Source organism: Propithecus coquereli, unplaced genomic scaffold (genome assembly GCF_000956105.1).
Source record: "Propithecus coquereli isolate 6110/MARCELLA unplaced genomic scaffold, Pcoq_1.0 Scaffold907, whole genome shotgun sequence".
Classification (NCBI taxonomy): domain Eukaryota; kingdom Metazoa; phylum Chordata; class Mammalia; order Primates; family Indriidae; genus Propithecus; species Propithecus coquereli.
The window spans coordinates 1,528-69,218 of NW_012155363.1; the positions used below are offsets into that span (position 1 = coordinate 1,528).

At 62.3% G+C, this 67,691-nt stretch overlaps 2 protein-coding genes across 4 annotated transcripts in view; both read left to right on the forward strand.

Annotated features, from left to right (window-relative positions):
• The first annotated feature begins 2,068 nt into the window (after positions 1–2,068).
• On the forward strand, positions 2,069–46,217 carry LOC105826682 (guanine nucleotide exchange factor VAV2). The gene is made up of 24 exons (XM_012664690.1): positions 2,069–2,112; positions 4,528–4,630; positions 7,391–7,489; positions 9,106–9,174; positions 10,137–10,237; positions 16,515–16,614; positions 17,586–17,681; positions 18,372–18,440; positions 21,092–21,178; positions 23,157–23,242; positions 24,082–24,214; positions 26,325–26,434; positions 27,762–27,863; positions 28,198–28,286; positions 29,039–29,055; positions 29,763–29,784; positions 30,745–30,872; positions 31,935–32,009; positions 33,133–33,185; positions 34,450–34,566; positions 37,897–37,984; positions 39,115–39,238; positions 40,802–40,956; positions 44,743–46,217. Exons 1-24 carry the CDS (start codon positions 2,069–2,071, stop codon positions 44,788–44,790), a joined length of 2,115 nt encoding a protein of 704 aa, XP_012520144.1. The 3' UTR covers positions 44,791–46,217.
• Positions 46,218–51,696: 5,479 nt separating this feature from the next.
• SARDH (sarcosine dehydrogenase) overlaps positions 51,697–67,691 on the forward strand; it is a 55,499-nt gene continuing 39,504 nt past the window's right edge. For 2 of the 3 annotated variants that reach the window (XM_012664705.1, XM_012664707.1), the window contains exons 1-9: positions 51,697–51,771; positions 52,443–52,496; positions 54,387–54,747; positions 55,843–56,021; positions 56,648–56,827; positions 57,616–57,739; positions 57,933–58,033; positions 65,932–66,036; positions 67,106–67,235. In XM_012664705.1, coding sequence (XP_012520159.1) covers positions 54,417–54,747; positions 55,843–56,021; positions 56,648–56,827; positions 57,616–57,739; positions 57,933–58,033; positions 65,932–66,036; positions 67,106–67,235 — 1,150 coding nt within the window. In that variant the 5' untranslated portion in view covers positions 51,697–51,771; positions 52,443–52,496; positions 54,387–54,416. Of the gene's footprint in view, positions 51,772–51,961; positions 52,004–52,442; positions 52,497–54,386; positions 54,748–55,842; positions 56,022–56,647; positions 56,828–57,615; positions 57,740–57,932; positions 58,034–65,931; positions 66,037–67,105; positions 67,236–67,691 lie in introns of those variants that run through there. The other variant, XM_012664706.1, reaches the window with a different exon arrangement.

Here is a 67,691-nt window from a genome sequence, read left to right on the forward strand (position 1 = left end):
CTCAGAGGTGCCGGCGGCGGCCGCGTTCATCAGCGCCGTGCAGAGAAACAACCCACAGGACCCGTGGAGGTAGATGAGAGGGCGTTTACCACGGGCGTTGGCTCGTGCCATTCTGGAGGCCAGAGAGTCCCAGCGGGGGTGGCTGACTGCAGGCCAGAGACCAGGGCAGCTGCTGCTGTGGTCCATCAGGGGCCAGCGACGTGTCCATCCCGGGGCCCAGGCCTGAGGACTGAGGGGGTGGGGGCAGTTGTGTAGTCGCCGGCTGCAGGGACATCAGGCTGCCCACACTACTCTACCACGACTGAAAGTCAGACCTCCTCAGATATGTCACTTGTAACCTTTAAAACAACTCCATTTGCATGGGTGTAAGCTGAGGCTCAGAGCGGGAAAATAGCGCACGCGTGCACAGCCGGACCCTCCCTCCCGCGAGCGGGAGTCCCGGCGTCGGAGGGCAGGAGAAGCGCGTCTGCCCCTCCTCTACCTCCCTCTTCTACCCAGGCTCCCCGTGGGATGACGCCGCCCTCGGTGGCGAGGGTCGAGCTTGTTTGCCTGGTCTCCGATTCAAATGCCAACCTGTCCGGAAACACCCTCACAGACACACACAGAAATACCGTTTTCCCAACTGTCTGGGCAGCCTCGGCTCAGTCAAATTCACCACCAGGCAGCTTTTATAAATACGGTTGAGGACTCAGAGGACGGCGTGTGACGCATGGACGCACAGCTGGGAGCCTCGGCAGAGAGACACCGTTCAGACGGGGCAGGTGGAAATTGTAAAACTGAAAAGCAGAATTTCCAGAATGAGCTGTCACTGGAGTCGCTCGATGAAAGCTTGCGGACAGCAGAGGGAAGAGGCGTTGGACTGGAAGACAGTCCGCTGGAAGTCGCGCGCCTGAGCGGAAAGGAGATGGGGGAGGGGCGGCGTCCGGCAGGGCCGACAGGAGCGGTTTGGGTCCCAAACCCCCAGAGTCGAGAGGAGTGAAGAAGGCAGGAAAAGCGCTGGGGAAAGCCCTGCACTTCCTGAACCCCAAACCTCTGTGATGATACGACAGCACTTTGCCGAGAGACGTTAGTGAACACTTAAATAACCGAACGCGTAGGCTGTGCTTAGGGATGGGAAGATGATACGAAGATGTCAGTTCTCCCACATTAAACCCTGGATTCCAGCAGTTTCTGATCCCAGCAGACTTTTTTTTTTTTTTTTGAGAAACTGACAAGATGATTCTAAAGTTTGTATGAAAATGCAAACGATCTCAGAGTAGCCAAAAGTCGTGTAAAAGAGCGAAGCCGGCGGATTTGCGCTACCTGATTGCAGGGCTTTCTGTAAAACCAGTGAAGACGCAGGGGCGTCGGCACACGGAGGGACGGCCGGTCGGCGGGCCGGAACGACGTTCCACGGCAGACGCACACCGCGGGTAGGTTAGAGTCCATGGAGTTAAAAACGAGGCCTGTCAAGGAACCGCTAAGAAAACGAGTTGCCGACCAGACGGGGCAGAAATCGTAAAGCACATCCGACTCGGATCCAGATGACGTAAGAGCTCCTGGATCGAAGAGGACAGAAGACAGTGCGTGTTCAGAGACGGACGGCAGCCTTGAGCGGTGAGTACGCGGAAGACTCCTCGGTGGCGTCAGTCATGAGGGAAGTGCAGAGTGAGACCACGGCGCTGTCTCGCCGCATGCCACTCAGCGTCTGAGACCGCAGAGACGGCGGCCGCGGAGCAGCTGCAGCTTGCGCTCGCTGCCGGGGAGGGGTGCTCCGCCGCTTCGGAGGACGTTCGGCAGTTGCTCGGGAAGTTGAACATATGGCTGCCCTTTGACCCGGCAACTCCCGTCCTGGTGGAATCTCATTCCCAAAAGCAATGAAAGTGTGTGTCCCCCCGACACACACACAAGACTTCAGTACTCACGTGGCAGATTTTATTCGCAATGACCCGAACTCGGAAGCAGCCCAGACGTCCGTCAGACAGCAGAATGGATGACACATTGTTACTGTGCCGCGGATTAGTACTCAGCAGTAAGCGCGACCACCGGGCGGTGCGGCGGAAAAGGAGCCGGACACAAAGGCGGCGCGATGCACGGCGCGTCGACGCTCCCCGTAGACAGGACTGACCTCTGGTGGGGAGACGTCGGGTGGCGACTGCGGAAGGGGGGAGCTTTTAGGGGAGATGAGGCGAGATTGTCTCGCGTGTGGCGTAGGGTGTGATCTACACAGGCGTGTCCATTTGTCCACGCCTTGCAGCTGCGGGCGCATTTTGGCCGTTGGAAACCTCGGCAGAGCTGTGGTGGAGAACCCGCACATGGCCCGTCTCCCGTTGACACACAGCGGGTGTTCTGTACGTGCAGGGCCGCACCTGGACCCGCAGAGCCAGTCTGACTTACACACGGGGCTGAGGAAGGGGCGTGGGGGAGGAACCGTGCCCCCCCAGCACCCTGTCTAGGTCCACACGGCTTCGAAGCCTCCTTCAAGCCTCATCTGTCCGGGAAGCTCCTGACCGCTTGGGCCGTCACTGCCCTCCCCTCAAACACCACCGTGCTCCTGTGGCCTCCTGGTGGGGCTGGAGCCCCCCAGACCGACGGATCCATCCTGGTTCACCCATCCCCCCAGGCCTGCCGTCAGAGCTGCGCCCACCGTGAGCGTGTAGCCGGTGAGCACATGACCAGGCACAGGAGGGAGGCTGGGAGCGAGGGGGCGTCCCTGTCGGCTGCCCCGCCGTCCAGCAATGAGCCTGGGGGCGCTTGGCCATCTCGGGCACCAGCTGTGGGTGATTCGTGGCGGAGGCTGCACAGAGATCTTTGTTGAAAGGACTCCCAGCGGGACTGGGGGGACGGTCCCGGACCCAGGGTGTCCCCACAATGACTGTCTGCCATCCCACACTGGGCGACCTCAGGATCCCCTATCCTGGCCCAACTTGTAGCCATTTTTATCCATTTCACTGGCTTTTAGAATATTTAACAGCCAACTCTCCACCCCTGCCCCTGCCCTGCTTCCGTGCACCTGCACTGCACGAAGCCGCTGTCTGTCCCCAGAGCGTGGAGGCCTCGCCCTACCTCTCAGTTGTCCGGCTCAGCAGCCCGGAAGCTCCCGATCTCGCCTCCGTTCCGCAGTGTCAGAGTTCCCGACAGGCTTTGCCGCCAGCCTCGCTCTGCTGCGCAACAGAAGTCCGGGGGGCTGCGCCTGCTGAAAGAGCCCCCACAGCTGCTCGCCTAGAACCTGCTAACTTCGGGCAGAGCGGGGGGCAGTCCTCGGGGACAGCATGTGGGGAGGCTGAGGGTCCCACAGGGAAGGTGTTAGGGCTTTGTGGAGACCCCTCTGGCTGCGTGCACCGTCCTTGAACACAGACACACCGGCCCCCTCTGATCCCCCAGCCTGAGAAAGCGGGAGGGGGTGGTCAAGAGCGGGTGCCGGTCTCACCCTGCCCTGGCCTCCCTCCCTCCGTGCCCCTGGGGGGTGGCGGTGGGGCTCCATAGCCTTTACGTGCCTTCTGGAAGTGAGATTTGCCGGGCCCGCCTTGAGCCCAGGCTGTGAGGTGCGTCCCCGCACAGAGCTGAGGGCCCGCAGGGCCGGCTTCTGGGCACAGCCTCCCCTGGACACGCCGGACGGCAGAGCTGAAGACCTCGGCCGGCCTGGGCCTGGGGTGCTCCTGTCCCTGAGACCCCAGGTGCAGTGACCCCCCCAAGCGGGGCCTGTGGGAGTGGGTGGGTGAATGGATTGGCTCGTTTGCCGACTCCGTGGAAACTTCTCCGAGCGCCTACCCGTGTCAGGGGTGGAGGTTCAGAAGGGACGAAGTTGATTTCATCCAGGGGAGAGGTAGGTCAACAGCCACTTTCAGAATCACTGGGATCGCAGCCGATGACCCGCACGGCAGCGAGCCAGGAGGCCTGGAGCACAGATGAGGTGGGACGTCCTGGAGACCTCCTGGACAAGGTGTCCCCTGAACTAAGTCCTGCAGGCAAAGGGCAGCTCGTTGGAGTAGAATCAAGCCACAGTCATGAGCCGAAACAAAGCTTTTCTGCACTGCCGATGAGGCGGTGATTTCCTGGCGCTGGTTTGGGAAGGTCCGACTCAAGCTCCGCGTCCCTCCCTGCGTGCCCGTGACCCTTGCACCTTGGCTGCGAGGACTGGGAGACCCTGGGCTGGGCTGAGAGCGCTCAGGGCTCCAGGCCACAGGCGCGGGCCGGGGAAGGTGGGTTCCTCCCGCAGGCCGGAGCTGGGCGCTGCCGTAGCCTTGCAGTGGGAAGATCTGGAGAAGGCAGGGTCCCGCCCCGGGCGTCTGGCCTGTGTCCCAGCCTTGACCCAAGGGCTGGAGACGTTGGACTCTTCCGTGGCGGGTCCTGCAGAAACTTGTCGCGTAGGCAGCGGGCAGAGTAAGATGACGTTCCCTACGCCGGTTCGGACTCTGAACCCGCAGGCATTGGCATCCCCGTTCTGTAGACTGAGGCTGGAGCAGGGACCGCACCTTGGCCTCGGCCATCTGTGTCCCTGGTGGGCTCGCCCTGCGCCTCCCTGCTAACCAGCCTCCTCCTGTGCAGCGAGCATGACCTGGGGGAGGACATCTACGACTGCGTCCCGTGTGAGGACGGAGGGGACGACATCTACGAGGACATCATCAAGGTGGAGGTGCAGCAGCCCATGGTAAGCGGTAAGCCCCCCGCCCCCCCACCGCTCGCCTGCAGGGCACCTGCCTTGCTTAGCAGAACTGTGGGGGCGTCTGGAGGGCGGAGCATCCTGGGAACACCGCACCCCCACCCCGTGGAGGTGTCCTGAGGTGCCTCAGGTGTGCTGTCGTGGCGCTCTTCGGCCTTCCTGCCCAGGGAGCCCTGGGGCGGTGACTCCGAGCTGGGTGTGCCCCAGCGTACATCATCTCCTCTGCGGAGAGCGAGGGGCGGTGCTGGCACAGTCAGCGGGCCGTGTGCCTTACGCTGCAGAGGTGTTTGCCCCACGCAGGCGCTGGCTGTAACCTCTCCTGCCAGTGTGTTGCCAGCAGCTGCTGTGGGGGGGTGCAGGGTCCAGAGGGCGGGGGTGGGGTAGGCCGTGGTGCCCTCGGACCCCCAGGCTCCCGAGAGGCGGGCAAGATGCCACTGGCCAACCGTGGGCCTTTCGATGCCCTTTGCCTTCCCTGGAGAAACGGGAAATCTCTCGAAAAGCAAATCTCAGTGTTTCCTTCCGTGCCGGAATAACCAGCCGGTGGTGGGGGAACAAAAAGCTGGGAAACAGATAAGTCCCTAGAGGTCTTCCAGGGACACCCCTGCCCCCCACCAAGCCCGGCCGCATCCACTGGCGCGCACGGGGAGTGCCAAGGAGGTGCGGCAGTGGGTCCCCAGCACCGGGCCCTGCTGCCAAGCAGGTTTCCCACTTTGCCCTGAAGGGCCTGGTGGTGGCTTCTGTCGCCACCGTAGCCAGGGTCTGGCTCCACAGAGGATGGGCCCTTTTGGGGAGCGGAGGGGCGGCTCTGCTCCTGAGCCTTCCGGAAAGTCTGGTAGCGGGGCAGGAAGGCCGAGCCACGGTCCCTGCTGCTGGAGGACCCCGTCACTCCCCAGCGCGGGCCCGAAAGTTCCTGCGAAAGCCCGGAGAGCCTTCTGGGTTTGGCCGTGAGCTCTGAGCGGGCCCCTCGCCTCCAAGTCCCCTGAAGGCTGGGATCCTGGGGTGCACGTGGGCGCCGTGCCTGGGGGGCTGCTCGGAAGGTGCCCGCCCCCAGGCCACGCAGGCTTTCTCTGTGGGGACCCCTCTAGCCTGGCCGGAGACCACAGGGCAGGCAGTCCTGGAGCCTGCTGCTGTCCCTGGTTCTGAAGCGCACGGGAGGGGACATGGGGCTGTTTGCAGAGCCTGCCGGTGGGGAAGCCACGCTCCTGTGTCCTGGGGATGGGCTGGCGTCCTGCCTGCCTCGCCCGGCGCAGTGTCCTAACGCCCAGCGCCGGTCCTAACGCCCAGTGCGGTGCTGGAGCTCTCAAGCCGTCCAGTCGATTGGGGGCTGGGGGAACTCTTGCTTGCTGCCAGGGACCTCTGAGATAAAATAGCTGGTTTTATCTCTTCCCGTGTCATGTCTGGAACTACCTGAACGGTTTAAGTGCAAGGTCATGACATGGTGACTTCCTCAAAGACAAAGCCAGAGGACGGTAGGTGCCACTTGCAGAGCCCAGACGTGGGGGAGGTGCTGTGGGACCCTGGTCCCCGCGCCGTCTCCTCTCCACCCAGCCCGGCCCACAGAGGGGCCGCGCCCTGACTTCTGGGCTGTTGGCTAACTGTGGGGTGGGCGTCCTGGACATCCCCAGCCACAGCTTGAGAGGACAGAGTGGCCCCCGCTAACCAGTGCTGTCTCTCGTTTATTTCCCATGCTCTCAGATTAGGTACATGCAGGTAAGTGGCCCGTAAGGGGGGACAGGGGACGTTCTGCCAGCACCATCTTCTCGACCTTTAGGGGAGGTCTCAGACCTCTTTGAGAAGACTCGGGACCCTGTCTCCAGGGAGACGCCATCAGGCACACATGGTTTTGGGGGTATCGTGTACCCCAACGCTCCCCATGAGGCCCCTTGCTGGGCAGGGCCTGGGCTTGGGAAGGAGCCTCGGGGGCTCTGCTTGGCCTCATCTTGCACGTTGCCCTGGAGAGCTGGGCCTGGCGGACTCAAAGGGGACCTTGGGCACTGCTTGGAGGATGGTGACAGTCTCAGGGCCGACGTAAGTGCAGTGGCAGGTCACAGTTCCCAGCACCGTTTGCCCAGAGCCTCTGGCAGAGATGGCTCACTCAGTGCAGAGGAACCCAAGGAAGCTGTTGGGAAAACCCGCCCCTGCCCCCGTGCCCCACCTGCCGGCTCCCCCTGCCCGGCAGCCAGGCTGTGTCCTCCTGGAGGCGGGACAGGTCCTGCTCTGGAGGTGTGACCCCAGTGACCCTGTCATCTCAGGCGCCGTGGGTGGAGAACAGTGGACGCGTGGTGACCAGGGGCAACCTGGTCTGCGGGATGATTGGCGCTGGGATGCCTGCATGGTGGTGGGCGTGGCCCGTGGGGAGCACAGTGGCACCGCCCACCCCATAGCGAGGACCTGTGCGCGCTGGAGAGGGCAGTTTCTGAGGCCCTCACCTCAGTGTGGTGAAGAATGGAGACTCATATCAGAGGAACAGGAACCTAGGGTTCTAGAAGCCTCCAGGCCTTCCTTGGCACTGTCCCAACCTCACGTCCCCACCCCCCCGTGCCTCAGTTTCCCCATCGGCAAAATGGATGGGAGGCCCCAGGCCGCCTGTCTCCCTTCTTGCCTCACCGTTTTACCCCCAGAGATCTCGTGGCCAAACCCCAGAGGCGTCTTCTTGTCACGTGGGGCGGGTGGCTGGGCCTTGCGGTGTGGGCGGCTGGCAGCCAGGCCCACGGGGGTCCTGGCACGTGTCTCCTGTCCCTCCTCCAGAAGATGGGCATGACCGAGGATGACAAGAGGAGCTGCTGCTTGCTGGAGATACAGGAGACCGAGGCCAAGTACTACCGGACGCTGGAGGACATCGAGAAGGTGAGCGTGGGCCACCGGATGGTGGCCACGGCTGCCTGATGTCATGGCGGGGCCTCAGGTCTCCTGCAATGCAGTCGTCAGGCCGGGACTTGGGCAGCTGTGACCAGATGGCCAGTGGCCCTCTCTGCCCTACTGTCAGGCACCTTCCGCGCAGAGGAGGCGGCCGTCCCAGTCCCCACAGCTCTGAGCCGTGTGTGCGTGCTCGCCGACGTGTGCCTGCCACTGAGGACCATGTCTGACCTCTTTGCTCTGCGTCCCTCTGTGACGTGGGACCGGCAGCCGCCCCAGGCAGCGGGAGTATCCTGTGTGGAACGTGGTCGGGCCGATGGCCTGAGCGGCAGACTTGGAGCTCCGGGGACGGCTGCTCTGCCCTCGGCCTCTGAAGTCCTCTCCCTCTGCCTGCCGAGCCCCTGGGGACACAGGTGGCCTTCACCTGCCCCACCCACTCTGGCCCCTGTCCCATAGGAGGCCCGGCTCTGGGGCTTCGCCCTGTGACTTATATGTCCTCATTGCCAACTGCCCATGCTTACTGGGGTGAGAAAAACAACACTGTTTTCAAGATAGAATCTTACTGGCTATGGAGTCCAGGGTGGCTGTGGGGACACCTAAGTGAGTCCCTCACTGTCTAGGGCAGTGTGGCGCCTCCCCCCAGGAGACTTGGGATGCCCCTTGGGCCAGGCCTGCCTTGCTCGGGCCGGGCCCTTCCTCCCCCCACCCAGTGCTTGGTGCCTGTCCCAGCTGCACAGCCTGGCCCAGGCCCTCCGGTCCCCTCAAAGCCTTGCCCGTCCTCCCCAGCAGAGGCTCCGAGATCGGCTCCTTCTGGGAGGCGCCGTGCCTGTCTCAGGTGGGGCAGGGGGTGTGCTCAGGAAGGGCCCCTGTGGGCCACCCCTAGCCACGCTAGGTAGGCATTGCAGGCCCCTGTCACAGGCGAGGAAACAGCCCAGAGAGGCCAAGCCGGCCCCCGCTCGGCATAGGTAGAACCACTTAGCCACGCACAGCGGCCACCGGTGCCTGTCCCTCTTGACAGCTCTCTCCGCCCCACATGGGGGCCAAGGACGAGCCCAGCTGCTGGGCCCACTGGACGCACCACGAGCTGCTGCCAGTCCCGGCCAGGAGCCCCGGGGTGGGGCCTGGGAGAGGAGCGGGTGGTGTGGACACTCTCACGTGCCCTTGTTTTCACTTCCGGTCTCATCTAAGGCTGGGGCGGGAGGACTTGCTTGCCTCTGGGGGTGGACAGTGTCCTTTCTGATGGCAGCTTTGGGGGCGTGCGCAGGAGCACAGCTCAGGTGTTTGCATGCTGGCTGGGAACTGTGGCCCTGTCCTTCTGGAAGGGTGCCCTTGGGCAATGGCCCTGTCCTTCCCACAAATGACATCAGCGTCCATCTCGGGACTCTCATCATGGTCCAGGGCATAGGGACGGCTGCCTGGGCACCGTCCCACCCACCCCCAATAGGTCCCCCAAGGCACTTGTCACTGCAGGACCGAGCCAGTCATGGCTTGGGACTCCCCTGTACCTGGCCTGCGGAGCCTCGCCAGGGACCCTGCTGCCGGTGGCGGCAGCCTTGACGGGGTGGGCAGCCCCTGGCCGAGGCCCAGTGGAGGCTTCTCTCTTCCAGAACTACATGAGCCCCCTGCGGCTGGTGCTGAGCCCGGCGGACATGGCGGCCGTCTTCATCAACTTGGAGGTGAGGGTCCAGCCAGCTTGGGCGCTGCCGTCCCTGTTGGTTCCATGGTGGCTTGGGGGAGAGCCCTGCCCCCTCTCCAGGGACTTTGGACTTGGGGGTGGCTGGGGCGCGAGGTGTCCAGGCAGGGCACGAGAGGCGCCCTACTTGCGCACGGCGGGTGTGGCACAGGCGTGCACAGCCCTGGGAGAGGCCCTGGAGACCCCACAAGTGGGCTGTTGGGGAGAAATGTGCCCCCACCTCTCTGAGAAGCCCTCCTGCTCCTGGATGCCAAACACGAATGTGTGACAGGCAGGTCCCCACGTGGAGACTTGCCTCAACCTGGTGGCAGAGCAGGCGGGTTGGCCCGAGGCTCTGGAGGCCATGCAGGGGTGGGCCTGCTCTGGGAGCACGGTGCTCCTGGCCCTTCCTTTTGGCCCGGCAGCCACGGGGCAGTGGCTGGTGCTGGTGGCTCCGTCCTGCCTCCCTCCGCCTCTGGCCCGCTCGAGGGGTGGGCTCTGCTCACGCTCTCCTGGATGAACTGACCCAGACCCCGGAGCTTCCTGCCCTCTGTGCCCCGCCTGACCCAGAGTTCATCCTGCCGTGAGCCGTGGCCAGGACGGTGACCGCGGACAGGAAGAGTCTGGGGTGGGAAGGGGACTCCCCAGGGTGCTGGCTGGGAGAAGCAGCGCCACGCGTTGCTGTCCATTCCAGCCCTGGAGCCTGCCCTGGGTTGGCCGTGGTGTGTCGGACGGGCTGATGCCGGCTGTGGGCGTCCCCTCCAGCCACACCGTGGGCGCCTCTGTGCTGTAGAACCTTCTACCGGGTCACACCCGCTGTTAGTGGGGATGCAGGTGCAGCCCAGCCCAGGCCCCTCACACAGATGCCCCCGACAGACACAGCAGAGCCGCCAGGGTGTGTCACGGTGGCGTGCCCCTCGCGCCTCGGTGGGCCCGGTGCTGCGCTAATGGCTCTTTCTGTCCCAGGACCTGATCAGGGTGCACCACAGCTTCCTGAGGGCCATCGGCGTGTCCGTGACGGCAGGGGGCGGCGCTCTGGCCAAGGTCTTCCTCGAGTTCAAGGAAAGGTGAGTGGCTGTGGCTTCCGTCCGTGGCCTTTGGGAGAGCATCTGGCTCCTCAAGACCTGCCCCGGGGACGGGGCAGCAGCGGGGGTTCCACAGGCGGGAACCTCAGGCTCTGGAGCATTCTGTGGCGCTGGCCACCCTCCTCTGGACCCTTCCTCGCTTACAAACTGCCTTCCCTACCCATGACAGTCCGGGGGGCCTCCTGGGGTGCCCCAGCAGCACCCCCGCCCCTCGCTCGTGCGGGGTCTTGGTAGCAGGCTGGCGCTCATGACATCACGGTGCGCCTCCTTGAGCGTCCTGGGGACGCCGGGCCCCGCCAGGGCTCTCCACCCGGGTGGGAAGATGAGTGTGTCCCAGCCGCTTTCATCGACACAGAGACCTGCCTGCTCCGTGCGAGCCTGAGTGAGGGGTCTGGGGACACAGGGACAGAGCAGTGACTCAGTGGGCAGCGAACTGTGCCGTGGCTGAAGTCTCAGTTCTGGGGTTCCTGGGCTGGGCCCCTTCTCCACTCTGCTGACAGCACGTGACACCAAACTTCGACTTACTTCACCATCAGTCAGGGACAGAGAGACATCTGTGTCTTCAGCGCCCGCGGGTGAATTGGAGCTGAGCTGTGCTGCCCACGTGGCTGGCCCACGCCCAGCAAAAGGCTACCATGGCGGGTCCGTAACCTCGGGACCCACAGGCGGCCCCCAGTCCTCCATGGAATTGCAGCGGGGACTCGGCCTGTGTCCAGCAGCAGAGGCAGTACTGGTCCCAACGCTGCCAGAACCCGCCGTGTTAATCGTGCCCATCGGTGGCCCCTCTGATGCCCCAGGCCTTCGTCATGGGGAGGTCACAACTCGCCTGGAAAGAAAACGTCACCGTGTGGGCCCCCGTGTGTTTATCTGAGTCTGGCTTTAAGCCCTTCCGTGCGCAGTGCATTGATGCGGGGAGTGCGCGACTGGCCTTCTGTTTTCCGGACTGCCCTGCCGGAGCTCAGCGGGGAAGGAGAGGGATTCCAGAAGCTTCTAACCAGCTGTGAGGGGGCAGCGGTCAGGGTGGCTCTGCCTCCCCAGCGGAGGTCTCTGGCTGCTGCTTCTCCCTCTTGAGCCTCGGCGGCCATTGCTTTAAAGCGTGGATGCCGGCGAGGGTGAGGTGCGACGGGAGGGGCTTGGAGACGCCTGCTGCGTAGGAGGCCGGAGGCGCGTTCTCAGCCGTGGGGATCCTGAGAGATCCCTCAGGAGATGGTGCCTGCGCTCTGTCACTCCGAGGCTCTGGAGAAGGAGCCGGCAGGGATCTGTGTTCCCGAACCTGGCTGCTCACGGAGCCGCCTGGGGCTTCCTGGGTCCCCTGCGTGAAGGGTCGGATGTGGGGTCTGGGGGCCGCCTGGCCACGTGGTCCTAGGCCCACATATGGGGACCCCACGTCCATCTGTCCCTCATCTGTGGGAGGGGCCCCTGCACTGTCCGCTGGGGGTCTCAGCTCAGCTCACCGTCCCTGTGGAGGCAGTGGGGACAGTCCCAGGGCTGGACTCTCAGGCACCTTCCCCAGGAAACCTGGAGGTGCCTCCCCCGCGTGTTCTGTAGCCCCAAGCAAGGGGCCATCTCCCCTCAGGACAGTCCCAGAGCCCGCCGTCCAGGGAACCGGAGCTGGGGGTTTCTGGAGGGAGCAGGCAGTGCCCGTGGAGAGGTCGCGGGTGAGCTGGAGAGCTGGAGAGGCACCGGCAGGCGCACACGGGCCAGCGCCGGGGATGCAGGCGGGGCGGCTGCCCGTGGACCTGTGAAGCCAAGAGGCCTTTAGCTCTGGCTCTGTCTAGTGTCCATGCCCCGCGTGGTCCCAGCTCGTTCCTGCATCCCAGGCAGGACCTGGCCGTAGCCCGTCCCTGCAGCGGAGAGGCTGGGCCTGCGCAGGGAGAGGAAACGGCCGCCGCAGCCTCCCCCAGGAGATGCCTTCCCGCTCCCTTTGGTGAGGAGCACGCTCAGCGTTCACGTTTAAATACCGCGACCCTGGTACAGACAAACCGAGCCTGTGTCACGTGTCTGTTAACTCGTGAACGCGGGAACCGGGCAGAGCGCTGGATGCAGCACACTCGCGCCTCACGGGGTGACGGCACCTGGGTCTCTGGGGCTGTCTTCTCTGTCACGAGCGACCACTTGCACCTGAACGGTCTGCGTGGCGCAGCCAGCCAGTGCCAGATGGGCTGCGGTCCCGGCCCCGCGCCCTGGCAGGCCGGTGCTCCGGGTGCTGCCGCGTTTCCAAGTGGGGGTCGTTTTCTTAACCGTAGTGGATGCTCGGGGTTGAAATGGGGCCTGCAGCCTTCTGCCTCCTTAACGGTCTCCTCCAGTAGGCTCAGACTCACTCTCAGTTTCTCTGAATTTTCAAGGAAAAGTCAAACCGTGCCCCCTTGGGACCCTGTGGCCCCCACTACGTGGCGTGGGGCAGGCACTCAGGAGCGCTGTGCCTTGGGTGGGGGTGCAGGAGTCTGTGTGAATGTCCTGGGGTGGCTGTGACAGTGACCACAACTACAGTGGCTTCGCGCAGAGGGGCTGCGTTCTCACTGCTGGAGGCCGGAGTCTAACACTGGTTTCACGATGCCCACCAGGCACAAGGCAGGTGTCACGGGGCTGGCCAGTGGGTCCTGGTCGGGTTCCCTCTCTACCTCAGGTGCCCACGGGGCTGCCATGGGGGGGAGGGCAGCCGCTGCTGTCGGACCTGCAGCTGGGCTGGGGGACGAGGGCTCAGGCCCCCCGAGGCTGAGAGTGTCCCTGCAGAGGCCTCACCGTGGGGCGGGAACACTGGGCCTGGGAGCCACGTGGGTTCGCTTTGGAATGTGGCCCTGCCACCCGGTTGCTGGGCGACCTCAGAAGGCAGTCACCTCTGAGCCTTAGCACCTGTCCTGGAGGTGGCACTTCTGAGGGTGCAGCGAGGCCGCGTGTGCGGTGCGCCCGGCCTTTCAGCTTCTTAGCGGAGGCCCGCCCTTCCCCAGCAGCGTCTCCCCTGCTCGCTGCGCAGGCCGCAGTCTCCCCGTCCGTTCATCCAGCGCGGGGAAGGACCTGTGCGCAGGCCTGTGGCCATGGCCACGCTGCACCGTGCGTGAGCGCTTGGCGCTGGCCTGGGCTCCAAGCGGGATGTGGGGCAAGGGGAGGAATGGGGCATCCCAGGAGCACAAAGCTGCTGGGCAGGTGTTGGGGTGACCCGGCGTGGGCTCCTCCACGGACTCCTGCCCAGGTGGACACGCCTCTGCCCTGCTGCCCCAGACCTGTGTCCTTGATTCTGCATCTGGCCCTGCTGGGCCTAGGGGTGGGGAGGGGAAGGTGACATGGAGAAGGCAGTGAGAGGAAAGGGTTTTGAGGGATGTATAGAAGTTTGCCCAGTGGAGAAGGCTGCCAGCCCAGCCGTGCTGTGGCTGGTGTGGGGGCCCTGGTGGGTGTGGTGTGAGGAAAGCCCCTTCCAGCTCCTTCTCTGCCTAACCTGGGCCCCGGCTGACCAGGCAGAGCGCGGCATCTAAGGGGCTCAGGCTGGCCCAGCCGGTCCGGAGCTGCAGGCACGGGACAAACGTCCACTGGGGCTCAGTCAGGCGCCACGCGGAGCCCTCCCCAGACAGGGAGGGCCAGGCCGTCACTGGACCGGCTCAGCCGCACCTGCACACGGGTGTCTTGAGAGTGAGGGGACCGTGGAGGCGTGGGACATCAGCAGGCGACGGGGTGTCCACGTGATCCCATGGGCCTTGCGCGCATCCCCAGCACCCACAAATGACACTTTGTGGGGGGACGCTGCGTGAGGGGGCTTGTTCCTGGGGGGTTCTGAATGGGGTGAAGGTCGCTCCCCCCACCAGCCTCCGTACCTTGGTCCCCAGGATGGGCCGGGAGGCTCTTTCCTGAGGGGCCGTGGGATAGGCTGGGGGCCTGAGGGTGGCAGGTCCCCGTGGTTCCCTGTGGTGGTTCTGGGCCGTCCTCAGAGGGCAGCACGGCGCAGGGCGGCCCAGGACCTGGTTTGGGGTCAGTTACAGCTCGTCTGAGTCTGTTCTTGGCTATTGAGAGCCTTGGGGCCTTGGGCAAGTCCCCAGTCCTGGCTGAGCCTCCATGTCCCCATTGGTGGCCCGGTGACAGCTGCAGCCCTGGGGCGTCCAGCCCAGGTGCCGAGTGATGCACGGGGTGCGGCGTGTCTTCCGGCACCACCGACTGCTCTCGCCGGCTGGAGGAGCCACGCTCAGCCCCCCGGCCCTGGAGCCAGTGTCGTGTCTGGTTCATCCTCCAGACTGGCCGGTGGCCTCGCAGACGTCCCTCTGTGCCCCTCCCCTCCTGCTGTGGCCGGGGCTTCTGAGGCTTTTGTTCAGTTTTCAAAAGGGGAAGAAACCTTTCATTGCTTCCAGAGATGGGGGCTTTAATCAACTTTCACATTAAAATTCTCGATTTAATAACAAGACTCAGGGCTCAGGTCCTGGTCAGCATGCGCCGTGGCGCCAGACAGGGAGGTGGCCCTGCGCAGCGTGGGGACACGTCCACGCAGGTGCCACGCCCAGGGCCCCACGTCCCCATCTGCCCACACGAGGCCTGGCCGTGGGTGCTCTACACTGCAGTGGCTGGAAGGGGGGCACCCGTGCTGGTTCCAGGACCAGATCCGTGTTTTTCTTGGAGTGAGAGTCTCGGCCTCTCAGTGCTAGAAGCTTCCTTGCAGGCCTGTGCAGCAAGAATCTTAGGGTGGCCTGAGAACGTGCCCGCCGCAGGGCCCAACGTGCAGGCCCAGGCAGGTTTTGGGACCTCAGGAGCCCCTGGCTGTGTATGAGGACAGCGATGTCTGTCCCGTGTCTCAGCCGGCTCTGAAGTGACGTGTTCCTGGAGGGACAGTGTCTCCCAGCCCACTGCTTTGTTCTTAATGAGCTCAGAACTCCAACGTTGGGAAGAAAGTGGGGGTTGCCTGGTCCCAAACCCCAAGGCTGGAGGGAGAGGAGACGTTCCCAGGACCCACGTGGCAGAGCTGTGCTTCCCTTGGGCCCTGCACTGGGAACGTGCCACCAGGGCGCTGCCCCCGCGCGCCAGCGTCCACGGAAGCCACGCTGGCTGCAGGCCAGCTGCCCACCCCGAGCCCCGTGCAGGCGCCCACGTCGGGGGCAGCAGCAGCTGTGGTGGAAAGAGAACGGCCCCGGGCCCGTCACGACTGGTCCCGAGACTGCCCCAAGCTTCCCGGAGCAGGGAGGACTCCAGACATTTGCGGACACGGCACTCGCAAAGCGGGTACCACTGGAACACCGTGGACGGGCCTTCCAGGCCACACTGTCACCTGTTAACTGGTGACCCCTAGCAAGTTCACTGAGGCCTCGGTTTTTCTGCCGACAGACTGGGGCTAATCGCTCCCTCCTTTGCCAGCGGGTCACAGGGTCAGAGCTCCGTCAGTGGAGCACCCAGGGGCGGTCGCCCCCGAGAGCGGCGGCTCTCTCATCCTGTGGCCCTGACGCCGTCAGCTGGCTCCAGTCTCCTCCTGTGGGCTTCCCTGTCGTGGGACGACAAGGATAGGGTTCTCAAGGTGAAGTTTTAGATAACTCAAGGCCCTGAGGTTCCAGAGGCCAGGAGCCCGGGATTCTGGTTAGTGGAGATGTCAGCCCTTGGGGACAGCTCTTGGGCCCAGCTGGGGACAAGTGAGAGGGTGTTGTGACCAAAGAGAGCGTGCAAGGCACCGAGATGAGAGTCAGCGACAGGAGAGACAGTGATGGCCGCGGGAGGGACAGCGCGTGAGGGTCCTCCTCCTGGACTGCTGTTCCCCCGGACCCTGGGGGCCGCATAGCCACGCCCTCCTCTGGGTGAGGAGTGGGGTGCTCAGTGCTGATGTCCACCTGCTCGTGGAACCCCCGCGCCGTGTGGAAGCAACCCACTAACATGACCCCCAACCTAGCACGTCGCAGGGGGAGCCACGGCCAGGCCAGGCTCTGTGCTCAGGGCCTGGGGCAGGAGTCCGAGGCTTCCTGGGGCCCGTCAGCCCTGGGGAGGCCAGGGTTGGGACGGGGGCTGGAGAACTCCCCCTGAGCCCGGCCATGACCTGAGATGGAACCACAGAGGGGTCCTCCTGGGCTCGGGGAGAGCAGAGCCCCCTTTCCCAGCCTCTGGCAGCCCCCTTGGCCTGGCGGCACTTCAGGAAGCGGGAGAAGGAGCCGCAGGCAGCCACGTGGGAAGAACTAAACCGTGAGACGTGTTCACGGGCGAGGAGCTGTCAGGGGAGAGACCCGTCACCCGTGACAGACACACACGGGCCCCCTGCAGCCGTGAGGGCCTTACTGACCGCGTGCGCGTGTGCGCCCTCCAGGCTCCTGATCTACGGGGAGTACTGCAGCCACATGGAGCACGCCCAGAACACGCTGAACCAGCTGCTGGCCAGCCGGGAGGACTTCAGGCAGAAGGTCGAGGTAAGGGGCTTCCCAGCGCCGAGGGTGTGGCTCGCTGGCCGGAGCGTGTGGCACCAACCTCTCTTGTGCCCACTTTCCGGGGAGGTGGGGATGGGGGTGGTGATGTGATTGTTTCTTGGAGAGTTTTTTTCTTTGCGTTCTGTTTGGGGGGGAGTGGGCCGGGCCGAGGTCACTGTCTTGGGTGGGGACGCAGCCTGAGTCCCCAGGGTGCCGCGGAGGACCGGCATCCGGACCAAATCCGAACCAGCGAAGTGCTGTGACCCACTGCCGACCCTGGCCTCTGCTGACCCAGGGGGCCCTGGTGACATCTGCTGGGAGCTGTGGGCCACCTCCCAAATCCTCACCCCAGGCCCAGGCCACTAGTCTGGTTCTCACAGGAGTCCCTCCCCAGGGCCCCTGTCCCCAGCTGCAGTTTCTGTGCTTTGCCTGCTCAGTGAGACCTTGTCCCCAGAGTGGAGCCTGGTGCTCAGGCAGGGGTGGGCAGGATGTTCCCCAGGAGATTCTCGACGCGTCCGTGGCAACCCTTGGGGTCCCTGGTTCCTGAGCGCAACCCCACAGCTCGGCATAAGCTCCCGGCCTTGTTCTCCCGGAGGGCAGGTGGGAGAGGGGGGCGGCTGGGGGAGGCCACTGCCCTTCTCCGAAGGACCTGACCCAGAGGAAGACACAGCCACATCCAGACAGGCCCAGTGGGCGCCACCCTGGGGGTCCTTTAGAATCCCAGTGTCTGGCTGCGTCTGGCCGGAGCAGTGCAGACCCCGCAAGGTGGGAGGGGCGGCCTGTCCCGCCCCCCTGCTGTGACCCTTCCCCTCCCTGCACACACCCGCTCGGTGGACCAGTGCTGGGAGCCTGGCCAGAGAAAGACCAGACATTGGGCCAAGTTCGGGGCTTACGGCTCTCCGCCAGGCCCGGGGGCGGGCGTGTGGGCAGGCGCTCCCCGGGGAGGGCGCGCCTCACCACCTGGTCGCCCCCAGGAGTGCACACTGAAGGTCCAGGAGGGAAAATTCAAGCTGCAAGACCTGCTGGTGGTGCCCATGCAGAGGGTGCTCAAGTACCACCTCCTCCTGAAGGTGAGGCCCCGGCTCGGCCCCTGCACGGCCGTCCCGCCAGCGTCGCGCGCAGCCTCCCGGGCAGGGGCCGTGGCCCCCAGACGGATCGAGTTGAATGTAAACAGATGAAATAAGTTTGTACTTAGCTTATAGTCACGCCCAATACACGTGATCATTACCACAGTAAATAGAGGAAAATGATGATGAAGGTCAGTAACAAGTCTGAGAAACTGAAAGAGACAGAAAAGCATTCTCAGACCAGGAATGAGAGAGCTGTGGTTGGTTAGTCAGTTAATCAAGTCTCTCTGAGCTTCCTGGTAGCCACAGTGGAGATGGAAATAGGAAGGACGTCAGGAGAGACAGGCCTGGGAGGGAGACCCTGGTTTCTGCGAGGCTCTTTGTGACTCATCGTGACCTGCCAGCACAGCGCCCGGCTGGGGCTGCCGTAGATTCCCTTCCCATGGCACGCCCCCCGCCCCCATTATCCACAAGATTTGGGAGCGTCCCTGCTAAGTGGGGTGTCTGCTGTGTAGGGGGTCAGCATTCTCTGGCCTTTGGAGTTGGGCAGCTGAACGAGTGCCTGGGCCGTGGGTGGGATGTCTTGGTCCTGAGCACTGGGTCGCTCTATGCACACACCCCGTGCCAGGCGGGGGCAAGGGCAGGGGCCGGGATCCCCGAGGGGTCACACCGACGCCCCTCTCACCCTGCCAGGAACTTCTGAGCCATTCTACTGACCGGCCCGAGAGGCAGCAGCTCAAAGAAGCACTGGAAGCCATGCAGGTGGGTGGGTAAACTGAGGCAGGGAGCGACCAGGCCAGCGTGGGGCCAGGCACACCATGCCTGCGTACTTGGACTCGAATGGGGATCCTTAATGAGCCGCGCTTGTGACCTAGACCTTTCCCTGGATGGCAGGTGTCGGGGCAGACGATGGGTGAGCGGTGGGAGGTGCGGGGGGCGGTGCAGGGACTGCGGGCCGGGTGCTCCCCGGCATCTCCCCCCAGCCTCCCCTGGCCAGCGAGGACTTCCGGGAGCCTCCTCCCCTGCTTCCCCGGCTCTCCGGGCCCATAGCCCTTAGGCTCTGCTTCTGAAATGCCACCCCTGCCCCTCCTTGTGCCACCTGCCCGAGACTCCTTTGCTCCTATCTCAGGGCCAGCCCCGCCCCCCGCCAAGCTCCGCTTGTGTCCCTCCCCTGCTCAGGAAACTTCTGGGACTCTTGCTGCCCCGAACCAGGCATTGGCTTCTTGCCCTGGCACTCGAGGCCTTTTACGGTACTTGCTCCCGACCTCACAGCGAGTTTGCCGCGAGTGCCCCGTTCCAGGCAAGCTTGAGCTCCGGGTTCCGGAACGTTCCGTCCACTTTCCCACCGCTGGGTGTCCGCTCAGGCCGCCCTTCCTCCTGCCGCCAGCTGCGTTCTGCGCGTCCTCGGCCTTTGCAATGAGCCGGACATTTCCCCGCGAGGATGCCCCTCCCTGGGCCCTGGACCAGGGACTCTCACCCTAGACCGCTGGGCAGAATTGTTCATGTCACCCTCTCTAGCCACTGTGCCGGTCGTGGTGACCTGTGTCCCCAGGCTGGGCACAGTGCCCAGTGCGTGGGAGGATGACGTCTACCAGCTCCTCCGCAGGGCTGCAGCCCTGACCTCTGCCCCCAGCAGCCACCTGGGCTTTGGGCCTCTTCCCCTCCCCAAGTACCTCTTTAAGGGGCTCCTTCCTGGTTGGGGAGGGACTGTAATCTGTCTCCACTCGCAGCTGCCACTGGGTCCCGGGGATGGGGGGAGTAGGACCTGCCGCTCGGCCGTCTATGCGATTTCTCTGAGCAGGCCTCGTGGTCGGGGAGCAATTTACCCCAGTCACGTGCCCTTGTGCGTGGGTGTGGGCGGTGATATCAGAGACCTTTGACACCCTGCTGCTCGGGTCCCCTGGCAGCACCCGGGGGAGAGTCCCAGGGGAGCAATGCCTCCTGCCGTGACAGGCTGACGGGGACTTTCTCAGCTCAGGCTGTGCTGCCCCGAATCCACGTGTCCCCCCAGCACCTGCCCGGCTTGTCTGCCGTGAGCCCCACGGTGCGTGAGCCAGCGACGGTCCCTTGTCGGGGGCTGCCAGACGGGGACAGCAGGTGTAGTGGGCTGTGGCCCGGAGCCCCTGAGCGTGGCCTGTGTTCTGCATGCCCAGTGCTGGGGTTCTTGCCAGCGGGCGGCTCGGGGGCTCTGGAGAGTGTAGCTGATGGTGCCCCACAAAGACCCCGGCCTACCCTCCCCGCCCGGAGAGCCGGCGAACCGCAGCACGAGACTCGAGGGTTGGGGAGTTGCCAGTCTCCCCCCCACTCCCAGCGTGCCGGGACATCTTCCCACGCCACCATGAGAGCCGTCAGTGTAGTTGAGCTTGATTTCCCCTGGGGACTGAGAGCTCACTCCTCAGAAGGCGTGTCTCAGGTGGCCGCTCTGCCTCTGCAGACCCGAAATTTGTCCCCGTGGGAGCTGCAGTCACAGGTCTGAGCTCCGTAAACTGATGATAATCCCGCGTGTGTATCAGAGCAGATGCTCCTCTCGCCCGCTCATCCGTCCCGCCAGCATCCATTCGCTCTGTCCCACGCCAGGGGTGTGCCGAGGCCAGCGTGGTTGGACTTGTCATGGGTTCTGCCTCAGGAGCTCAGATCCTGCCCCTGCCGTCGGGTTCTTTGTCTCTGGCAACCTGTTTTCTCATTTTAAAGGCAAATAGACGAGAAGCAGCACCCTTCCCTCAGGGAGGCTTGGCCCTGCCGGGAGTGGAGGCCGGGGGTGCGGACAGTGAGGTCTCCCTGGGCCAGGAACGGGGCAGGAGTGTCCTACTCCCCAGCCCTGGACCGGAGGGCAGCTGCGGATGGAGACAGTGCGGCCCCTCCCCACCGGGACGGGATTTCCGCCCTGCAGCCCCTGGTGGGCCGGGTCGGCCGCCTGCGTGGCCCTGGTGCCTTTCCCAGACTCCGCAGACTTTCTCAAGTGGGCGCTGCTCTCTGGCGGCCGGCAGGGAGGTTGCAGCAGGGTGACGGGCGCCCAGTGGGGACGCGCAGACCCGAGCAGAGGGACTTCCGAGCCCTCGCCCTGCCCAGACCCCGAGGGGAGGTGGTGCTCAGTGGGGCACGGAGGCTTCCCAAGAGTGGAGACGTGGGTCGGTCCTGTCCAGTTGGCTCTTCGTGGCCTGATGTGGCTTCTCTTCTGATTACGTGGTGGGGCGGAATGAAGCCGCCCTAGCTGGGAGTGTGGGGCCTGGCCGTGTCCCCGAGGCCAGCAGCTTTCGGGCGGTGTGTTCCCTCCCTGCCCCGGTCTTGTCTGTCGGGTGAGGCTCACCTTGTCTCGAGGCAGCCACCTGCAGGACGCCCTGCGCCTGGACGTGGGGGCCGGGGCTGAGCCCCTCACACTGCCAGCGCCCCTGACCCCGGTTCTGTTGTTCCAGGACTTGGCGATGTACATCAATGAAGTTAAACGGGACAAGGAGACCTTAAAGAAAATCAGCGAATTTCAGAGTTCTATAGAAAACTTGGTGAGTGCAGCCGACTTCGGGCCAGGACAGGGTGACCAAGACGGCGTGCGTATGGTATCACAGTGCCAACGCGCCCTGTGTCCACGGCCAGAGGGTGGTGCCGGTGGCTTCCGAATCTCACCTGGGGCGTCTGGTGTTCACTCTGCTGCGCCCGCCGTCAGCCAGCCCTGGTGCCCAGTGTGCGGAGGACGGCCCTCTGCCCAGGGCCGGGCCGGGGCATGGTGTTGACTTCCCGGCCCGTTGTTACAGGTCCAGGAGGAGAGCCCAGCCCACCCTCACCAGGCAGCCTGCAGGAAGCGGTGCAGGGGTTCGGTCCCAGGGAGGGCGGGGCCTGCGGTCACCCTGCGCCTCGGACCTGATCAGGCAGGGTGATGCCTCAGGGGACCCTGTCCCAGCCTGTTCCATCCGAGGCCATCACGTCCTACCTGGGGAGAGGAGGTGGGCCACGGCGGGATGCTCGTGTTCTGCGGGCCGTGCCAGCCAGTGCCGGCTTCTCTGGGATTGGCTGGTGATCAACCCGCGTTTCTCCACCTCACGCTCTGGACGTCTGGGCCGGATCATTCGTGGTCGTGGGACCCGTCTGTGCACCACGGATGCCGCACGGCTCCCCTGGCCTCATCCAGCAGGTGCCCCTCGCACCCGCCCCCAGCCCCACCGAGTGATGACAACCAACTGTGTCTGTAGACGCTGCAGGATGTCCCCTGGGTGCAGAGCCGCCTGGCTGGGAACCACTGGTTTTTACGCCAACATCTTCACCCCAGTGAGTTTCACTGGCACGGAAGCTTTGGCAGAGGAAGGCCCCAGAGGCCCGGGCCAGCTCTGGTGCCCAGGGCCCGAAGAGCCCAGAGAGTGCTCCCCGCACACACGGAAAACGTCCACGACGTGTCGTCAGCGCAAACAAGAAGAGAAGTGACCGAACAGCATTACGTTTCTGCCCCTTTTTCTTCGTTTTAGAAAGAGATAGAAACATCTGAGTGCAGAGGTCGAGGGTGGCTGTGCCCGCGCCATCAGTGCCCGTCGCAGCCCGGTGTGCCCCGGTGCTCCGGCACGCGGCATCTCTGAATGCTGCGCAGCTGGCGTGCTTTGATTCTGGAACACGAGGAAAGCAGTTGGTTTTGTTTTTTACGTTTTTACACGCGAGTGGTACGTGTCCATTCAATAACCAGAATAAGGCAGCAGCCGTCAGCAGGGGTGGGGCAGCCCTGCGAGCCAGGCCCTGGCGCTGCCCGCGAACCCCAGCGCAGGCGAGGTGGTGCTCTCGCGATCCGCACCTTAGAGGTGGGAAACGGAGGCCCGAGTCGAGGGCCAGCAGGTGCGCGCTCCGCTGCGTGTGACACCAAGAGCTGCCCGTGGGCGCCGCCCTCAGCGAGACCGTCCCTCAGCGCTGTGATGTTTCGGAGTGCGTCCCTCCACCGCACGTCTATGTAGACGCTTCCTTTGGGGGACCGTGCCCAGGGAGAAGCTCTCTGTGCATTGGGAGAGCAGCGGAGATACAAACCGAATAGAGGAGAAAACAAAATCTCAGCAGACTCAACAAGCGAGTGGGACTGACTCGAAGCCTCTCCCCGTGGAAGACAGACTGCCGCAGGCCCCCGCCCGCCCGCCCTCTGTGCAATCAGCGCCGTTCGTTCTGTCTAACGTGGTGCTTGCGGCTGGCCGCCTGGCTTTTCCTGCAGGTCCTGCTCCGGGCTCCACGCGGCAACAACCCGTGAACATAACTGCGCCGTTGGTCTCTTTGTTCCCAGAGCTGCAGGGCGTCCTTGGCGGGATGGCCAGGAAGGGGTCTGAGGCCCCAGGGCCCGTTCCTCCTGCAGCTTCTGCACCCCCAGTCTACACACCAGCTGGGGACCACTGGGTTCATTTCCCTTTGTCCCCCTCTGGTTTCTGTGGGGACCGCAGCGGGCATGCGCACACCTGCCCTCGCTCCGTGCTGGGAGGACGGAGAGCCGTGCTGACGGCCTCTCCCCGTGTTTTCCAGCAAGTGAAACTGGAGGAATTCGGAAGGCCAAAGATCGATGGGGAGCTCAAAGTGAGGTCCATAGTCAACCACACAAAGCAAGACAGGTGAGCAGAGTGGGGATCAGTGGCCGCGGGGCCGGCTGGCGTCCCGTGGCAATCTGGCACTGTGTTCCCAGGAGCCCTGCTCCTAAGTGGTTCTGGAAACAGGGCCTTCCTGGGGAAGGAGCGGCCGGCCCGGTGGCTTTGTGTTGTTCAGTTTTAATCGCTTCCTTCCTTTCTTTGAGAGCGTCAGGGAGCTGCGTCAGTGAGCGGCTGCCACGGGGTGGGGCTGCCCTGCCTGTGGCGGGCGCTGGGCGGGGGCAGCGAGAGCAGGGCCGGCCCCTGCAATCTCTCAGTCTGCAGGGGCCACGACAGACGCAGAGTGGGCGGCTGAGCTCTGTGCCGAGGTCTGCGGGGAGAGTGTGGGCAGGTGTCCAGGAGGCTGGGACACGCCGGCACGGTCCTTGCTTGCTCCATGTCCTCCGTGTGCACCTCCGTGCGCGAAGGCTGGGGCTGGGGCCACGGCAGACACAGGTCCTGCCTTCTCGGGGGCCCCGGTCTAGTGGGGGGTGGAGATGTGACCTGGTTGTGACCCTTGGTGGCCAGTGCTGTGAGGACAGCCTATGTCCGGGAGACGCCCCTTTGAAAGGCTGCGGACCCGCCTGTCACGGGTGGGGGCCGGGAAGGCTTCCTGGGGGAGCAACACAGGCAGCCAGACTGACCGAAGTTAGCGAAGTTAGCGGGCAGGCCAGGCAGGGCCGGGGCTCGCCCTCGGGAGCGGGCGGCGTGTGCGCAGGCTCCGAGGCCCAGCCTGTTGCGGGGCGGCAGGCGCACGCTGGCTGTCCTGCGCCTCCGAGCAGCACGCGCTGGTGAGCTGACGGGCCCTGGTCGCACCGGCTGGCCAGGTACCTGTTCCTGTTTGACAAGGTGGTCATCGTCTGCAAACGGAGGGGCTACAGCTACGAGCTGAAGGAGATCATCGAGCTGCTCTTCCACAAGATGACAGACGACCCCATGAACAACAAGGACATCAAGAAGGTGGGCCCTGCAGACGCGCCGGCCAGGGGCAGCTGGGTGGCCTTGGGGAAGGGCGCTGGGTGAAATGAGTTGACATGCACTGACCGGTGGGCGGGGGCGGGCAGAAGGCCTCCCCCAGGTGTCACCTTGTCATTGTGGCTGCTGCTCATGCTGGCTGCCCTGTGCCGGGCCAGTTCTCCCCGGGGGTCGGCACGATCAGGATCCCGGCTCCCCAGTGGGGAGACTGAGGCAGAGAAGGGAGAGGCCCCGTGTAAGGCCTGTAATGAGAGTGGGCCTTTCGACCTTGACCAGCCTGACTCCAGCCCATGCTGTCCCTGGTAGCCAGGGGCCTTCCTCTCCCCTCTCCGTCTCTGCCCTGTTTGGAAGAGGGCTGTGGGTGGGCCTGGCTGTGGCCTGTCAAAAGCTCTGATGTGCAGGGGCTGGGCCCATAGCTGTGGGGGTGGGGCGGGGCTCATAGCTGTAGGGGCGGGGCCATGGGTGCAGGGGTTTGGCCACGGCTGCAGGGGCGCGCTGCCTCCCTCTCTGGTTCAGTCTTGTCCTGCCAAGGCTCCTGCACTGGGCGCTGAGCGGCTACTGCGTGGTCCTGGCTGGGTGTGGGGTCCAGGAGCCCACACGCTAGAACTCCAGGTTTGGAGTATGCAGTGCAGGGTGCAGGCCCCTCGTGCAGGACCTGGGGAGCTGTAGGGGCCTGATGTCCAAAACAAGTAATGGGGCCAAGAGGCAGTGGCCTGAGAACGTGGCCTCCTGGGTCTCAGCCGCTAGAAGCTGCCCCTCCGGGAGGATCGCCCTCTCGTGGGCGCCCCACGTGGCACAGCCAGCATCCCGCGGGGCCAGGCCTCTCGCTGACCTCTCTCCCCTTCCTCCCCTGCTCATGCCGCCCAGGCTCACGGGAAAATGGTAAGCACCGCGCCAGGCCCTGCTGCCTGGCCTGACCTTGCCGCCCCACGCGGCCAGTTTTCTCCCCTCTCCCTCCCCTCAGTTCTTTCTTTTCTTCCTTCAAAGATGGCTCTAGGTCACTCTCCTCGGTCTCTTAGTTATGAAATGATGTGTAACCATGGTTAAAAATTTGCCCATTACAGAAAGTGGGAAACGAAGCCCCATCCACCCCCAGTCCCTGGAGGTCGAGGGGCAGAGGTTGACCAAGAGCCTGTCGGGGTTCCTTGACCTCTCCAGCCCGTCAGCCTCTTTGCTTTTCTGTGTTCTTTCTGGCCTCCCGCCCCTGCCTTCCCTCTCCCTCCTCCCTCCGTCCCTCTCCCTCCTCCCTGCCTCCTCCCTCTCCCCCTCCGTCTTTTCTAACCCAGTGGGCTCAGACTTTCCAAACCCTTCCTGGCCCCTGAGAGCCTCTCCCCGAGAGAGGGCCAGGCCCGCTCTGGCAGGGGAAGCAGGGCAGGGGGAGGGCAGCTGCGGGCAGTGACAGGGCGCCTGCCCAGGGCCATCTCCTGCCTTTCTGTTGTGTTGTTTACCTCAGAGGAGCGTCTTTAGCATCTCGTTTAGGAAGCAAAAGTGGCGAGCTGGACTGTGGCAGGGCCCTGGGCAAGTTCCGGAGCACCCGCTCCCTGGGGACCTGCCCCCACTTACACACACATGTACGTTTACACACAGCAGAGCACCCTTGCACACAGGCACTGGAAGCAGTGCAGATATCCCCATGTATATACATGTGCACATGCGAGAGCACGTGGACAGAGGCACAGGTGCACATGCAGGACCAAACACAAGTGTGTGCAGGCATGAGAGCAGTGTACACACTCAGACACAGTCACGGGCACACATACGTAGTCATGCGTGCAGGCGCAAGTACATATACACGTACGTGCACACATGAGAACACACTGGCATGCATGTGCAAGTGCATATACTCACACGGGAGAGGGTGTGAGCACAGGCACACGTGTGCATGCACTTGCATATATGTGTGCGCATACGGTGCCAGTAAGACGTATGTGCATGCACGTGAGAACATGTATTCACACAGGCAAGGCACCTGTGCCTGTGTGCATATGCACACGCACACGTGTGTGCACACACAGCACAGGGAAGCATGCATGTGTGCACATGCCAGTGTGCCCAAAGCTGTCCCAGTTGCCAGCGTGTCCCTGTCCCCCTGCAGTGGTCCTATGGCTTCTACCTGATTCACCTTCAAGGAAAGCAGGGCTTCCAGTTCTTCTGCAAGACGGAAGACATGAAGAGGAAGTGGATGGAGCAGTTTGAGATGGCCATGTGAGTGCCGAGACGCAGACCCCGGTCCCCCCAAATGTGCGGTGTGGGGGGTTGGAAGCCTGGCTGGATTCGCTCTGCTGACCCTCCTGGCGCAGGGGTGGCGGGAGGCGGAGTTGGAATGCCAGAGGCAGAGACGGGCGCCAGCAGCCCCGGACTCCAGCCTGCCTGCCCGCGTCTGGCATCCGAGCTGCCTCACAGTCCACCTGGAGCAGAGGACCCTCATCTGCTGCAGCCTGTCCCAGGCGGGCCCCGTCCCCTGCTGGAATGGGCTTGGCCTTCCTGGAGGCTGAGCCCCACACACCTGACCAGCAGAGCATTGACAGGCCGGGGGGGCCGTGATGCCAGAGGACTCCTGTGACCCTGATCTTTAGGGCCTTGCAGGCTGGTGGCGCGTCACCTCTTTTTGAAAGCCACAGAACTGGTTTTCCAGGAAATGGAGGACACACTGCCTTCCCACGTAAAACAGAGAAAGGATGGGCTCCCTGGGCACACCAGGCCCGGAGGCCAGAGCGGCCGGCACAGGGGCTTGCGCCTGGGCGCTGTAGGCAGGTGGGCCAGAGGCCTCTGGCAGGTGGGCTCCCTGCCTGGCCTTTCCTCCTGGTGGAAGGAGGCGTGAAGAGGGCCCAGCCCTTCTTGGGGAGGGTCAAACAGGATCCTCGGGATGCAGCAGGCTGGGGCCTGGCACTGGGTCGGTGGCAGCCAGCTGGTCTGTTCCCAGGCTGTGTGGGCAGCACCGGGGCCCTCAGTTTCTTGCTCCCGAACATTCTGTTGCGGAAGTTGAGAGAATGTCGTGGTGAACACCCACCACCTCACCGCGGGCCCGTTTGCGTCTCGCGCTATTGCTGGTCAGTGTCGCCCACGTGGCCTCGGCTGTCTGACAACGCGTCTGTGTCAGAGTGAGCCGCAGACATCGGGGTGGCCCACCAGTACCCAGGGGGCCCATCAGGAGCTAGAGCCGGTATCTGCTTAGCATTTGAAATGTCGAGCTCATGTACAGTGAAGTGCACAAACCTTAAGTTTACAATCGCTGAGTTCCGGCCAACGCCTGTACCCACCCACGCCCAGCCCTGTCAAGACGTTAGACTGTTACCCTCACTAGAAGGTTCTCTTGTGCCCACCCGGCTTAATGTTAAGGCTCCCACCCTGGCTCTCCTGCCTGCGGGGAGTCCGGGCCCTGAGTCTGCCGGGTGTGGGGGGCAGAGCCAGGCTTGGCGTCCAGGTCCCTACTGCACAGCCGGGTTCCGAGTCCGGCTGGTTCCCGGGGTGGTGACCACATCCGTGGGGCTCAGGAGTGTGCAAACGCAGCTCCTGCTCTTTGCCTGGCCAGGTCAAACATCAAGCCAGACAAGGCCAACGCCAACCACCACAGCTTCCAGATGTACACGTTTGACAAGACCACCAACTGCAAAGCCTGCAAAATGTTCCTCAGGTGCGAGACCCCCCAGAGCTCAGCGCCACATCCATCCCAGGACCTCGTCCCTCTTTCCCCACTCTGGGCCCCATACGAGGCCCCAAGGGGCTGGAGTGTGTCCCCCTAGCATCAGGCCCAGCAGGGCCCTTGGGGTTTCAGATCTAGCCAGGAGACGACTGTCCCTGAGTGCCCAGGGACACTGTGAGCAGTGGAGAGCCAGCCTGGAGGACGTCCCAGTGGGGAAAGACCTGCAGGGCAGACAGCCAGAGGGGACTAGGGGTGGGGACAGGGACCCTGACCTTGGCCGAAGAGCAGGATGCAGCCTCACCTCCTGCCGCCCTCCCCCGTGCAGGGGCACCTTCTACCAGGGTTACCTGTGCACCAAGTGCGGCGTCGGGGCGCACAAGGAGTGCCTGGAGGCAATGCCTCCCTGCAAGACCAGTGAGTACCTGCCTGTGTCCCTGGCCGTGCCCACTCACAGGTGACCCAGCCGCATAGCCTGCCTCTCTGTCCCCACATCCACAGAGCTGCAGCCTCTGTGCCCCATGTCCGTTGGGTGCATATGTTGGCACAGAACAGCGTGCACCCGTGTGTGTTAGGTGGCATTAGGTCACATCTGCCACATGTGCTGGCCGTTGTAGTTCTTGCTTTGTCTGGCGGTGGGGTGGCAGGCCCGCTCAGCAGATGGAATCTTTGGAGCGTTTGCCTTCCGTCCGACCAGCAGAGGTGCCCTGAGTCCTTGGGCGTGTGGGCGCCTGTGTCCAAGGCAAGGACAGCAGACAGGTGGCATGTGCACCACTCCTCCCCGTCCCTTGCCCCGGCAGACATCACTAATCAATTGTGGACATCTATCTGCCCCGTGAGCCCCATGTGCCACCTGGTGATGAGGCAGCTGCTGCCCCCCACACCGCTGGCCCAGGCAGGGACAACTGTTTGCCATCTCGGGGCTGCCACCCCCCTGAGCTCCCCTGTGGGCCCCTAAATGCAGAGCTCAGAATGTACTGTCAGAGGTAATCGAGAGACTCAGCGTGAGCTCAGGTCTGCATGTCCGTAATCCACGTCCCCAGTAACGGCCTGGACACCTGGCTCGTTCACAATCAGGCTCGGCCCAGGCGCTCCCGTCAGCGTGAGTGACAGCCGCCATGGGGCCTGGCGCCGCGGCTCCCCTCACACCTGCCTCACTTCCTTTCCAGGTTCTCCGGCAGACCTGGTAAGTCCCCCAAACTGCCCCTCCCTCTGTCCCACCCCTTCCCCCCACGCGTGTGTGCCCGGAGCCAGAAAGATCAGTGTTCAGCTCTCAACCCTCACGCGCTGGTTTGGACGAGCCGCTGCGGGTCACAAGAGGCCTCTGTTTTCCTTCGTGGACGTCCTGGGCCCCGGTGGTGTCTTCTTGTCCCAGCTGCCCGCCCCCCAACCAGTCCTGCTTGCAACTGTGGGTGCAGCTCTGGGCATGTGCCACCCCCTACCCCCAAGTCCCCGTGTGGCTCCAAGCCCTCGGTTTGGCTGACGTGGGGATGAAGTCACTGAATTCGCTTATAGGGACTTTACGTCTCCCCGAGCTGCAGGGTCCAAATGAACCAGCATATAAGGGGCACTTGCCAGGCCCCGCGTGGGGCGCAGAGATGCCTCTGGAGGAGAGACCCAGACAGAGACCACAAGCCCCAGGCTCGGGGGTGGTCAGGGCAGGCATCCTGGAGGAGAGGGAGGCCGTGTGTCCTCCTGGGAGGGGAGCTGCGCAGAGGTGGAAGGTGTCCCTGAGGATACTGGGGAGGGGGTGTCGCACAGGGAAGCAGAGCCCCCCAGCTCCCTGCCTTGACCTCTAGCTGGGAGTGCGTGGGGGCAGGGAGGGCCAATGCTGGGGTCGGAGGTCAGGGGGCAGCCGTCCCTCATCACCGTGCTCTGTCCTTGTCCTCACAGGATGCCTCTGGAGCGGGACCAGGTGAGCGTGCTGGACTTGGCCCCTGCTGCGCCCACGTCAGCAGTCCCCTGGGAGCCGGACCTGGGCTTGGCCTGGTGCTGCGGGCTCTGCTCCGCCGTCCTCCGCTCCTGGCTCCCAGAACGTGTCCCGCCTTGCGGCCGCTCCCTCCTACCTCTCCCGCCTCCATGGCCACCTCCCTGAGAGCGTCTGCTGTGCGGGGCCGTGGGGACAGGGCCCAGCCTGCATGCGGTCAGGGTCCTCCACCCCAGGGAGTGGCACCTGGCTGCGGCCCAAAGCCCCTGAGCAGGCGTCAGCGCGCATCGCTGTCATGCAGCCATTTCCTCCCCTTGCTTTGGGTCCCACGGTGGGAACGCGGCTATTCCATTCTGAGGATGGAAGGCGTCGTGGTCTGTGAAACCTCAGTGCAGTCCGGGCAGGCTGGATAAAATCCGAGCCTCGCCAGGGAAGAACAAAGCCCGCTGCTGCTACTGCTGGCGGGAGTCTGGTGTGGGGATACCCGGCTCTTTGAGCGCCACCGGCAGGGCGGGGGTGGAGCCAGACCTGCCGCTGCAGGTCCTCTGGGGGCTCGGCCAGGACCCCGTTGCAGGCCCTGAGTGGTCTTTAACCAGCCGTGCGGCCCTGTCAGCCTGTCTCTGACACGCGGGGTCCCCCGTCCCCTGCTCCACGGGTCCCAGGCTAGGCAGGTGTTTAGAAGACAGCATGTGATGTGCCCTCCGGAAGTAAGCTGCTGTGACCACAGTGACACCCTGAATCTGTTTGTCACATGCATTTACTTATGACATTTGTCAAAAAGGCGCGGGCACCTTATGGGAGGAACTTAGGGATGGTTCGGGCTTGAGTGTGCTAGGGGGTGTCTCGCTAAAGAGCTCCCCCGGACGGAGGCCGAGTTTGCTGATGGGTGGCTGCCAGCCGGGACCAAGTCACTGAGTGAGCTCCCCCCACCCCGCCCTGTCCCCGCAGGTCCCAAGATGGTGGCTGTGCAGAATTACCATGGCAACCCGGCTCCTCCCGGGAAGCCTGTGCTGACCTTCCAGACGGGGGACGTGATCGAGCTGCTGAGAGGAGACCCCGAGTCCCAGTGGTGGGAGGTGGGTCCTGGGCCCTGGCCCGGGAGGGTGGGGCTCCTCTCCCTCCCTGGGCAGAGGCAGGTTGGGGGTGAAGAGAAGGAGGGGGCTCCGCGAGGCCTTTGCTCCCTGCGCCGTGGCATGGATGTGGGTCCAGCCCTCGCCTGGTCATCCCTGGGGAGCCTTGTGTGGCAGGCAGTGCAGCGTCCCTTCACGGGAGGGCACCTCCTGCCCGCGTCAAGGCCCTTCCCCATCCGCCTCGTCCTCCGGCCTCGGCTGTGTCCCAGGGCTCTGCTCCAGCCGCGTCACGCCCACCCTTCCCCCTCTCAGTTCAGGCAGCCTTGTGCACGACCGTGGGGCCACCAGGCACTGTCACTGCCTGCCCCCAGGGGCTACATCTGGGGGAGGGCGACAGACGTGGGCACAGATGACATCGATGTAGTGCAGTTTACAGGTCCAAGCCGGGAGTTCCGTATTCCATTTACGAGGCCCACAGAAGCAGAGCCCTTTGCGGCGGTGGACCTGCCCCCTAGCGCCCGCCACTCCTGGGCACCTCCGCCGAGCCCTGGCGGCTCAGGGGCACCTCGCCAGCCGGGCTCCCTCCTGGGGGCTGACGTTGGAGCCGAGCGTTGCTCAGTGTCCGTGTTAGGACTCTCGCGGCCGTGGCTGTTATGCCATGGTCATTATGAGTACACGTTCAGTCACGAGTGTGTCGCGCCGGACCACGTGCGCACGTGCACACGCACGCATACACACATACACACACACGCATGCGCACACACGATTGGAGACTCGGCAAGCGCAGGAGGGGACTGTGCCGTGCAAAGTCTCCGCCTGCCCCGTCCCCCGCCCCAGGTGAGAGCAGCGCCACCCGGTGCTGTGCTGATGGGCTGGGCCTCAGTGTTCTCGTCTATAAAGGGGGACACCGCGTCAGCTCCCTGCCCAGAGCAGTGACCGGGTCAGCTGAGGGCAGTGATGTGTCGGCTGTAACAGCCGTGTTGGGAACGGGGTTGGCGCTGGCACCTCAGATGGCCCCACTCCCACGTCCAGCCCCAGTGCTTTTCCTGACGTCCCCTCCTCTTCCAGGGCCGGCTGGTGCAAACCAGGAAGTCAGGGTACTTCCCCAGCTCCTCTGTGAAGCCCTGCCCTGTGGATGGACGGGTGAGTCCCTTCCCACGGAAGCTTCTGGAAGGCTGCTGGCCCGGGTGCTGAGGGTCCGGCGCTGTCTCCTCACTTGGATGGCCTGGCTTGTTAGGATATCCGTGTTGGGTTTAGGCGGCAGCCCAGGGTGGGGGCCGAGGGCCAGACGCGCCCCCTGTTTAAAGGGCCCAGCCTCCTGGAGTGTTCCTTTGTGGTCTAAAAACGCTAAAGTCTGCCCCAGCTGCAGTGGCTGCCTTTCCCCAGACTTCAGGGACTCCAAGCCCTGCACTCTCGGACTATTGCATGGCCCTAGTGGGGAGAAAGCTCCCCCAGCACCAGCATTCAAGGCTGGCCTTCCCCATGTTTGGGCAAAAGGCGGTGTGGCCTTTCTTTCATCGGAGGAGCGTGGGGACGCCCTGGCTCTATCACGAAGACGGCAGGCGCTCAGCCTTGAATAACCTGCGTCACACCCCAAACAAGCCGGCTTGAGAGAATGCGCAGGTGGCAGGTTCCCAACACCACCCCGAGCTGCAGCTCCCCACGGGGCCGGCCCGGCCCGTCCACTCCCCGCTGCTCTGCTGGGGGCGGGGGTTATGCACTCAGGCGCTTTGGACGACCAAGGGAACCAGACAGCAGGGGAGGGCTAGTGCCACCAACTCTCCCTGGGGCACGTCCCTCAGTGTCCCCACTTGCAGGTGGACGGGATGATGGGATAGGTGGTCTCGGAGGCCCTGCCCAGGCTGTGACCAGGGAGGCCACAGTGGGGGCTCTGACCAGGGAGGCCCCCCTCACAGAGTGTCAGCGCCTGCCTGACTGCGTGTGGCGCCCCGCCCTGCGCTCTGCCTGGGGCTGCGGGAGCAGAGGGCGCAGCCTCGGGTGTGCCCGTGTCCGCTGCTGGGGGTTTCCGGCAGCCTCTGTCCTCCCCCTCCCAAGGATTATGTGCGCGGCTGGGTGGTCGCCACTCAGACATTGCTCAGTCAAAGCCGGGCGTCTCTTGGATGAGGGAGGCCGGGCCGTGGCCCCTGGGGACCCCACGGTCCAGGGCACTGGTGATGAGGGCACAGAGGGTCCCCGCCCAGAGCAGCCAGGGCCGGGCTTTGTGGTCGGCCCCGGGAGACGCTAACACCCGTGTGCTCTGCCACAGCCGCCCGTGAGCCGGCCACCGTCCCGGGAGATCGACTACACTGTGTACCCCTGGTAAGTGGATCGCGGGTCTCAGACGTGGGCGTCTGGTGGCCCCTTGGTTGTGGAGGTGTGGCCAGCCTCGTTCCTGGGCACAGAACCCAGCGGCTCCCAAACCCGCCTCCCTCCTGGTCTGTCATGGCCAGGAGCCTGTCGTAGGCAGCTGCTAACCTGTCTCTAAAACAGCTCAGCATGTTTGAATGTTTGGAGGATGAAAGACCTTTTCAGTGCAGTCTTAACTGAGTTTCATTATTTAAAAGGCACAGAAGCAGTATATTTAAGGGCAAATTTGTAATCACTTACTGACTTAGTGCCGTTGCCTGGTGAGGACGGTGAGGCTCTGGTTTTAGCCACAGGTGCACGGCAGCCGCCTGCATTTACTCTGTCCCCGCTGTCACAGAGCAGCTAGAAGAAGGACTAGACCTACAGACACACAGCCCCCCAGCTCTGCATGTGGCTCGGTGCGTGGCAGCCACACGTGGCAGCCACACGTGGCACACAGCTTCTCGGCATGGCAGCCTCTACCCCCAGAATACCGTCCTTGAGATTTGTGGTTTGCGGTTCATCCCTGAAGCCACCCAGGGTCCCCTGTGCCCAGGGTGGTGTCTGCACAGCCTGCAGGGGCTGCACAGGCTTCAGCCGCCCTGTCCGTCTCTCTGAGATGCCCACGGGTCTGGCTGGCACCTCTCCCACTTGCGTGGTCCTATAGGGGTGACCCCGCAACCTGGGGCTTCACTGGGAGGAATAACAAGACAACTTCGGTTTTTAAATGTGGACCCTGCCCTGGTGCTCAGTATTCCGGAAGTCTCAGTTCACCCTGGCAAGTAGGTGCGTGTCGTGGCAGGTCTGGGGGGGGCTTGCGCGTCTCAGCGTGGGCTTCGCTGCGGTAGAGACCACAGCAGCGCTTTGCTTCAAAGTCTGTTGGAGATTCAGTTGACGTAGGTATCGATGGTCTCCAACATGTTACCCAAAATACCCACGTTGGCGCTCACGTCATTGCTGCTTTTCAAATGGTGGAAGATGCATATTTCAGAAAAGAAACATGATCTCCTGGACCTGTGTTTCGCTGAACTCCTCTCGCAGGCCTGGGACTGTAGAGCAGAAAGCAGCCCCGTCTCTCATCCCGCCCCCGAGAGATCTCTGTGAGCCCCTGGGTGCTGTGCTCGGGTGCCGGACCCACCCGCCCTGCGCCCCTCACCCTGTGAAGATGAGCGCGGGGAGGAAGGCAGAGCCCCGGGTGGTGCCTGGTCATGTCATGGCTTGTTCCCGCCCGCTGCAGGTTCGCGGGCAGCATGGAGCGGCAGCAGACGGACAACCTGCTCAAGGCCCACGCCAGCGGCACCTACCTGATCCGAGAGCGGCCCGCCGAGGCCGAGCGCTTCGCCATAAGCATCAAGTAGGTGGTGGCCCTGGGCTCCAGGGGACCCTTGCCTGATGCGGTTCTGGACCGTGGAGCCCCCGTCCCCTCCACGTCCTGAGCTTGTTGGGTTGGGTGACCCCGTCGTCTGCGGCCTGAGCCAGGACACTTGTGAGACGGAAGCAGCACTGAGAGCCATGCCGGGCGCCAGGGTCTCCACTCCGCTGGACGGTGCCTGTGGCCTGACTGGCACCAGTGATCCACGTCCGCCTCACGGGTCCGCTGCCCCGTGGGTCACAGGCCCCATACGTGCTTGGGCGCAGGTGCGGGTGGGCTACTGTGCGAGGTGGGCCCTGGGGAGGACGGGACCGTGCCACTGCTTCCTTGGCATCTGGGCCGGGGAGAACGTCTCCTGTGGCGGCTTCTGCCTCGTGGCTTCGGTATGCAGCCTCCGGTCTGGACATGCCCTGCCCCGTGCCCGCCTCCCTGGGAGCTGTCTCCTGCGGGCTGCAGTCAGCCTCCTCAAGGGACAGACCAGGACTGGTCGTTCGTCACCCTCAGCAAAGGGCGCCCATGGACAAGAGTGGTCAGCCAGCACATAGCAGGGTCTGGTCTGCCATGCCCTCGGTGGGGTTGAGAGTCCCAAGCAGGGTGCTCTGTGTCCAGGGAAGGGGCTCCTTGGCCTGCTGGGCAGGTCTGGGCAGGGCACACCCTGTGTCTGGGGCCCCCAGGTGGCCGCAGCGGACCAGCCTGGGTGCTCTGCAGAAGCCAATACGAGTAGAGAAGGGATTTTCTGCAGGATGCAGGAGCAACCCGTAGCCCTCACGGCAGGCCTGGGCCGGGCTCAGCAGGGCCCCCCAGTCCTGAACACACAGCCCCCACCTGTCTCCCATCATCTTAGCTTTCATTTTCCTCTTCCTCTGGGCCCCAGCTTCCTCTGTGTCTGCACCCAGGGGGGCCAAAATTGCGGCTGCTCCGGGCAGTTTGGGACGCACGGTCTGGCCTGAGCACACGCAGATGTCGCCCGCACACGTGTTCCGAATGCCCGGAGGCGGGCAGAGGGCCCCCGCCCCAGCACTCAGGGCAGGGTCGCACGTACAAACGGCTGCTAAAGGACCCCCGGGTGAGTGTGGGGGAGGCAGGGATCTGAGCGCCTGAGCTGAGGACGAGGCCCTGAGTCTTCACCACCCCCCCAACCCCTGACAGGCAAACGGGGCCAGCGCCGTCGCCTGCCCAGAAGGCCGGTCGAATGCCTGGGCCCGAAACAGGTGTGCCGGCCGCACAGCGCAGCGAGCGGTGGCGGTAGTGACAGTGACACGTGTCACTGAGCTGGCCACACAGCACGGAGAGCGTTAGGCTGCACCGCTGGCCGTGGGCGGTTAGGAAGGGCGCAGTGAGCATGGCGGGACGTGGCAGGGCGGTGCTCCCGTGGGGCCCCTGGGCAGCGCGGGGACTGGTTACTGACGTGGGACAGCTACTGACTGGGTTAGAAGACCAAAATAAACGTAACGTTCCTGAATAGGGACACTCCCGGGCTGTTCCTTGGTGGCCTAGGAGTCAGAAGAGCAGGACAGTTTCTGTCACTTACTCTTACGGCAGAGAGGCGTTATTGTGACCACGGCGTCACCATGTCACTGTCACACATGCGAGCATTGTCGTGTTGCTGTTGTCATTGTTATTGCTGCCACCACACATGCGCACGGTTTTGTCAGGGGCCCGTGTGACATACATGTCCGCCCTAAAGATGTTGTCGGGAGCGTGTCCGTGACGCGGGGACCAGCTGTACTTGGTAGCAAGTGACTGTTGTGGGTTATGCGTCCGCTGTACTATGCATTTTATCATTTCACATACTCCTTCCACTTACTGTAAATATTAAGAAAGTTAACCGTGAAAGCCTCAGGCAGGTCCTGCAGGAGGCCGCGTCGTCACGGGAGATGCCAGCTCACGCGTGTCGTGCCCTTATGACCTTCCAGTGGGTCAGACGTGGATGCGCAGACAGCGACGCCGATGGCCCTAGGCTAGGGTGCGTCTGTGTCTTAGTTTATAACAAAAAACGTTTAAAAAGTAAAAAAAGAAAATTGAAAACAAAAAAAACTTGGAGAATAAGGATATGAAGGAAACGCTTTGTGCATGGCCGCACGCTGCGTCTGTTGCGAGCCAAGTTGTGACGAAAGAGTCTCGCAGTTGAAACCATTAAAAAGTAAAATAGTTACAGTCAGCTAATTTATTGAAGAAATAAGTTTTTATAAATTTAGCATAGCCCAGGCATGCCACGTGTGCAAAGTCCGCAGTCGCGCACAGTGACGTCGCAGCCTCCCGCTCCCTCGCCACCACGCCCTGACTCCCGCTCGTGGCACGTGTCCGCACGGGCGCATCATCATCGTGGCGCATGTCCTCATGGGCACGCCACTGTTTGTCTTTCATGCCATCTTTCCTTGTGTGTGGGTGTGTTCAGATGTACAGATACCGTTGTGTCACAGTTGCCTGCGGCATTTGGTGCGGTGACAAGCTGCGCAGGTGTGTAGCCCGGGAGCCACAGGCTAGACCGCGTGGTGTAGGCGTGGAGCAGGCTGTACCGTCTAGGTTTGTCTGAGTACACTTAGTACTCAGTACTCAGTACTGCGCAATGCTGAAGTGGCCTATGGATGCATCTCCCAGGACGTATCCCTGTTGTCAGGCGATGCGTGGCTGTGTATATATAGGGAGGGAGGGGAGAGAGATTTGGTTTGCCGGTGGCTGCTTAAGGATTTCTGCATCCGTAGTCACGGGGATATTGGTCTGTGGTTTCCTTTTCTTGTGATGTCTTTGGCTTTGGTGTCAGCTGGCGAGGTGGGGCGAGGGGGTGATGTTTGGGGGAGGGGTGCCGCGCCTCTCTAGTAAGATCACGTTCAAATTGAGGCCTGAGGGCGTGGGGTCGCGAGGAGGCAGGAGGCAAGTGTTCAGGCAGAGGGGGTGGCCGGTGCCCGGGCTGGGGCAGGCTGCGCTTGGCCTGTGTGAGGGGCAGGCTGGGGGCCGCCGGCTGGAGTGACGTGCAGGGAGCATATCAGGGGCTGCTGTGGGGGCTGGGCCCACGGCCCCCCAGGGAGGTGGGGGCAGCTTCCGGCGCAGAGACACAGTGAGCAGAAGCCTCGGCGTGGGGGGTGGGCGGCCGAGCCTCGGGGTCGCGGGGCTTGCAGCCCACTCAGAGGTTCATCTCCAATGGGCAAGGCGGGAGGCGGTGGCCCCCCGGCCTGGGGCAGGAGAGGACCCACGGCGGGCGGCCGTGGGTGGGACAGGAGCGAGGGCAGACAGAATAAGTCTGGACACGGGCGGGAGAGCCGGAACCGCGTGGCCTTCTCGCAGTGACCGCCGGACCGTGCCTGTGCGCAGGTTCAACGACGAGGTGAAGCACATCAAGGTGGTGGAGAAGGACAGCTGGATCCACATCACAGAAGCCAAGAAGTTCGACAGCCTCTTGGTGCGTGACTCCGGCCACCGGCTCCCCCGGCTGCTTTTCCGCAGGGGGGACGGCTGTTCCCAGGGCAGTTGGCTTGTCGGGCTCCAGGCACAGGGAGGGCAGGTCGGAGCCCCGAGTTGGGATTTCTTAGTCCGCAAACCTGTGCCCAGCCTGGACCCTGGTGGACACTGGGGAGGTCCGGCCAGGGCCTGACCTGTCGCCAAGGTCACGCTGATGTGGCTTTGGACAGCCCGATCCCCGACCCACCCCCACCCTCTGCACTCTCCTGCCCACCCAGCCCAGATAAAGGCATGGTCCTTCTTGAAGTGATTTTAAAATTGTACCTATTAATGACACAAGTTGTATCGAGAGCATCTGACAAGACTGTGAGGTGCTCAGTGTCCCCACTCTGGCCACACAAAAGCACAAGGCCACAAGAAAGTGTCTGTAGTCCCGCCCCAACCCTGCCCCCACAAAGGAAAAACCAGCGCTCACACTTCAGGTGACAGTGTGCGCCACCACTCCGCACGTGGCTCTGGTGCAGCTCACAGAACTTTTCTCGGGGCGGCCTGTAGATGCCTCCTCAGCTGTAGCCTATAGACACCTCCTCAGCTGTAGCCTATAGACGCCTCCTCAGGGGCAGTATGTGGACGCCTCCTCAGCTGTAGCCTATAGACACCTCCTCAGGGGCAGCTTCCGTACCGCTTCTCAAAGCCAGAGCAGTGTCCACAGTGTACCTGAGGTTTAACCAGCTCCTACAGTAGCTGGCAGTCGCCATTGAGGAACCCTCTTTCCTTGGCCGATGGCCACACCTCGCTCTGGTATTTCGAGAAGTGGGGCCCTAGCGTTAGACACAAGGGTATTTTTAGTTTTTCTACGTCAGAAAGGACGTTGCCATCAGCATCTGTGCTGGTCAGTCTTGGCCTTTTCTTGCCAATTGTTTTCTTTAGAAATATTTGGGAGAGTCGTTGCTGGCTCAAAGGTGTTCAGGATCCTGCCCACCCCCCATGGGCTGGACATAGGGGTCGGGGGTGTTCTGGGGCGTCAAGGAGATGAGTCCCCCCCATGCGAACCTGAGAGGTGGGCGAGGGAGCTGGGTCCGGGGGAGGACTGCCTGGAGGCGGTGGCGGCAGTGGTGTGTTCGCCTGCAGGAATTGGTGGAGTACTACCAGTGCCACTCGCTCAAGGAGAGCTTCAAGCAGCTGGACACCACACTCAAGTACCCCTACAAGTCTCGGGAGCGCTCCGCCTGCAGGGCCTCCAGCCGGTCCCCAGGTAACACCCTAGCCTGACAATGCGCCAGCACCCCCTGCCCCTCAGGGAATCTGCTCCGGCCCCTTCCCGGGGCCCGGGCCCTCCCCAGCCCATCACAGGCGCTGTGCAGTGGCACCCGCCCGTGCATGTGACAGACAGGGACTCCAGCACCTGCTCTGAGCTGTTACTCCATGACTCAGCTCCGTTGCCCAGAGATCAGCGAGCGGAGGCCTAGGTGGAGACCCCTACACTTGTCATGAGCGTTGGTGGGAGGGAGCAGGGCAGGCGTCCCGGTCCACAGACCTTCCCAGTGCTCAGCCCCTGGCCTCCACTGCAAGACATAGCCTGATTGCAGAGGGGACCCCAAGGCACAGAACAGGGAAGGCCACCTGGAATTAGGGGCAGGCCCAGAGAGCGTGGCTTCCGGCCCAGGACTCTGTCCGCTGAGTCGCCGCGCGTCCTGCAGCCTGCAGGGCTATGGGTTGCTCCCAGGCAGAGTGGGACAGGGAAGGGCGGACCGGCCTTATCGAGCACGGCTGTCAGCCGCAGCACCGGCCTGTGTGGTGGGGTCCTGTCTCCTACCGAGGAGCAGGGCGGGGAGTGGCTCAAGGGCAGCTCGGGTGTGGCCAGGCTGTGCCTGCCAGAGTGGGGCTGGAAGCCGTGCCGTCCCACCACCTCGGCCCCTCGGCAACTCCCCCTCCCCCACTCCATGTCCCTCGCCTGTGCCTGCCTGTGACCGCGCGAGGACGCCCTCCCGGCCTGTCTCACCTCCTCTCTCGCCTCTTTGCAGCTTCCTGTGCTTCCTACAACTTTTCTTTTCTCAGCCCTCAGGGCCTCAGCTTTGCTTCCCAGGGCCCCTCCGCTCCCTTCTGGTCAGGTACCGCTGCTGCGGGGGCGTGGGGGGGCCGGGCCCGCGGCGGCCGCCTGGGGAGGCCCTCGGCCCTGCCTGATGTGGCCGCAGCGGCCCGCAGCCCGCCGAGTGGTTGTAGGGAAGTGGGGCTGGGGGCTGGGCGGAGGCTGCCGCCGACCCCCGTGGACGTGCCCACCCTGGCGGCCACTTCCCCAGCCTTGCCAGCTGTCCCCCTGCTCGCTCCTGCGGGCCTTGCCTCTGGTAGCTGCGGGGCCACGGGAGGAGCTGTGTGGGGCTCGGGTGCAGGAAGGACGGGGTTTGGTCAGCCCTGACCGCGTGGCCTCCACTGCCAGAGTCAACACCCCTCCCAGCGGCCGTGTGTGTCTCCTCAGTCATGGTCACTGTCCCCTGTCCATCAGGACTCCTGGGTCCCGGGCTGAGTTGGTCCATCCAGGTTTCCCGTTTGGTTTGGGCCCTGGAATCGGGGAACCACAGGCGCCGTCGCAGCCAAAGCGTGGGCACCTGCTCTCATCCCTAAGAGCACGCTCGCTGTGGGGACTCGGATATGCCACGTGCCCACACCCACGGAGGGCCCGCGCCCTGGGAGCAGAGGCCAGTGTGTCCCTCCAGGGCCTCTCTGCGGGCACCAGGGGGGACCAGCTCAGCCCCGGGCCTGTCCCCGCCCTGTCTGGGCCCCTCCTGCAGCGTGTGACACTGCCCGTCTTCCCCGACAGTGTTCACGCCCCGGGTCATCGGCACGGCTGTGGCCAGGTACAACTTTGCAGCCCGGGACATGCGGGAGCTCTCGCTGCGGGAAGGCGACGTGGTGCGCATCTACAGCCGCGTGGGCGGGGACCAGGGCTGGTGGAAGGGCGAGACGAGCGGACGGGTGAGTGGCCGCCCTGATCCATCTGCAGGCGCCCTCGCAGCGCGGGGCCAGCTAGCGCCACGGCCACAGCCCGGCCCCGGACCGGGCGCCCTCTTCCCGTAGTGCCCCTTCCCGCACAGCAGCTAGGAAGGCCAATGAAACCGAGGCCCCGGGTGTTTCCTCAGCCCAGGTCACGCAGCTGGAGGTCAGCTGCAGGGGTCAGACCCAGATCCAGGCCCTCAGGATGCTCACCTGTGTTCAGCCCCGTTCGGGCTGCCCGCATGGCTGCTGTGGGGAGACAGGTCTGGCAGACAGTCTTCAAATGACTTGCAGGTGCCCAGGCTCTGTCTGCAGGCAGAGAGGCCCCAGGGCTGAGTAGGGCCTGGGTGTCTATACCGTGGGAAGATGGGAAGGGACACGCCGTGCCGCTACCCTCCCCCATCACATCACACTTTTCCCAAGTGCTGGGGGGCCCAGTGATCTCCCTTCTCTGCCTATCCTAAGATTTGCTAAAGTCCATGGCCTTTTTGTCCTAGTAGCCCGTCTGCAGCCCTGGCTTTGACCCATGTCCCTCAGCACCTGCCCAGCCGGGCACCAGAGTTCCATGTGCTACCGACTAGAAAATGCCTGGCTTTCCTTGAGGGCTGCCACTGCCGGGGCAGGTGCCCGGGCTGCAGAGGGACGGTCAGCCTCGGCTGCCTTTGCCAGCCAGCATGAGCCAGTCAGCCTTTGCCTGGCATGGAGCCTGCCCTTGGGGGCCCTCAGTCCGGTCTATTTTCCACCCAGCCACCTTCAGAGGGCTACTGAGTCCTTGACAGCCGACCTGGAGGGCTGGGGCCCCCTGGCTCCCAAAGCCGTGCCTCTGTCGTCAGCATTGGAAGCAGCTGGGGCTGTGATTTAATAGACAAACCTGGGCCTTGCGCAGACACAGATGGTTTCTGTACAGAGCTGCGTTTTAGAGCCACTGGTTTGAGCATCGCTGTGTAATTCCTCTCAACTTGATCCTGTTATTGTAAATGTCTCTTTTTATCTCTACCAATTGGTCTTGCTGTGTGATATTAATCTGCTGTCTCTAGACATCAGCTTCCTTGGGGTTAGTGTTTTTGCATGTTACGTTTTTAAGGCAAGTCTCACAAACAGCTGGGATGTTTCTTGACGCCAGTTGGATCCGACAATCTTTGCCTTTTAATCGGCGTGTGTAGTCCATTTACATTTAACGTAATTACAAGATGTTTAGGTTTAAATCCATCATCTGTTTATGTTTGTCACATCTGTTCCTCCCGTTGTCCTTTCTTGCCTACTTTTAATCAGTATTTTTTTTTTTACTCCCGTCCTCCGCGCTCCATTGGTTTGTTGGTTACTCGTGTTTACATAGGCGGTTACCTGGGGGTCACAGCCTGCACTTGGCCTTCTCAGAGGTCACCTTAAATGAGTGTTCTCACTGCTTCTCAGACAACACGTGCACCCTGCAGCCTTATATTCTGTGCGTTTTCCCCCAGCTTTCAGGCCAGGGCTGTCGTGCGTCTCAGGTCTACGCATCTTCAGACCCCGCGAGACATGGCTTTCGTCTTGGGCCGCTGCGTTCGGATTCGCACCTGCTCAGCTTCCCCGGGCCTCGTCCTCCCCGCCAGGCGTGCGCCTTCCTCGGCGTGTCCCCAGCGGGACCGCCCGTGACGGAGTCCCGGTTCCTGATGGATCTAAAACACCTTCATTTCACTTTCCTTTTTAATGTTCTCATTTTAAAACGTTTGTAGCTGTTCATTTTGATACTGTTTGAAGCATCAAGAGCTCCCGTACGCTCGGATTTACCAGTCGCGAGTATTTTGCGTCGTTCGATTTATTGTTTGCGTGGAGGCGCTCTGTGTGCGCGCCTGTCTTCCGCTAGGCCGCAAGAGTGAATCACGGCAGTCATGTTCGTTTACCTCAGGCTTTCCTGTGTCAAGACAGTCCCCTTGGACACAAGTCGTCTGATCCACCGTCCGTGTTCAATGTCCCCACTTGTCCCCACTTGTCCCAGGAACGTCTCATCCAGACGTTCCCTGGCCCCGTCTGGGATCCTGAGTTGCATTTCCTTGCCCCGTGGCCTTTCTGTGTCTCACACGACTGGCATTTTTCAAGAGTTTGTAGAATGTCCCTTGGCTGAGGTTGGTTTGAGGTTTCCTCGTGGTGAGGTTGAGGTCACGTGTTCCCGGTGGGAGCCCATGATGGGAGGTTGTCTCTTTCTCGGTGCCGTGGTGTCCTGTCAGGGGATGTGTGCTGCAGTGTGTCCCATGATCTGTGACTTAGTAACACCTTTGACCACCTGGGTAAGGTGGTGTCTGCCAGGTCCGGCTGCTGTGACGTTGCTGTAATTAATAAGTAATTTGCAGGGTGACACCGAGACTAGGTACGCGTCCTGTTCCTCATCGCATGTCCCCTACTTACTTTGTTGGTCATTTTCTCTCCTGCCGTCACCATCGTGGCTGGAAATGGGGATTTCTGAGTCGTTTCTTCCCAGGTGCTGGTAGCACGCTGCGTGAGGAAGGCCTTCTCCTCACCTCTGCTTACCGGTTCTGCCCAGGAACCAGCCATTCCCCCGAGGAGATCTAGTTCCTTTCTTGTGAGGACTTGTTTTGAGTCCATTTTTGAAGGATATTTTCACTGGGTATAGAACTCCAGGCTGGCAGATACTTTGTGATTAATAGCATTTTGATGACGTCTTTCCATTGTCCTCTGGCTTCCATTATTTTGGTAGAAAAGTCAGTCAAAATTCTTTTATTTAAAAATATATTTCCTTATTTTTTGTAGAAACGGGCTCTCAATATGTTGCTCAGGCTGGTCTCGCACTCCTGGCCTCAAGCGATCCTCTGCCTCGGCCTCCCAGAGCGCTGGGATTACAGGTGTGAGCCACCGCGCCCAGCCTCAGTCAACATTCAGTGTCCCTCCTTCGAGGGAAATGTCTCCACGCCCCACTGGGCTGTGTGGGAAAGAAAAAAGCCTTTGTCATCAGTTTTACTACAGTGTTCCCAGGTGCGATTCTGTCTCCTTGGGATTTGCAGAGATTTTTTAATCTGTGGCTCAGTGTCCACTGGTTTTAGAAATCCCTCGGCTGGTCTAGCGTCTGTGCAGAGAGTGCATCTGCTCACTGCTGCCTCTTCTCTCCTGGGGCTCCGTCCACGTGGGTGGCAGATCTGTTTCCTGTGGCCTTTGTGTTCTTCGCGCCATTGTATATTTCTCTGGTTTTCCATCTCGTCACTTTCTATCCACCCGTCTTCCAGTTTATTCATCTTCTCTTCAGCTCTGTCAACTCTGCTGTCAAATCCTCTATTGGAGTCTTAGTTTCAATCATTGTATTTTTCAGCTCTAGGATTTTAATTTCTGATTTCGGTTCTCTGGGAAAACTGCGTAGCTTTCCATCAGTTCTCTCGAACATACAAACTGGGGTATTTACATCCCCCGACAGCTTCCATCCCTGCGGCTTGGTTTCTGTGCCTGCCTTTTCCCTTGGTTTTGTCATTTGGTCCTGACCGAACGCCAAGCTCACATACAGAGAAAACTGTGCACGTTCTGGATGATGTCGTTTTCCCCAAGAGGACTTATGTTTGTCCTGAGTGGCAGCAGGAGGGGGACAGATCACCTTCCACTGGCCAAGGCCGGTGTGTTTGTAGGCCGCTCTTGTGCCTGGGCTGTGGCTCCACCAGGCTCTGCGTGGCGGGCCTGGCTGAGAGCTCTGGGCTCCAGAAGGGTCCCTCATGTCCACGAGCCTCTACTCACCCCCACCCCGACATATGCACACATGCGCACACACGATCCTGCCGTCTTTTTCAGATCGGTTGGTTTCCGTCAACGTACGTAGAAGAGGAGGGTGTCCAGTGACCGCAGGAGCACAGCAGCCATGCGGATTTCCTCGGGAGAGTCGCTCCAGCTCCAAAGCCTGTCTCTAGCTCCTCCATGACTCAGAGGGGAAATGCTCTCCAACTTTCCATGGCCCACAGGGAGGGGGAGGGTGTTCAAAATCCCAAGTGTGACCGTTTCTCCGTCAGTCTGCAGCTGGATGTGCTACTTGTACATAGAGGAAACCTAGGCCAGCCCCCTAGAGCGCGAGGAGGGGGAGCACCGGCAGTGCTGTGTGGCCCTGGGCGACAGAAGCTCGCTGCTTGCCCCTCAGGCTGAGCTGGCATTCAGGAGCCTCAGTTCAGAGAGCAAATCTGTCCAGGGAGGGCGGGGGCAGCAGAGGGGACCTGCCCCAGCCCCTCTGCTCAGCCTCTGCCCTCAGCCTGCTGCTCCTGCTGCTCTGGGGGAGGCCTCGGGCCTGGAGAGGCAAACGGGAGCCGGGCTGTGCCGAGCCCCGGCCGTGCCTGGGCATGGGAGGGGAGAGCCTTGCACGGGGGCCTTGTGGTCCTGGCTCCCTGGGGCTGCCCAGACCTCCTCAATTCCCTCCACGCCAGGGGCGTGCAGAGACCCCACGGCACCCCCTCTCTTGGGAGGAGCCTCAGGAAGGAGGCTGTCGCTGCGCCTACTGCCCAGTCGATGGTACTGTTCTTTGCCCTGCTCACCCTGCCCTGCAGATAGGCAGATACGTCTTTGCAGACCCCGAAACGGGCAGGGAAGGAAACGCAGTTTTCCCTCGCCAGGCCCCTGCCGCTCACGGGCTTGTCCAGGAGGCGTCCCAGTCTGGGCCTCCTCTCCCTGCCAGGTGGTCCCGGAGGCCCTGCCCAGCCTTTGCACGAGATGTCGGTTCTAGCGTGGGGGGACCTGCTTCTGGGAGCTTATGCAGCCCACGCTGGGCCTGTGGCCATCCCAGAATAAGTGCTCTTGGGGGTGCTCCCCCTTCCTGACGACTCCTGGCCTTTGACCTCTGGCTGGTTTAGCCAGACCCTGTGTTCTCTACCCTGATGTTGCATGAGACCTGGGGACACTAGCTCCCTGCCAGCTCCGAGCCAAAGCTTCTGCTGAGACCTGGGCTGCCCCTCCCTTCAGCCACCTGCACAGCCTATGGGAGGAGGGGACCGGGCCATGGCCAGGTGTTGGGGAGACTGGTCCCTGTAGAGGGCGGGGCCTGGGGACAAGGTGGGAGGCTCAGAAGGGTGGGGGCGGCCAGCGGAAGGAGACCCTGCAAAGTCTTGAGACGTGGAGGCGCCTTGGCCAGGGAGCGCACGCTCAGGCCTGTGTGTCGTGTGCACGGAGCACTTTGGAGGGACCCTCAGCCCCGCCGGGAGCCTAGGACGGCAGGGGGACCAGCTAGCCCCCTTTGTGTTTACTGTTGTCAGAAAGTTCTTGTGTGTTGGTTTTGGGATTTTTGTTTTGTTGCGTTTCGTTTGGCCTGTTTGTTTTTTAAGAGGAAAAAGTTTGTAATTATTTCATCCAAATCTCCCGTGATATATCTGTGAATAAGGAAGAGATTTTATAATAGCAAGAAAATGATGTATATTTTAGTTCGTCAGGAAACAAGTCGTCAAGATAACAAAGGACACTGAGAAAAAATAATTTAGAACCCTGGATTTTGTGAATTTTTTTGTTCTGTGCTTGTTTTGAAATTTGTGTTTAGTTGGGTTTTGTTTTTGCACTGCACCAAGCAGGGTGGTTGGAGGGCTGGGGCCAGGCTGGGACGCGGTGTCAGCAAGAGACGGGACGTCTCCGGGGGACTTAGCACCTGGGGCCTGACATTAGCCGTGAACAGAGGAGCCGGATGCATGTGGGTCAGGGGCGCCGGGCCCCCACAGCTGGTGGCGACCCCAGTGGAACACGGACTGTACACTTGCCAATGGGTTTTCCAGACCACAGTTTTTACTGCGAATAAACCTGGTTCTTTTCTGCAGGAGTGGTCAGCCTTTCATGCCGGGAGAGGAGGGAGTGGCTGGATTCCTTCGCGTGAGCCCAGCAGGGTCTGCCCTGGCCGGGTGCTGTGCCTCAGTGTGGCCCGGCCTTGGCAGAGGCCATGGGTCTGAAGGGGATGATGGTGCCACGGCTGCCCGCCGGGCACCCTCCCCCCGACGGCACAGCACCCCGAACTTCCCACACGGCGTCCTGCAGAGCCCGCGAGGCAGCCTCATGGGCACAAAGGGGGTCCGGATCCCAGCCCCACCCCTGGACATCGGTCACTCCCGAGCCTCTGTTCCTCCGAATGTGTGTTGGAGATGAGAATGGCGCTCTCTCTCCACTAAGGCAGGTTCCGTGGTGCATGACAGAGGAAAACAAAGCAGATATGTATTTCTCCCTCCTCTCCGGAGAAGCAGTCGGGGTGGTTTGTCTTGCCCCACCGGACCCCGCGGTCAGGACCCCAGCTCCTCCCTCCCGGCCTCCCTCCTCAGCGTGGCTTCCCTGACAGCCACCCGAGGTCCAAGGCTGCCAGAGCACCTGCCTCGAGGCCCTGGAGGGAGCAGAGGCCCCTGTGGCCACTCCTGGCTGCAGTGGATGCTGGGGAATGCAGGGTCTGAGATGGGCCTGCACTGCCTTGGAGAGGAGACAGGATCGTGGCCACCGGGGCGAGTGACCGGCAGCCCTGCCTTGGGGCCGACCCCACGGGGCACTGTGAGACCAAGTGGGTTGCAGCGGTGCTGGGCCAGTGTCAGTGCTTACTACAAACAGGGAGGCGAGCCGCGCTTCCGAGGTGGCGCAGCTGGTCAGTGGTGAGACTGTTCCACCCTGGTCAGCCCAGAGCCGGGCTCAGGCCCCTGCCCGTCGCCTGGGCCCCACCTGCTTCAGGACCACCCCTGCTATACCCCCATGGAGGGCCTGGGGGGATCTCTCAGGCCGAGGAGGCCCACTTGCTCCAGCACCTTCCCCGGGAGCCTCCAGCTCTGAGTTCTGGGGCCCACACGTGGGGGGACCAAACACTTGCTGGCCAGCCCTGGGCGGGCATTCCCAGCTGCCAGCCAAGCCCTGGAGAGGACCCCAGGCTGGGGAGCAGAGAGCCGGGGGGCTTGCGGGAGCTTGGGGCAGGCGTTGGCGGGGGCTGTACTCAGACCGGAGCCGGGGTGCGGGAGGGCCGCCTGGGGCAGGGCGCGGGCCCAGCAGGGAGGAGGTGCCAGTGCCCCGGGCTCCTGACTCCTGGGCGGTGTCTCAGCCCTGACAGTGGAGAGGGTCAGAGCCATGCGCTCCTGTTCACTGAGAACTGCTGCCCGCGGGGGTCACGGGGGGACCAGGGCACCAGGCCCTTCATTCTGACGACCGTGGATGGCCCCCCCCACCGTGGGCAGGGCTGGCACAGCCTTGGCGGACGCTGCGTCTGAGCTATAACACTCCTGGGAGGAGGGATGGAACAGCCCATTTTTGGGAGGCGGAAATAGGCTTAGCTACGTTATGTGACTTTCCCAAGGTCACACGTGACCTCTTGCCCAGCTCGGCCTGACCCCAGACCGCCCGTTCTGGTCTGGCTGCAGCACTGTTCCGTGGCAATGGGCTGCCTGTCTCTCCTGCCAGCCCCCAGGTCTCCCACCCTCTGCTCCCTGTGAGACCACACTTCGCGCGGGAGACCCCGCAGCCAGGCGTCCCAGGCCGCGTGGGACAGGCAGAGCTCCCAGATGCCAGCAGGGAGCGTGAAAGGGCAGAGTGGCCGCCCTAGGGGACAAGAGGCCCCCTACCCGGTGTGTCCGACAAGGGGTGGCCCCCACGTGGGAGGAGAAACTTGGGAACCTGGGAGACCCAGTAAGATGAGAAGCGCAGCTGGGTCCCGTCGGGGTCCCTGCCCGCGGCCTGCGTGAGAGCCCTGGAGGCTTTGGCTGTGGCCGAGAGTCTGGCGGTGCTGTGGGGTCTCAGTTGCTGCTTCATCCTTCCCTCCAAACTCCCCCCTGTGGAGTGGGCACCTGTGCCCGGGCCTGAGGACAGCCCAGAGCCACCCACCGCGGGCAGGATGTCCCGCCGAAGCTTCGTGTCCCGTCTCCCTGCGGGACTGCGGCAGTGCCCGCAGCTGTGGACACAGTGCCCCTCGACGGTTTTTGCAGCACGCCGGGCACCTGCCCTGCACCGGCTCAGCACGGGGACCTTTCACCACCATGCTGGTTTCGCTCTCAGATGACGTTGGAAACCGGTCATGGAGGGAAGCGGGTTCTCTGGGACGTGAGCGCCAGCACCCTGCGCCCCGCAGCTGCCCCTCCCACTGTGCCGGGGGGATCACTTCAGCTGCTCATTCCTGGGAATGCCAGGGTCCAGGTGGCCATGGGCCCGGAGCCATTTGCACCTGTTCCTGCACGTGGATGTCAGGCGGATGGGGGACCACAAGTCCCTTCTGCTTTGGTGGGTGACACAAAACGGTGTCTTCATGAAATCATGGGGATATGGTGGTTTTCTTTTAAGATTCTCATAGGAAAAATAAAATCTTGGCAGTGTAAAGCCAGTCTTGAAAATTGTTCTGGAAATTTCCCCGGCCCGTGAATTGCCTGGGTCTGGCACCCGTTGGCTGTGTTCTACCTCGATTGTCTCATCCGCGCAGTGGGCAGCAGCCGTTCCTGTCTCACCCGAGATGACACACCTGACGTGCCCAGCCCGCCGCCTGCCCCCCAGGTCCACCTTCCTCTGCGTCAGCAGGACGTCGGCGCGTCACTGGTCGGGTGTTGACTGGCGCTCCCTCTCTCTGGGCACACGGAGCTCGGTGGACAAGCCTCCCCCCCAGGACCTCCTTGTCCCACCTGGACTCCTGCCCCGCAGAGGGCGGCCTGCAGACCCCTCCCTCTGCCCTGGGAGCCTGGGCAGCAGGTGGGGGCCGAGGGCTGGCCGGGGCCTGCGGAGAGGGCCAGCCTCAGCCAGAGGCAGAGTCTCAGGCTGGCCCACGTGTGTCCCGGCCATGAGGCAGAGGGCTGAGCCTGCCACAGCCCCCGCTGTGATCTGTGGGCCTGGAGGACCCCCTCACCCCAAATTAAGATCGCCCATGACTGATTTGCACCAGTTTTCTTCAAAGTACGCTAGAAGCAGAAAGTAAAAACACTCAGGCAAATTGACAAAACTCCCGTAAGACTGCCACCGCAGGGGTTCCAACTTGTGCTTCCTAGATGGGGAAACTGAGTCTCTGCGAAGGGAGAGGTGATGAGACCAGCCCGAGGTCGTGTGGGTTGGCGGTAGGACCCTGTCTCGGCCTCCCTGGTCGGAGCCTGGAGCCTGGCCATCTCCAGCCCGCGGGAGAGACAGCCTTTCCCCCCGTCGCATACGTGAGTAGGGCGCTAAGCGGCCCTGAGGGGTGATGGATCCTACGATGCTGACACAGCCAGGACCGGCCCCCAAGCCACCGCCTCTTGTCCAAAGTCCAGGGCGATCGTGCTGCTTGCTTGGCTTGTGACAGTTTTGCAATAGTTTGAGTGCAGGGCCAGGAGAGGTGTGGGCTGCCCAGCAGCTGCCCTGACTACTGCGACTGCTCCTGCCCGTGCACCCCTGCCACACGGCTCCTAGGGGGACTTGGGCCACCACGCTCCCTCACCCTCTGTAACTCGTTCCTCATCCTGCTGAGGAGCACAGCCCTACCCAGGCTGCTGGGTAGACGGGCCAGGCCAGTCTCCTATGCCCGGGACCCCCACACACCCCAGGGAAGCCTCAAACTGGCAGGGCCAGCTTTCCTCTGGGGACCAGGGGACCAGGCAGTGGTCTCTCTGCCCTCGGGGCAGGGACAGCACACGGGCAGGCCCCCCTCATCTGAGCGCCTCCTCTGAGAGGCCCTCCTGGGCTCCCTGCCGGAAGGGAGGACAACCCTCTCAGAGTGGCCCCGGTCGCAGCCAGCCTTGTGTTGTCTCCTCTCCCCAGATCTGCCTACTTCCTGGACCCCGAACTCCGCCAGGGCAGGGACTGGGCCTTGGGTGTTTCTGGGTTTCCCAGCAGTGCTTTGTATACATTAGGCACTCAGTAAATGCAGAGAACAGACAAGCTGGCAACAAGACAGATGGCGTCAGTGCACAGCAGAGCACAACTGAGCAGCGTGAGTTGCAGCAGCGTGACTGTCATGGTCACTTATGGTACTGGCAGCGGCACACGGCATTAGTAACTGCCGCGGTTTAGACACCCCTCCCTTGGAGCCCCCGGAGGAGGTGGTCCTGTTTCACGTAGGTGCAGACTCTGAGTCTCCGGACACCAGCAGGTTGTATCTACTTACTCGTTCCGACAGTCTGCTCCTGCCTGGGAGCGCACACCTGCCCTGGACCCAGAGTCAGAACCAAACTTCGGGTCCGCCTCCCCCAGCCTGCTGCGTGGCCCAGGGCAAGCTGGTCCCTCTGTGGGCTCTGCTGTCCCCTCACCATCAAATGGAGGCAGGAACCCCCACCCTGGGGCCTGAGCGCTGTGCAGCGAAAGAGCAGGTGGCTCAGGGCCACTCCTCAGGTGCAGGAGGGACCAGGAGCCCAGGATGGGGTGCAGACAGCTCAGGGGTACTGTCCTGGGGGGCTGATGCAGACTTTCTCACCTGCCTCTGAAGGCGGTGAGCGCCCCGCCCTGGGGTGAGCAAACAGGCTGGAGCACAGGGCCTGCGCTGGGCTCACCGGGGCGTGGGGAGCTCCGGCAAGCTGGGGCAGGCAGGGGTGCACAGGTTCACCGCCGCAACCCTGCGACCCCTGTTTCAGAGACGAGGGAGTGAAGGTCAGATGGGGAGGTCACCTGCCAGGTTGCCCAGGGCTGCTGGGTCGCAGGGTTCACAGCCCTGCCCTGCGGCCTGTGGACAGCCTCGGGCTGTCCACTTGGCTGTGGCCCAGGCCTAGAGGCCTCGGTGGTGGTGGGCGGTGCCTCCCCGTCCACATCTGGGCGGTGACATGGGGCTGGCATTGAGGCTGGGGGCGGGGGCTGCCTGCCCGGTTCCGGCTGGGCTGCTGCTGCGAAGGAAGAAGCTGAGGGCGTCACTGCCACTGCGGCTCTCGGGGGCAACGGGGCTCTGGCTGGCCAGAGGTACACCCCCACGAGGGGCAAGGCTGGGGGCCTCCCTCAGCTGGGCGGGGCTGGGACTGTCCTGGAGCTGGTGGGACCTCCCTCTGCCTCTGGCTGCTGGGCCATCTGGTGCGTGGGCCGCCAGGGCCTTGGCACCCCTCCCCTTTCCTCCACTGGGGAAGGCTTTCCTCGCCCGACCCCCTTCCTCCTACAGCCTGCGAGGAGGGCACATCTGTGCCACCTGCTCTGCAAGGTTAAGTTGTTGCTCAAGGCCTCGGCTCTGTGACAAAGCCCCCACTGTCTGCATGACCCCAAGCTCAGGGCTGTCCCGCGCCCTTACTCCCGGGCAGCTGCCGGAGCTGGTGGAGAGTCGGAGGGGGCAGGAGAGCAGGTTAATGTTGAAGCAGCTGCTCTGGGGAGGTGGAGGCAGGAGGAGCCCTGGGGCTGCCCCCACTGGGGCCACTGCCAGCCCCCAGCCCCAAGCCCGAGGGCAGGAGAGACCTGGTGAGGGGCGTGTGGCAGCTTCCTGGCCAGCAGTGTTTGCACTGGGCAGCGGTTGCGAGGGAAGGAGGCTTTTGCCCAGAAGCAGACCAGGTGCCCTGTGCCCTGGGCAGTGCTGCTCAGCCGAGGGGGGAGGAGGGGCAGGTCCTGGCCTTGGAGAGCCTTCCTCAGTGACCGTGACTTTACCCCAGTAGGACATCCCTCGTGGGGGCTCCTGGAAGACCAAGGACCTTCAAGGACCGAAGGTGAGCACAGACACGTGCAGGGGGGCATGTCTGTCCAGGGCCACCTCCCTGTCCAGGGCCACCTCTGTGGGCAGAAGCAGGTGGGCTGCCACACGGGGGCGAAGGGTGGCTGAGAATGGGCACTGGGAGGCCGGGGACAAGCTCCTGCCAGCAATCCCCCCTCAGACCCCTCCCCGGAGCCTCTCGGATCACAGCTGCCTCCCCTTGGGGGGGGTGGGGAACGCTGGGTGGGGGATGCTGGGTCGGGGGGCAGCCCTGTCCAGCCTGAGAGCCGGGCCCCTCCCTCATCCCCCACTGTGCCCAGGACAGGGGCCCGTGCCCAGCAAGGGCTTGGGTAGCACCATGGTGCAGGTGGGACAGGGTGTGGCAACGGGTCCCCAGCCTCCCCGAAAGCAGGCCTCCAGGGTCGGGGGGAGAGGGGTGCAGGGTATGTAGCCTTTGGATCCACCCGGGCCTGGCCTTGTGCCCCAGTGCAGCAGCACGGTGGCCCCGTGGTCCCAGCCACCTGAGGGAGTCCCTCCGTGCCTCAGACTTCTCCCCGCGAAGCAGGGACACCAGTCTCGCCGCCCGCAGGGGCACAGCAGCTGCAGGTGTTCAGTGGGCGCGAGCGCCGCGTGCTCAGCCCGTGGTCCCACCTGGGAAAGGGAAGCTGATTTTCTTCACTGATTGGCTAACTCGTGTCAGTTGTCACAATGAGTGTGGCGGCACAGCCCGCCTGGGCACCTCGGGTCACAGCCAGACCCCTTTCCCTTTTCCTGCTGCGCCCAGAGAAGGGCACGGAAGCCCTTTGAGGTCCTTTTCCTCCCCATGTCGGGCAGGACCCACCCCCAGGGAGACGCCCTCGGCACCTTCTCTCCTGAGACGGGGCTCCCTGCTCCATCTTCTCTCGTTACTATTAGAATTTTCTGGCTGGGAGGTCTGGGAGGGGTTCCCAAAGGAGGAGGGATTTGGGCAAATCCTGAAGGCCAGCCAGGAAGACCCTAAAGGAGGGAGGCCCCTCAACCCGGCTTCTGGGGCGGCTCTGGGAGGATGGGACTGGGACCGTATCAGCTTCCGCCTCGGGACCCAGAGGCTTTGGCGCCAGTGAGGGAGAAATGACTTGCATCTGGGCTTGGGAGGGGCTTCCTGGGGAACGTGCCGGCTCCACGCTTGAGGGTCGGGTGTCTGGTCTCTAGGCTGCCACCAGCACCCTGCGCCACCTCTCCCTCCCCCCGTTCTCCCTGTGTGTGCACAGGTGACGCCATCCCCTTACCAGGCCCCAGCCCTGCCCTGCTGTCACCACTGCCTCCTCTGGGCCTCCTGCCTCCCCAGTCCCACCCCCACCCCATAACCTGTGGGTCACAGGCACTCGGGGGCATCTTGGCGCTCTAGGGCTGGTGGATGGGCCCCTCTGCACTCCAGCCGCCCCCCAACGTCCTCTTACCATCTGCAGTCTGGGGCTGTGTCCCATGAGAACGGAGCTCCTGGTTTGCTCAACTTGGTCCTCTGTCCCGGGCCCCTCCGTCCTCCCTGCCCTCCCTCATTGGTGGCCCCACTCTCCCAGGCCTCACGTGGGACATCTGCCAGGCCCTGTTCTCTGCCTCTCCTGGGACCCCAGCTTTGACCTTACTGTCTTGGGGCTAACAGAGGCCTGCCCCGACCATGGTCACCCTTGGGCCCAGCCAGAGCCTGCTGTATATCAGGCCCTCAATATGTGCATGCAGGATGAATGAATGAATGAATAAATGAACAAATATCTCGGGAGGCAGCAAGAGGAAGGCCCTGGAAGGCATCACCATGGGGGCCCATATTCCCCTGGGGGGAATTCCCCAGCGAGGGCCCCTGGGCATTCGCTTAGCACAGCCCCCACCGTGTCCCCTCGGCACCCACCCAGCCTGGCTCTCTCCCCAGCTCCCTGTGGTGCCGAAGCCCGGAGTCCCCATGGCGTCGCTGAGCCGAGCCCTGCGTGTGGCCACTGTGTGCCCTCCCTGGAGCCCCGCCCGGGGCCTGGGGCTGCGCCCTCTGACCGGTGCAGCCGGCCCCACGGCTGAGAAGAGTGTGCCATATCAGCGGACCCTGAAGGACGCACAAGACCCCTCAGCAGTGGCCGAAGGCCCCAGCCGGCCTCTGCCCAGCACGGCCAATGTGGTGGTCATCGGCGGGGGCAGCCTGGGCTGCCAGACCCTGTACCACCTGGCCAAGCTGGGCGTGGGTGGAGTGGTGCTGCTGGAGCGTGAGCGGCTGACCTCTGGGACCACCTGGCACACGGCGGGTAGGAGCCAGGGGCCGGGGGAGGGACAGGACTCAGCACGGGGCCAGGCCTGGGTTGCCAACCACAAGCCTGTTAGAGGCAGCTGAGCCGGAGGGGAGAGACCACTGAGAAAAGACTTGTGGTGAGTCTGCAGGCCGCACATTTGGGGGACCGCTTGTCCTCAAGTCTCTGAAGAGCTGTGTGGGCAGAAGGGAGCAGACGCTGCCCGTGTAGCCCTGGAGGGGCTGGAAGCCCCCGGCAGTTGTCTGAGCTAAGAGCAGAAGCCCCTTTCCAGTATGGATCACCAGGGATGAGAGTGTCCTGGGAGTAGGGGAGGACAGAGAGGCCACTTAACCAGTGGCATATATTAAGCACCTATGGTGTGCATGTCCGCAGGGCAGCCAAGCTTCTGCCTTAACCCTTTCACCCAGGGGTGTCCTGGGAAGCAGCTGTCCTGGTCTACAGCGCCTGCCCATTCCTGTGGTGTAAACACCCCCTACCCCTGGCCAACCTTGAGCTCCCAGTGTGAGGCCCGCTGGCCGTGGAGCCAGGGAGAGGTGCACACCCACTCGCGAGAGATGCGAGCCGGCTCCCTCGCTCTGCTGCCTCCAAGCCTTGCGCTTGCCTTCTCGCGCCCACCTTAGCCGGGCTCACACAACCTCTCCCCTGACGTGACCCCAGTCACGTCCCTGGCCTCAGTTCCCAGACTCAGCCGCTGAACGGGGCAGCCTTTGCTGGGAAGAGCAGAAATGTGGGCTGGGAGCTGCCCACTGCCCACTTGCTCTGTGACTGTGGGACAGAGCCCTTTGGTGCCACTTTCATTTCATCTATAAAATAATCATGCCCCCCCCCATAGGTTCGGTGATATCACCGGGACAGGCTCAGCACTGGGCTTGGCACACAGCAGGTGCTCCCTAAGTGGGAGCTTGGATATTGTCACTCTCCACCCAAGGGGTGGGATCCGCCCTAACATTAGCTCTGACCCAGTCACTTCCTGCCCAACAGCCTCTCTGGGCTCCCCCGGGGCTACCGGATATGCTGCAGGGGTGGGGAAGGAGTGCTGCTCCCCTCACTGGGGACTGGGGACTGACCTGCTGCTCCTCCCTCCCGGGACAGGCCTGTTGTGGCAGCTGCGGCCCAGCGACGTGGAGGTGGAGCTTCTGGCCCACACGCGGCGCGTGGTGAGCCGCGAGCTGGAGGAGGAGACCGGGCTGCACTCGGGATGGATCCAGAACGGGGGCCTCTTCATCGCGTCTAACCGGCAGCGCCTGGACGAGTACAAGAGGCTCATGTCGGTGCGTGCGCTCCGGGGGCGTCTCACGTCGGGGATGCGCTCCCTGCGGGGGGGACTCACATCGGGGCTGCGCCCCCGGGGAAGGAGCCCCGACAGGTGACAGATCTGGGTTCCAACCCCCGCGCCGCCCTTGCCGGCTGGGCCACCTGGAGCAAGTGATTTTGCCACCCTGCATTCGGAATTCCCGGAGAACTTGATTGGCCGAGGTCATCCCTGGCTAGGCGGAGCCTGCCCTGATGGGCCACGCCCGAGAACGCCGATTGGCTATGCTTGCGCCAATCAAGTGCGGCGGGGCGTGGTCTACCTGGAACCGCGGCCCGCGCTGGTGTCACCTGAGCCGGGTGACCGGGAACTTGATGCCTGGCCGGACTCCCGGGCTTGTGGGCGGCTTATTTCAGATGATGGACCGACGGACCGTGTGCCGCGCCCTGGCCCGCGCTCCTGTCGATGACATAATGGCGGGAGGGGGGGCGGGGGAGGGAAGGGCGTGTCCGAGCGGGGCGGGGTGGGGGGGACCCTCCAGCCTCGCGTGGAGCCGGCGTGGGGACCGGGAGGCTCTTGGGAGGAACGGGGGAGGGGCCTGCGGCCATGCTCCCCGCGGCTGGTCAATCTCCTGGGGTCCCCCAGCTGGGCAAGGCCTACGGCGTGGAGTCCCACGTGCTGAGCCCCGCAGAGACCAAGGCGCTGTACCCGCTGATGAACGTGGAGGACCTCTACGGGACCCTGTACGTGCCCCACGACGGTACCATGGACCCCGCCGGAACCTGCACCGCCCTGGCTAGGGCGGCGGCTGCCAGGGGAGCACAGGTACAGGTGGCTCTGGTCCCTTACTCCCAGCCTGCCCTCCCGCCTAAGAGGCCCGAGAGCAGAAGGCAAGAGGGCAAGCTCCTTTTCTGAGTGCTGTGTGACCCCTGGGCCGGTTAGGACCTCTCTGGGCCTTCTGATCCACTCTGCAAAGGGGAGTCAGTGCCTGGGGTCTGTTTGGAGACCTCAGTCCAGTCTGCAGGTGTAGCCCCTTCCTGCCTCCTTCCCCTGGGTCTGACTCTGCCCCCAAGTGAATCCCCTAAAATGCTGTCTTGCAACTTTTATCTCCCTTTGTCTGAATTACACAGGTCGTTGTAGTAAAAAATTTAAAATAAGCAAAAAGAAGACAAACAAAAAAGAAATGAAAATCACCCAGCAGTAGCCAGTGTTGATGTTTTAGTGTGTTTCACTCCCAGGATTGTTTTCCATGAAGATATGTGTGTGTACTACATGGAACCAGGCTCTACATGGTTTGGGGACATGAACAAACAGTAGACCACAGACATCTCTGCATTAATCGAATGTCTTGCTTAAAAAAAGAAAGTCGGCTACTGTTTCACATAATGAAAAGGGTCCCGCATTTGTGGCAAGTTCCCCTGTCAAAGGACGGGTGGGTTTCAGTTTTCTGGTGCTCTGGTTACTCCACTTCCCCGACAGTATCCCATGAGACCTGTGGCTAACAGAACAGTGTCCTCGGGTCCCAGCCAGGAGGGACAGTTGCTCAAGAGTAGGTGGTCAGTGCCCCTCAGGGAGCTTGGTGTGGCTTTAGAAGTGGTCCCTTTTGATCCCAGATCATTGAGAACTGCCCAGTGACTGGCATCCGTGTGCGGACAGATGACTTTGGGGTGCGGCGGGTCACGGCCGTGGAGACAGAGCATGGCTCCATCCAGACACCCTGCGTGGTCAACTGTGCAGGTGGGAATGGCATTTCTCCTGATTCCCGGGTGGCCATGCTGGCTGCCCCCTACACCTGTCCCACCCCTGCAGGCCTCTCTCTGAGTCAGGGAGTCTGGAAGGTAGACAGGTCTGCAGAGGTACCGTAGGCCCAGCTGGGCGGCAGCTCCCGGCAGGTGCCAGCAGAGCTGAGCTGGCTGTGCTCTGCCTGCAGGAGTGTGGGCGAGTGCTGTGGGCCAGATGGCTGGAGTCAAGGTCCCGCTGGTGGCCATGCACCATGCCTACGTCGTCACTGAGCGCATCGAGGGGATCCAGGTAGGCGGACAGCCCCGGGTTCTATGTCAGGCTGGGCAGGGGCTGGTGGTGGTGCAGGGACCTGGCCCTGAATCCCAGCTCGGCCACATACAGCTGGTGTGACCCTCCTGGGCTCCCTCACTGCCCTGATCCTCAGCCACCTCCGCTGTGAAGTGGGTAGAGGAAGGGATGAATTGACGGCTAGAAGGATGCGTAGATTGGTGGGTGGAAGGAAGGATGGAAGAGGGAATGGACAGATGCATGGATGGATGAATAGCTGAGTGAGTGGATGGACAGAGAGAGGGAGGGACCAAGGGAGGAATGCGTGGATGGAAGGATGGCAGGATGGATGGAGGGAAGGGAGTTTGTGGACCGGTGAATCCAGGGAGGCAGGGACAAGGGGGCGAGTGGGAGGAGGAGTGTGCGGATGGAGAGATGCATGGATGGGGGAGGGCTGGGCAGAGAGAGGCGGGAGCGAGGATGGCTGTGTGATGGATGGAGGGAGCGCGGGTGGCCGGTGGGCAGGAAGCTCCTAGCCACCGCCACAGCCGAGAGGGGTTGAAGAGGACAGGAGAGGAGAGAGGGCAGGTGGCGCCCAGCCCCAGGGGCTGGCAGGTGCACCCCGGGCCCCTGGCCTCCCTTGGCGGAGGGCTTGCAGAGGTTCTGAGTGCCGGGAATCGGTGCCCTCTGAGACAGGCACCGGGCACATTTGGAAGCATGCAAACGGCCGGGGTCTCTGAAACTCCTGGGCACAGAGCATGGCTAAAAGCTCGGCCGGCTGCACCATGCGGGACAGACTGTGGTTTGGACATCATTGGGAAGCCACGCCCTGAAGGCTGGGGGCCAGCTCTGGGGTCTCCCTTCAGCCATCCTTCCCTCCCGCCCATTTAGAACCCATCTCCCCACCATTCCACCCAACCTCCCTCCCACTCTCCATCCAGTGGCGACTGGGTGAGCTCGGTGTTCCAGGCTGTGTTCTAGAAACCGTGGCTGTAACAGGACGAGAGCTGGGGAGGGTACAGACGAGCGAACAGGCAATTCCAAGTCGTGCTCACAGGGGCTCTGATGGGACCGCAGCCCTGGTGGACCAGGGGCGGCTCCCGGAGGAGGAGGCTGCGTCTAGGTGAGGCAGGGCTGAGGCTGTAGGGTGGGGACAGTATGAGAGACTGCCCTTGCTAGGCTCAGCCCAGCAAAGCTGGGTGCCTGGACCTGCAGCGGCCTGTCCGACCCTGCGTGAGCCTGACATCCCTCCATTCGCCGCGGAGGCGCCAGAGCGATGTAGAGGCTGGGGAGGTGGGGCGGCCTGGGTCTCAGTGGGCCCTGGGCAAGCCCCTCCCCTGGTCGTAGTCCCCGTCATAGAACGAGCGTGACGTCCAGCAGATGCTCACGGAGGGTCGCTGGCGTACTGCTGGGTGTGCAGGGCAAAGAGCGACCATGCTGCTTGGGGCCGAGCACTGAGGCCTCCATGGGGTCCGTGGGGAGAGCCGCTCCCCCAGGTGGCCGCGAGGGGTCGCCCTCAGACCGCAGCGGGCTCCGGGAGAGCGGAGCAGAGGCTGAGTCCTGGCGATGGGGCTGCAGGGAGTGTTGGCCACAGGGTGTCCACGGAGCCCAGGACTGCGGCTCCAAGCCCCCGGACCGGCCTCCTCCTAACTCCTGTCTTGGAGGCACCTTTCAGGCAAGAAGCCGGCGCTCAGCCTGGGCCTCTGCAGCTGCCCCCTCCTATGAGGGTGTTATTTACAAAGCCCTTTGGGGTCCCCGTGTGCCTCTCGGTACACGGCACAAGGAAAGGGCTACGAGTCCCAGAAGCTCTGAGACTCAGTAGGAGAAGATTAGAGATTTGGGGTTTCGGACAAAGTCCCAAAAGCTCCCCTGCGGCCCCCTGGCCACGTGCAGGTGTCTGGAAGTCGGTGCTTCCGGAGGCTGCAGGGGGCAGTTGGTTTGACTCTGGGAGGGCAGCGGCCTCTGACCCTGACCTGCCACCTCCATGGTCTGACCGCTGGACAGACCAGAGAACAACCTCGTCATGCCCAGACAGGTCCCGTAGCCAGGCGGTCTGTCCTGGGGTGTGTGTCCACCCCTCCCTGTTGGCTGGCGGCCTTGTGCTGGGGGACACTGTCTGTCCAGACCAGACACCGCCTCACAGCGTGGGGGTGGGGGCTCCGGCTGGCAGGTGAGGGCTCAGGGCTCACACGCTGTTCATCTTTCTCTGGGGCAGCCGGAGGGCTGTTGCCCCAGCGTCCTCTGTTCTGAGGAGCCGTCCCAGGCCTGGGTCCCAGCACCCTGTCCCCGTTCCCTTCCCTCTCTGATCTCTGCCTCCATTAAGGCAGGTGGCCTCGGGCTCTCAGACGTTTCCCATGGCAACCACCCTCTAAGCAAGGGGGACAGCTCTATCCCAGGGCAGAGTGGTGGGCAAGAGCCCGGGCTCTGGATTTGAATGCCGACCCCTCTATTGCCGAGCCCAGAAAAGTGCAGTCACCACTCTGAGCCTCAGTTTCCTTTTCTGCAAAATGGGCAATCACTGTCCCTATGGCATAGGGCTGGGCTGAGGGGAGCGTGGAGTGAGGCAGCTGAGCGTGGTGCCCGGCCGCAGCAGGTGCACACGAAGTCATAGCTGTGCTGAGCCTGATGATGACCGAGGGCGTGGAACGGTCCAGTCGGCCCGTGCTTTGGCGGGAGAGGCCAAGGAAGGCAGGGCCATCAGGCGGGACTTGGATGGGGTGGGTGGGGGGAGAAGCAGGAATTGATGGAAGGGAGTGGGCTGCGGTCAGGAGGCAGGAACGTCGATGGCCATACGGGGGACAGCCAGAGCAGGGGAGCTCCCGCATGGAGAGAGCAGCCTGGGTGCCAGGTGGACACCCTGGTGCTGAGCTGGGCACGCTGGGTGCTTGGAGGCAGTGGGGGCTGTGCCAGGGCAGGAATGTCAGGACACTGGTCCTGCTGGGACAAATGTCGGGGGCTTCCCTGGCCACCAGGTGTCCCCGCCGCTCTGGTCCAGGGAGCGCTGGGCTTTCCTTTGTTTGGGCTTTGGAGCAGTCGTGCTGGTGGAGGCAATGATATAACTTATTATTTTTAACCAGTGCTCGGTTACCGAGAACGTCAATGTGCCTCCTGACAACCGTCCCTCAGTGTGGATATTCTTGCTCCAGTTCCCGAGGAGCAGGGCCTGGAGGCTGGGGGCATCTGCCGGGGCATCTGCCGGAGCACCCCTCTGCGCTCAGAGCCGGCACGCAGGGTCACACCCCCACGTTGCTCTCCGGGGCAGGGGTGGTGAGGAGGCGTTGAGAAGAGGCGGTTCCCGCGTGCAGAGGAGCCACCGTGGCGGTGGTCTCTTCCCACGCGGGCTCGCCTTCTACGTGGTTTTGCTCTGTCGTTTGCTGTTAGGTTGGTAGGGTCGCGTGCAAGATACGGCCGCGGAAATACTGTTATCTCCCGAGCAAGCGGTGTCCGGCGTTTTATGTTTCCTGCGGTTTCCCAGCTGCTCAGTTTCCGGTGTAACCGTCACGTGTGCGTGTGTGTGTGCGTGTGTGTGTGTGTGTGTGTGTGTGCGCGTGCGCAACGCTATAGGTGTGTGTGACGTCATCCTTGTGCCCCAAACCCACACCTGCTACCAGGCGTTCCCCACTCCCCACCCTGTCCTGGGATTTTCCTACTCTGGACGTTATGCAGACGGAATCTCATGGGGTGTCTGGCTTCTTGCCCTTGGCACGCACTCTCAGGGCGCACCCAGGTGGTGCAGGTGCCAGCGCCGCACTCCTTCTGGCGGCTGAACAGGATTCTGTTGTACAAATACAGCACGTTTTGTTACTACTTACCCATTTTGCCGTCAATGGACGTTGAGTTCTTTCCACTTTTTGGTTATTACGAATAGTGCTGCTGTGAACATAAGTGTACACATTTCTGTGGGGACATATGTTTTCATTTCTCTCGAGCATACGTAGGTTGAGCATCCCAAATCCAAAAATCCAAATCCGAAGTGCTCCTAGGTCCAACCTCTCTGAGCACCAGCACGACACTCAAAGGAAGTGCACGCTGGAATATTTCGGATTTCGGCTTTTCAGGTTTGAGATGCTCAACTGGTACGTATATAATGCAGATATTCCAAAATATGAAAAAATCCGCAATCCAAAACGCTCTGGTCCCAAGAATTCCAGATAAGGGATTCTGACCCGTACGTAGGAGTGGCCGCGCCGGGTCACGTGGCAGTGCCGGGTCACGTGGCAGCTCTATGTTTGCATCTTGAGGATCCGTCGTGCTGTTCTCCCGAGAAGCTGCACCACTTTGCCACCAGTGGTGCACGAGGGACCCGCTGTCCCCACGTCCTCGCCAGCTCTCGCTACTGTCTGTCTTACTCTAGTCATCCCGGAAGGTGTGACGTGGCATCGCGTCACCTGCTGACTGGGAGCATCTTTCCGTGGCCTGTTGCCATGGAACTTGGCTCCTTCTTTGGGAAAACGTCTACTCAACCCTTTGCCCGTCTTTCAAGAGAGTTGCTTGTCTTTTTACCGAGTTGTCGGAGCCCTTCACGTGTTCTGGCCTCAAGTCCTGCACCAGATACACGGTTTACAGACGTCTTCTCCAGTGCGGTGGGTTGTCTTCTCACCTTCTTTATGGTATGTTTGCAGCACGAGTTTTACATTTTTGTGACCTCCAATCCAGCTCTATTTTTTCCCTTTTGTTGTTTGTGCTTTTGGTGTTGTATTTAAGGAGATGTTTTCTAACCCAGGACTACAAAGATTTACTCCTAATATCTTCTTCTAAGACATTTACAGTTTCAGCTCTTACAATTAGGTCTGGGACCCATCTCGAGTTAGATTTTGTGTATGGCGTGAGGAAGGGATCCGACCTCGTTCCGTCGCGTGTGGCTATCCAGTTGTCACGGCAGCATTTGCTGAACAGACTGTTTCATCTTGTCCTGTCACTGGTGTTGCAAATCAATTGACCGTCAGTACAGAGGTCTGTCCTGGACGCTCAGTTCTACTCCGGTGAGCTGATGTCTGTCCTCGTGTCAGTGCCACTGTTCTGTCTGCTGCAGCTTTGTGGTAAGTTTTGAAATTAGTGAGTCCTTTAGCTTTGTTCTTCCTTTTCAAGGTTGTTTAGAATATTCTGGGTTCCTTGCATTTCCATAGGAATTTTGAAATTAGCTCGTCAGTTTCTGCAAGAAAGCCAGCTGAGATTTTGATAGGGATCGTGTTGAATCTGTAGATCAATTTGGGGTATGTTGTTGCCTTAACAGTAAACAGTAAGTCTTTTATTTCATGAGCATGGGGTTCCTTTCCACTTATTTAGGTCTCTACTTTCTTCCAAAAATATTTTCTTGTTGTTAGAATACAATTTTTGCACATCTTTTGTTAAATTTATTCCTAAACATATAATTTTTTGTGATGATAATGTAAACGGAATTATTTAATTTCCTTTTCACATTGTTCATTGCTAGTGTACTGAAATAATGAGAGTTTTTGGTATTTTTGTTTTTGTATATTCACCTTATATTCTGCAGCTTTGCTCAACTCTTTTATTAATTCTAGTACTTTTTTTTAGTGGGTTTCTGAGGATTTTCTATATACGAGATCATATTATCTGTAAATAGGGACCTTTTCACTTCTTCTTTTCCAATCCGGATGCCTTTTATAACTTGTTGCCTCCCTGCGGCCCTGGCTGGAGCCTCCAATGCAGCACTGAACAGAAGTGGTGAGAGTGGGCACCCTGCCCTCACTCCTGGTCTTAGAGGAAGTCAGCCGGTCTTCCTCCGTGAAGTCTGGCGTTACTGTGGGTCTTGTGTAGATACCCTTTATCAAGTGAGGAGGTTCCCTTCTATCCCAAGTCTGTTGAGTGTTTGTTGAGGGTTTTTATCATGAAAGGTGTTGGATTCTGTCAAAGGCTTTTCCTGCATCTATGGAAATGATTATTTGTTTTGTCTCTTGCTCTGTTGATGTGATGTATAGTATCACCGTGATTGACTTTCATGCATTAAACCAACCTTGCATTCCTGGGCAGATCCCACTTGGTCATGGTGTCCTCTCTTTTTCACACACAGCTGGATCCACTTTGCTAGTGTTTTGTTGAGGATATTTACATTTATATTTATAACTGGTACTGTTTTTCCCCGAATGTTTCAACAACTCCGTCAAACACCTACTGATGGTGTTTTCTGAACACTCACACACACCAGATAGACCACATCAAGGCTCTAATCTCGTCCCCACCACCCCCCAGGACTCGGATCTCCTGCTCCGCTGGGGACTGACCGCCTCTGCCTGTTGCTAAGCTGTCACCTGAGACCTTCCTCCCGCCCCTTCTGTTGGGGTCTGCTGTTAGCCGTGGCTTGGTTGATTTTCCTACTTTTGTCAAAGCAGTTCTCTGGTGGTTTACTGAGAAGGGGCACGTGGGAAGTAAATGTTTTATGACCACGAATGTCTGCAAAAGTCTTCATTCTCTCCTCACACGTGACTGATGGCTTGACGGGGTCTGGAATTCTATGTTTAAAATCAGTGTCCGTCAGGATTTTGAAGATGTTCTCCAAGTCTCCAGCCTCCAGCGACACAGTCGCTTTGTTTGTGACCCTCCTGGTCACTGGTGTCCTGATGTGTCACAGGGCATGGGCTCTGCCCAGTGCCAGGGCTTGGCGGGCATTCGCGGGCCCTCCATACGGACTCGTGGTTTTAGATCTGAGATTTCTTGGACTGTTGCTTTGACATCTTCCTCAACTCTGTTTTTCTGGAACCCTGTAAGATGGACGTTGGACTTTCAGGATTGACCTGATTTTCTGATTTTTCTCCCTCCAAATTTCCATTTCTTCATCTTTTTTAGCCTAACAGCTGGATGATGGTCTCAGCCTTATCTGACCCTTCTGTTGCATTTTGATTGTTGTGTCTAATTTAAAGACTTCTTTCTTGACCTTGGATTCCTTTCTCATGCACCTTGTTTTATGGACCCATCCTGTCCTATCTCTAAAGTTCTTGTTGTAGTTTCATTTTTGAAAGTGAGTTTCCAGCAGGCTGATCAGCAGCTTCGAGGGGACAACTGGAGGCCTCTCAGGGAGGTCACGCGGGGCAAGGCCTCCTCTTTGGTGAGGGACCTGGTGTCAGTGTCTCCGGCTTCCCTGGGCCACTCACCATCTCTGCAGAAGGGTCTCTGGTCTGCTGTCGGGGTGAGGGGATGGCAGTCCCTCCCCTGCTCCCTCCACAGAGTCAGATCCTCTGTCACCCTCTCTGGAGGGACCTGGGGTAGCCACAGCTCAGCCTCTGCAGATTTAAGGTGATCTGGGAGGGGGACAAGTTGCCTGGACTTGTTCAGTCTCCCTCCCACTGCCCCCAAACTGGAGCTAAAGCACCACCCCTGCTCCACCTGCTCCACATCCTCCAGAGTGGCCGACCCTCCCTCCTCTTCGTGGCCGACCCTCCCTCCTCCGTGTGGCCGACCCTCCCTCCTCCATGTGGCCGACCCTCCCTCCTCCGCGTGGCCGACCCTCCCTCCTCCGCGTGGCCGACCCTCTCTCCTCCACGTGGCCGACCCTCCCTCCTCCATGTGGCTGACCTTCCCTCCTCTGCGTGGCCGACCCTCCCTCCTCTGTGTGGCTGACCCTCCCTCCTCCGCGGTGTGCCTCCTGTTCCTTGTCTTTGTGGGCCACACTTTCTTCTCCCCCGCCCCCGCCTCCACTCCCATCCAGCCTTCCCTCTCCCTGCTCCTTGGCTGCTGTGCTGCAGGATTTGGGGAAGCAGAGACTTGAGTGGGAGCGGTCTTTCCCCTGTGTGTAACTCAGGCCCCGTGTCCCCTCTGTCCTCAGGGTCCTAAAACAAGAAGGAAGCGCCGTGGGTCCATCCTGGGCCTGTGCTCCCTGGTGGAGGTGCTGGGCCCACCAGGCTCGGGCAACCAGCCCCACCCAGCCCTGCTGACACAGGGCCGCTCTGTCTGCCTTCCAGAACATGCCCAACGTCCGTGACCACGATGCCTCTGTCTACCTCCGCCTCCAAGGGGACGCCCTGTCTGTGGGTGGCTACGAGGCCAACCCCATCTTTTGGGAGGAGGTGAGACGCCCTGGGAGGTGAGGGCGCTGGGGCGGTGGGAGGGGTTTGGGGCTGCGTCTCAGCATGGAGAGGGCCTCTGCCAGGAAGCCCCCCCTCCCGAAGTTCCTTGGGGCACACCTGAGAAACGGCAGGCTCAAAGTGTCTTACTCTGAAGACGCGGCACACAGGCACAGCCTCAAAGCATTGGCAGTTAGAGGCTGCCCCGGCCGAAATCAGGACACTTCAGTCCTCTGTCCACCAGCAGGTGACCCCGTGCCCTCCCCGCTACCACCTACAGCAGCATCACCCAGTCTGGCTGCTCCCCTGGCAGCTTCCGGGGCAGAGGCCCCGTGGCCCCTCCTGCATTTACGCATTTAGTCCCCAAGTTGAAGGACTACATGGCTGCTTTGTGCACTGAGCACAGTTAGCCGGGCAAGGGTCAGCCTGGAGAGACTGGCTGGAAGGATGCCCTTCAGGCGGGTGGTCAGGGCGGGCTTTCCCAGGAAGGGGACCAAGTACAGCCCCACCCCCAGAGGACAAGCCAGCACGGGCAGGTCTGGCGAGGAGCTGCCCGGTTAGAGGTGAAGGCCTTGAGTTCATATAGAGCTCGCCCTTCCTGGAGAGCGCAGGGAAGGTCTCCCTTCCGGAACATGCCCAGCGTCCGTGATCACATCGCCTCTGTCTACCTGGAGTGGCGAGGCCAGCGGTAGAGGCGGGTGGGGCTTTGAGGGCCACAGGGAGCCCAAGGGGCTCGAGAGCACGGGAGGGCACAGTGTGACTTAGGAGAGGGGGTTGAAGGAGGGCGGGGAAGCAGGCTGACCAGCCAGAGGCCACTGTGACACTCGAGGCAGAGCAAGGGGGCGCCTGGGCAGTCTGGGGAAGGGGACAGACAGGCCCCCCTGTTGATGTGCGGGAGATAAACTGCAGGGCCCGCGGGTGACCAGCCCTCGGCTCATCTGACCCGGCGGAGGCTGGCCTGGCCCCCCACCTGGCCAGGGGGGGTCTGGACAGCCGTCACAGGGCAGGTTTGGTGCGGGACGCATGCCCTTCTTGGGGCCAAAGGAGACAGTGCCCTGCCCTGCTCTTGCAGGTGTCAGACAAGTTTGCCTTCGGCCTCTTTGACCTGGACTGGGACGTGTTCACCCAGCACATCGAAGGCGCCATCAACCGCGTCCCCGTGCTGGAGAAGACAGGCATCAAGTCCACGGTCTGCGGCCCAGGTGAGTGGGGGGCCGTGAAGCTGGGGCGCGGCATCCTTGGGTTCTCCGGGCCGACGACTGTTGGTGCGATGCCCGTGCTGAGGCCGGCTGTGCCGGGCGGGGCCCAGCGCTGTCCCCGGCTCTCCCACTGCTGCCTCCAGCAGCCCTGGCGCGGGCGCTGCTTTTACTCTTCTCTGCCAGCAAAGAGCTGAGCGCAGAGGGACAGTCATTTGCCCCAGGCATACGGCCAGGGCTTCTTCCTCCGGTGTGACCTCCTGGCGGCCCAGCCTGGGCTCGTCATCCCCAGACTTGATCTGGCCCTGGCGGTTGGTGTTTTCATCCGTAAAACGGGAACCGTGGCCCCATGCCAGCGCCCTGTGAGGCTGAGCGAGGAACGGAAGGGCCGGGACCTGTCCTGACCCGACGCTCACACGGCTCTAAGCCCGGGCCTGAGTCCAGCCTCAGCCCTCGCTGCTC

Bases quoted from the DNA above. Each gene is read 5' to 3' on its own strand.
- LOC105826682 (XM_012664690.1), top strand. From the start codon at position 2,069: ATGCACGGCGCGTCGACGCTCCCCGTAGACAGGACTGACCTCTG. The intron at 10,238-16,514 runs GTGAGTGGCTGT...TGCGCCCTCCAG, and splicing joins TTCCTCGAGTTCAAGGAAAG to GCTCCTGATCTACGGGGAGT. The intron at 18,441-21,091 runs GTGGGTGGGTAA...CTGTTGTTCCAG, and splicing joins AAGCACTGGAAGCCATGCAG to GACTTGGCGATGTACATCAA.